Source organism: Humulus lupulus, chromosome 1, assembly GCF_963169125.1.
Source record: "Humulus lupulus chromosome 1, drHumLupu1.1, whole genome shotgun sequence".
Classification (NCBI taxonomy): domain Eukaryota; kingdom Viridiplantae; phylum Streptophyta; class Magnoliopsida; order Rosales; family Cannabaceae; genus Humulus; species Humulus lupulus.
The window spans coordinates 291,802,138-291,874,226 of NC_084793.1; the positions used below are offsets into that span (position 1 = coordinate 291,802,138).

At 38.8% G+C, this 72,089-nt stretch overlaps 3 protein-coding genes across 9 annotated transcripts; 2 read left to right on the forward strand and 1 right to left on the reverse strand.

The window, feature by feature from the left end:
• The first annotated feature begins 11,295 nt into the window (after nucleotides 1-11,295).
• LOC133809553 (uncharacterized acetyltransferase At3g50280-like) lies at nucleotides 11,296-13,164 on the forward strand. Its single transcript, XM_062245958.1, has one exon. It carries the CDS (start codon nucleotides 11,714-11,716, stop codon nucleotides 13,031-13,033), a length of 1,320 nt encoding a protein of 439 aa, XP_062101942.1. The 5' UTR covers nucleotides 11,296-11,713; the 3' UTR covers nucleotides 13,034-13,164.
• Nucleotides 13,165-26,613: 13,449 nt separating this feature from the next.
• On the forward strand, nucleotides 26,614-36,229 carry LOC133809570 (uncharacterized). Of its 7 annotated transcripts, none has more exons than XM_062245961.1 (11): nucleotides 26,615-27,397; nucleotides 29,567-29,677; nucleotides 29,798-29,923; nucleotides 32,786-32,878; nucleotides 32,979-33,173; nucleotides 33,637-33,779; nucleotides 33,906-33,948; nucleotides 34,555-34,644; nucleotides 35,467-35,571; nucleotides 35,682-35,792; nucleotides 35,922-36,227. In XM_062245961.1, the coding sequence occupies exons 6-11, from the start codon at nucleotides 33,709-33,711 to the stop codon at nucleotides 36,114-36,116; spliced, it is 615 nt and encodes a 204-aa protein (XP_062101945.1). In that variant the 5' UTR covers nucleotides 26,615-27,397; nucleotides 29,567-29,677; nucleotides 29,798-29,923; nucleotides 32,786-32,878; nucleotides 32,979-33,173; nucleotides 33,637-33,708; the 3' UTR covers nucleotides 36,117-36,227. The 7 variants fall into 7 exon arrangements, with proteins under 7 accessions (XP_062101949.1, XP_062101945.1, XP_062101944.1 ...); XM_062245960.1 differs by having other exon boundaries at nucleotides 32,979-33,098; XM_062245962.1 differs by having other exon boundaries at nucleotides 26,615-27,408; nucleotides 32,979-33,779; nucleotides 35,922-36,226.
• A 26,308-nt stretch (nucleotides 36,230-62,537) lies between these two features.
• LOC133778978 (uncharacterized acetyltransferase At3g50280-like) lies at nucleotides 62,538-63,908 on the reverse strand. The gene is made up of 2 exons (XM_062218986.1): nucleotides 63,383-63,908; nucleotides 62,538-63,316 (listed from the first exon to the last, which is right to left on the reverse strand). The coding sequence occupies exons 1-2, from the start codon at nucleotides 63,906-63,908 to the stop codon at nucleotides 62,538-62,540; spliced, it is 1,305 nt and encodes a 434-aa protein (XP_062074970.1).
• Nucleotides 63,909-72,089: the final 8,181 nt, after the last annotated feature.

Here is a 72,089-nt window from a genome sequence, read left to right on the forward strand (position 1 = left end):
CTCGGGGTGAGGAGGCAAAACGGGCAGGACGGAAATAGGGGAATAAAGAGGCTGCTATAGAACAGAGAGGCGACTAGCTTGCGAGAAGCCAAATGTCTCGATCTCGCACTACAGAGACGAGGCAGCATGAAAGAAATCCATCTCGGAACAATCATGCGACAAGCCTCGCCAGTGACGACTCAGGGGACGCCAGATCTGTCATCATGTATGATCAAGGATGAAGAAATACTGGAAACCATAGGAACCGCACCGACCTCTGGGAGCACCTGAATCAGAATTGGGGTAGTGATAATCCATCGAACCCGAACCTGAGAGATCGCCTAAATGGGCATAAAGTTCCCCTGTGAAGGCGCAAGCCTGGAATTGTGATCAATGATAGCCAATTTCAGGCAAGACCCCCTGCAGACCCGGTTCAAGAAAGAATTAATCAGCTGGAAAGGGCATTTAGGCTCTTGCAAAATGAGCGAGGTCGGAGTCGGGATGAGGATTCTGATGAGGAGCTTGAACCATTCGCTCCCCATATTTCCAACACTCCGTTTCCTCAAGGGTTTCAGATTCTTCATGTCCCTCCTTTTGAAGGGAAATCTGACCCGTACTGTCATTTGAGTACATTTAACACCATAATGAGAGCAAGTAATGTAGGTTATGAGCTCAGATGCATGTTATTTCCAGCATCGCTTATAGGACCAGCAAAAAACTGGTTCGAAAAATATAAGAGACATTCAATCACTTCTTGGGATCAGCTATCAAAGGATTTCAAGAAGCAGTTTACAGCCATGATCGGGGTAAGGCCCGAAGCATCGACCCTGGCCAACGTTCGGCAACAGCTGGGTGAAACGTTGAAGAGCTACCTAACAAGATTTAATCTGGAAGTCGCACGAGCTCGGGATGTAGATGACAGCGGTCATCTAATGGCCATCCAAGCTGGGGTAATGCCGGGAAGTCCCCTCTGGGATGATATGCAGAGAAAACCTGTGAGGTCCTTAGCCAAGTTTAATAGGTGAGCTCAGAGGTTTGTCAATGCAGAAGATGCGAGGTCAATGCTGAATATGACCTCTCAGCCCGTAACTACAACGATAAATGTAAACTCTGCATCGGCCTTGGCAAACTCATCAGCCTCAAAACCTCCTATAGAAAACCCTTCCAAAAGGAAGAAGAATGAAGGAAGTAACCCCGAGGCGGAAGGGGGAAAGAAGAAGAAAGGGGAAAGGTATTTTCTCCGTGTACAAAGTGTACACCGAACTCAATGAGTCTCGAGAGAATATATACCTGGCTAATGAAAACCAGGTCCCTTTCAGGCGTCCAGACCCCATGAGAAATCAGAAGTCCAAGAGGGACTCCAACAAGTACTGTCGATTTCACAAAGATACTGAGCACACTACTAATGAATGCAGGCAGTTGAAGGACGAGATCGAAGGACTGATCTCAAGAGAATACTTCAGACAGTATGTCAGGAACCAGAATAATAATCAGGCTTCTACTAGCCAGAGGGTAGCTGCGCCACAACCTGCTCAAAATAATAATTCCCAAGCTAGAGAAGAGGATCGGCCCCCTCCAATTGATGGAGAAGATGTGATAACCATCTCGGGCGGGCCTCACCTCGCAAGGACGGGCAAGAATGCCCAAAAGAGATATGTGACCGAGCTAAAAACTAGGGACGGGTCCCCTATGAACCCGAACCTAGAGCTCCAAAGTGCCAAAAGATTGAATCTCAGCTGATAACCTTTACTGAGGACGATGCGTCCCATGTTCAGTTTCCCCACAATGATCCACTGGTCATCACTCTCCAGCTCGCGAATAAGAGAGTTCACCGAGTTCTCATTGATAATGGGAGCTCAGTGAACGTTCTCTATAAGGCCACCTTAGAAAAGATGGGACTCGCGCTTCGAGACCTGAAAGCTTGTGCAACGACCTTGTACGGTTTTTCAGGAGAGGGGATTGCCTGTATGGGGTCCATAGAACTCCCTGTAACCTTAGGAGACTATCCAGTCTCAGCAACCAAGATGATGGAGTTTGTAGTAGTGGACCTACCATCGGCCGACAACGTGCTGCTCGGGAGACCCGCCCTAGTAGAGCTGGGGGCAGCCTCGTCTGTAAGGCATTTGGCCATCAAGTTCCCGACTTCTAGTGGCATCGGGACATTGAAGGGAGACCAGTTGGCCGGGAGGGAATGCTATAGCATTTCCATAAGAGGAAATAAGTAGGTAAGCGCACAAACGCTCGTCATTATTCATAATAAAGACAGGACAATCTTGGACATAGATGAAGAAATCGACCCAAGAGTGGAGGAAAAAGCTGATCTCGAACCATTAGAAGAGCTCGAAGAAATCAGGCTCGAAGAATCAGACCCCCCAAAAATGGTAAAGGTCGGGAAAAACCTCCATGAAGAAACTAAATAGAAATTAATTTGCTTTTTGAAGAAAAACTAGGATGTCTTCGCATGGTCACATTCGGACATGGTAGGAATAAGTCCAAATATAGTGTGCCACGCTCTAAATATCGATAAAAGCTTCCCGTGGAAGCAACAAAAGTGAAGACAACTGGATGACGATAGGAAAAAGACCCTAAAGGAGGAAGTCGACAGGTTAAAGGCAAACTGATTCATTAGGGATGCTTTTTACCCCGATTGGGTAGCCAATCCGGTACTGGTCCCAAAGCCTAATGGAACGTGGTGAACCTGCATTGACTACTCGGACCTCAACAATGCCTATCCTAAGGATTGCTTTCCTTTACCACGGATTGACCAGCTCGTGGACACCACGACAGGGCATGGACTAATGTCATTTATGGATGCCTATTCTGGATATAACCAGATTGCCATGCATGGTCCTGACCAGGAACATACGAGCTTCATAACAAATAAAGGATTATATTGTTATAACGTCATGCCATTCGGGCTCAAAAATGCTGGAGCCACTTACCAGCGGCTCGTTAACATGATGTTCTCCGAGCAAATAGGGAACAACATGGAAGTTTATGTTGATGATATGTTAGTAAAATCTCAACTTAACAATAACCATGTTGATGACCTCGAAGAATGCTTTGTCGTGCTCTGGAAATATAACATGAAACTTAACCCTCATAAGTGCTCTTTCGGAGTATCTTCAGGAAAATTCCTGGGTTTCATTGTAAATGCTCGAGGAATAAAGGCTAATCTGGATAAGATCCAAGCCCTGATCGATATGCCTTCACCTCGAAAACACAAAGATGTCCAGAGTTTGACAGGCAGGATGGCGGCACTAAGTAGGTTTATATCAAAATATACAGACCGTTGTCTTCCATTTTTCAACCTATTGAGTGGAGGCAAGAAATTTGAATGGATAGAGGAATGCGAGTTTGCTTTTCAGGAACTCAAGAAACACCTCGCAGAACCCCTATCTTGTCAAAGCCTATTACGAGAGAAGTTCTTGCTACGACCGAGCACGCCATAAGTGCAGTACTCGTACGAGAGGAAGAAAAGGTGCAAAGGCCCGTGTATTACGTCAGTAAAAGGTTACTGGGGGCAGAATCAAGATACCCCTTGATGGAGAAGCTAGCTCTCAGCTTAATTCACTCATCTCGAAAACTTCGACCTTACTTTCAAGCGCACATTATCAATGTACTAACTGATCAACCACTAAGACATGTCTTGTCTAAGCCGGAAGCTTCAGGTCGACTTTTTAAATGGGTCGTTGAACTCGAGCAATTCGAGATCACCTATCATCCAAGGATGACCATTAGGGGGCAAGCCTTGGCAGACTTCATAGTGGAGTGCACTGGCATGACCAACGAAGAAGTTACAACCCCGACCCACGAGCTGGGGAAACTTTAGGTCGATGGGTCATCTAATGAAAACGGGTCGGGGGAAGGAGTAATTTTGATCACTCCTGCAGGCAGAAGATTTCGCTCTGCCTTGAGATTTGACTTCAGCGCGTCGAATAACGAGGCTGAGTACGAGGCTCTACTGGAGGGACTTCGTATAGCCAAGGAGCTCAAAGCTAAAGCAATACATTGTTACAGGAACTCCCAGCTAGTGGTTAACCAGATCTTGGGAGAGTACCAGGCCCGTGGTATGAGAATGGCAGCGTACTTAGAAAAGGAAAAATCAGCAATGGAACATTTCTAGTTCTATGCGATAGAACAGGTCCCTCGAGAGTAGAACTCGAATGCGGACGCCTTAGCCAGGCTCGTTACCTCTATCGAAAATGACGAATTGAATATCGTGCCAATTGAACATCTCTCAGCACCTAGCATTGACAAGCTAGAGCATGAGGACGTGTGTATGATCAACTCCGAGCCTACATGGATGACTCCGATAGTTGAATATCTCGAGCCCGACATCCTTCCGAAAGAACGGACCAAGGCTCGAAAGTTGATGTATCAAATCCCTCGTTATACCATTATAGATGGAAGGCTGTATAGAAGAGGATATTCCATGCCATTACTTCGGTGTGTGACTCCACCCGAAGCTAAGAAAATCATAGAAGAAATTCATGAAGGGTTCTGTGGAGACCATACTGGGGGGCATAGCCTGTCCAATAAGATCATTCGCCAAGGTTACTTCTGGCCTACCATCAAATCAGACTCGTTTGATTACGATAAAAAGTGTGATAAGTGCCAATGTTTCGCCACAATTCCTCGAGCTCCACCATCCGAGCTAACTATGATAACCTCCCCATGGCCATTTGCGGTATGGGAAATCGACCTCATAGGCTCTCTTCCGAATGGCAAGGGCGGAGTAAAGTACGCGGTAGTCGCCGTAGATTACTTCACAAAATGGACAGAAGCTGAACCTTTGGCGACAATAACCTCCAAAAAAGTCATTGACTTTGTGGTGAAAAACATCATATGTCGATATGGGATGTCGAGGAAGATTGTGTCCGATAACAAAACCCAGTTTGACAGCGATCTGTTTACCAACTTTTGCAAAAAATATGGAATAATAAAGAGCTTCTCGTCAGTGGCCCATCCCCAGGAAAATGGCCAGGTCGAAGCTGTAAACAAGACTCTAAAAAGTTCGCTGAAGAAGAAGTTGGAAGAAACTAAAGGAAGATGGCCCGAAGAATTTCCCCAAGTCCTATGGGGTTATAGAACTACGACCCGTACATCGACAAGACATACCCCGTTCTCTCTGGCGTACGGTTGCGAGGCTATGTTGCCAATTAAGGTCGAAATTTCCACAATTCGAGTCCTCACTTATGATAAAGCCTCGAACCACTCTCAGCTCGAAGAAGCTCTTGACCTGATTGAAGAAGGAAGGAACGATGCTCAATTAAAAAATGTTGCATACCAACAGTGAGCTACCCGGTACTTCAACAAAAAAGTTCGGGATCGAAAATTCGGTATGGGAGATTTGGTGCTAAGGCGTGTATTCTTGGCAACGCGGGATCCAGCAACTGGCGTGCTCGGGCCAAATTGGGAAGTACCCTACCAGATAGAGTCAGTCATCCGACCTGGTGTTTACAAGTTGGCGAGATTGGATGGAAGTCTAGTACCGCGAGCATGGAATGGCGAACACCTACGACCTTACTATCAATAGTATAGGAAGGATGTTGCCTGTAACCATGCTTGTTTATCTGTACTGAATTTCTAGTTTTGGATTTTTTCAAATAAAGGTTGATTTCGTTTAATATGCTGTATTTTTTTGCAATCTCTCTTAATTTAATAACATATGTTCTCACTCATAGGATATTAAGGGGGCATCAGTGGCACATATACCACCGGCTTGAAAAAAATAAAACAGCATATACGAAATACATATAAGTGTTTGGACGTAACCAAATACGTGAGCTAAGACAGTCTGGATATAACCAAAGTGTCAAAAGTACATAAGTATTTGGAGATAACCAAGTGCACGAAATAAGATAAGTTTGGATATAACCAAACTGGCAAAAAGATAAAAATGTTTGGATGTAACCAAACTGGCAAAAAGATAAAAATGTTTGGATGTAACCAAATATGCAAACTAGATTAAAACGTTAGTGTATGGATTACAAACCTAACACGACCTTAATAGGTTTAGAACAAACCAGCTAAAACTAATCGGCAGTAAGTTGGAGCATAACCCACTTCGTATAAGCCGAGATCGAGGCTGGAGTATCTTACAAAACAATAGTTTCAACCTCATAACCTCGGAGAGCTAACCGAGGACGAAAAAAAGTAACTAAAAAGTAAGGTATAACTAAACCATTTGCATTACACACCATACAAGTACTTTCGGGTGCATGGTAAAAGTAATATTCGACCTTGACAAATAACGAGATCGGAAGAGGATAATTCGAGCAAACTGTGCATGAATGCATTGTACCTCGAGCTTAAATCCAAACTATGTTTGTGTGATTAAACAGGCATATATGGCACTTTAATATAAAATGTGCATAATATTTCAACCCGAGAAATGTAAAGCATATATATTAAAATGAAGTCAAAAAGAAAGAAAAATTGTATCAGCCCAATGGGCATAAATTAAAAGAAAGCAATTACAAAAAATAAAGGGACGCAGCCCCGAGACATCATCTAAAGAGAAGGAGCAACCCCCTTGGCCTTATCAGCATCCTCCTTGGCCTTCTCAGCATCTGCATCCTCCTCGGCTCCCTCCGCGTCATCTCGAGCAGCCTCCTCCTCATTAAGCCAAGCCTGCCATTTGGCCACGAGCTTCGCTTCAAGATGGCCTAAGAAGCTAGTATCGAGGTCGACATTGTTGGCCCAGATTCTGTACATGGCCAGGTCGACCGCCCGATCCTTTTTCTCCTTAAACTCTTCAAGAAGATGAGCCTTTTCACTCTTAATGATCTCAAAAGTGAGGGCCTTCTCTTCTTCAAGCTTGGTATTGACCTCCTTGACCCGAGCAATCTCCCTCTCAAGCTCTGCGAGCCTGGCATTCTGCTTTTCAATCTCGAATATCTTCACCTTAAGCTCCTCGGCTCCTGCCTCTACCTTTGCTTTTGTGGACTTAAACTCGTGACTCAATTTAAGCTGAAGATTCTTTGCCTCCTGAGCAAGAGTCATGCTTGAGCGGACTTCATTGTTCAGCCTATAATTAAGTTGAGCATCGACAGCAAGAGCCTGACATACAAAAAACACACAAAATTAGTATATGGACTAAGTGTAAAAAATGCAACTAACTGGCAGGGGAAGAAATATTACCGCAGCATGGAGCTCAACACTCTTCTCGTAAAGAGTGTTGCAGTCTTTGGCATTGTTCAAGAACTGCTAGTGAGGAGCGTCAAAGCTCCCAAAGCTTTGGCCCACCCGAGATAGGATGTCCGAGCCTAGTGTTGCCCAGTGGGATCCAGCAGCATTGTTGATCACATACTCGTCAACATGAGTAGAGATCGAGAGCAGTGGTGTCTTCGAGGACGAGGGTTTCTTCGGAGGCAGGCCAGCTAGGGGATTGACTTGGGATGTAGAAGGAGTCGGGGGTAGGGTCGATGAGGAAATCCCGACCTGAGCAGATGGACTTAAATCCGAGCTCGGAGCAACCGGAGCCGGGGGAGGCGGTGTTTTCTAGTCCTCTTAAGGACCTTGGCGGGCTGGTCGGTCTTTCGCAACCCCCTGGGACGCTTACTCCTCTTGGCTCCGCCACTCTCAAGGATGTTGTCGAGATCGAAGTCCATCTCGCCTGCACAGTTACACCACGATATGAGTTATCGAAAAGTAACTCAGCATAATGCAAACATACATGGGATAAAAAGACAAGTGGAGAGAAACCTAACTGGAACTCTCCCCCGAGCTTGTGCTCGGTGACCATGAAATTCCCCCATCTGTAGAAGAGGCGAGGGGAGTACCTTCCCTATAGGTGGACGTCAACCTCGAAAGGTCCCTATAGTCGTTGGTCCCGTATTGGACGGCTATTCCGTTCTATACCTCGTTCAGGATATACATGGTGTCATATTTCCCGAGCCAGCTATCAAACCTATGAACTCGTTCATCTACCCAAGACCATACATAAAAATGGTTCCTATCGTCCTCACACAATACTAACCTATCGGGTTTATGCTTTAGTAGGGAAGGGGACCACATATTCGAGCTAAGGATGATTGTACCTTGCTCATCCGAGCCCGAGCTTGAGGCCTTGTCGTTGGCCTCGTTCCCCGATTGTGGACTCCTATGACGAACTGGAGGCGGAGGCCTCTTCTCTCTCCTTGGGGGGAGATTGCCTATTGGCATAGGCACGAGCTCCCACTGGTCGTATTTTTTATTAGACCAGTCTGATGTAGAATGATCCTCTCCTAAGAGCCCACAAGCCCGGAGCTTGTCTTCATGCAGGAGAAAGGAAAGGGATCTCCTACCGTAAGGAAGTTGGAGCAAAGTCTCTCTGTGCTCCTTCATCTCATCAGTGGGAGTAGGGCGATGATAGTTGGCTGGAAAGTTAAGCACATTTTAGCTAAGCACGAGCCTAAAGCAAAGTTCGAGCACAAAAGAAGGAGGTTGAAATACTTACGAATCTGTCTGAATGAATAGAATCGAGACAGGGCTAGGCCATCTGTCCAGAAGAAGGCCTTCTTGAAGTCAGGAGGATGATTGGGAAGATTTTCAAACATCTTATTCTCCTTCGGATAGCTCGAAAGATAGTAGAAGTTGTCCCCTTCCCGAGCTCGGGAGGGATTGCTTTTCAAACAAAAGAGATACAGGATCTCCTTTGGCGATGGTCCTTCCCACTTTAACTCGTGGTACAGCGACCTCAGGGCAGACAGAATCCTGTAAGAATTGGTGTTGAGCTGGAAGGGGGCCAACCCAACAAAGTCTGTGAAGTCCTTGAAAAAAGACTTCAAGGGCAGTACCGCCCCAGCCTTCATGTGCTCCTGGCTCCAAGCTGCGTATCTTAGCTTGCTATTAGGATTTCCATCTCCTGGAGCGCGGCAGCTTCGCTTGTGGGAGGTCGGGGCTCGACACCTTAGCGAGCCTGATAATCATATACCGTGAAAGTCCAAGATATTAGTTATCTGGCCTAGCGATGTAACCGAGCTCCAATAATGCTCGGCCTCGAAAAATTCCCTCCTCAGCTGCGAGGTAGAGGGTTCCCCCATCAGTGAAAACTGAAGATCGCCTGGCTTGAAAGCAATTGTCACTTTAAGTGAAGGGTCGAGCGGAATCGGTCAAGGCTCGATATTCGAATCTGGATAAAGAGCGACCCTTAGTCTTTTCCTTTTCCCTTATTCAGCCTCGTTTATCTGACGTCGGAAGTGATCTCGAGTGTCCTCTTGCTCACGCCTCAGTTCGTGCTCCCGAATTAAACGTTGGTTCCGAGTGAAAGGAGATTCCGGGCTCGGGGTTACTGATGAGTAGGGAATTGCGAGCTTTGACCCCCACCACTTTCCCGAATTCTTTAGCATCTAACAAGAAAGTAAAAGGGTGAGGGCCAAGCGAGCAAGGAGTATAGAGATAGCTAGTACCTAAGCTCGAATGATCGAAGCTACAAGGCAAGCTCGATCCAAAGAACGAGACCAGTCCCAGAGCGTGTGTTCCACCAAAGGGAAGGAAAGTGAACATGTCATGGGAAATTCCAAAATATTAGGGAAGAAAGGTGGCGGTTATTAAAAAGGTGATATTTTTTAGAATCGTGCATTCCTTAAAGACACACCCTAATTTTGTACCTGATATCTTGGTGTGCAAGATACGGTTCCTAAAATTTGAAAACCCAAAAAAGGAACCATTTTTGGACCCTTTTTCGCAGAAATTGGGTTTGAATCTAGTGTCCATCATTCGAAGCATCCTAATCCTAGTGCGTTAAACTAGTGAATTGATAAATGGGACGAGAATAAATCCTAATGCCTACAGTGTAACAGAAGCATAAGCATGCATAAAAAATGTATATATATAACGCAAAGAAACCATAGACCGAAGACTTACACAATGTAATCGGTGGAAACTGAGAAATGGATTATTGAACGAGCGGTTGCAGGTACGATCTCACTGAATCAAAAAATCCAACCGTGCTTTGTCTTCTTGACTTGGAGAACATGCAAGAACCAGGCAAAAAAGTGCGGTTTCTTTCTCTCTGAGAAGTTGAATGTGAAAGAAAAATGGAGAAGACAAAAAGGGGATATATTTATAGACCCTCAGAGATTGTAAAAGTTGAATTAATCTGAGCCATTGGCCAGATTCCGTATCAAATCCGATGGCCAGGGACAAACGACATGATGGTACCATAAAGTTGGCAGGCGAACAATTGTGGGCAGAGTCTCAAGGCACTCGAGTACTTTGAGCAAGCAACACCCAGCTGACGCGTGTCCATACTCGAGTGTGTGATGGAACAGTTCCCGAAGAAATTAGTTCAAAAGTTTCCTTCTCATAGGATTCGAACTAATACTTTTGAGGGGGCAAAATGTTACACCTAGATTTCGAGACTTGAGATTGTGACCTCGAAAGCTGGATTCGTCAGGTGTGAGCTCGCGATAGCTAAAGTGCATGTTCGTGGTCCAAATGCCAAAACCTTGAAGATGTGGTAACCTCAAAGATGTGGTAACCTCGAAGTCCTTTTTAAGCTCGAAAGACATAGCATCGAAGTATATCCATTGTCAGGTGTCTTCAGATCAAGTAGCTCGAGCTTGGTATGGGTTTGAGCCCGGAATGTAATAGCCTCAGTGGTATTTACCCGCTCCGAGCTGGTCTTGGGGAAAGCTGCATAGCTCATAATTTACCTAAAGACATGGACTGGCATGATGTTGATTGCCGACCTCGAACGGCTTAGTGGGTCATCTGATGAGACGCAGTCCATGCATCCAAAAGATATTTATTGTTGTAACTTCCCTACATTAAAGGGATATTAACTAGTCTGTTATATGCCCCTTGGTCTTCAGGGGACGTTTCCTTGTATATAGGAGTTACAGAATTTAATGTCATTATTCCCATTAATGAAGAGGAGTATCTTCCCGAAATATGTGGGAACGAACTCTGAGAACCCTCTATAAATAGAGAGGTCATGAACTTTTGTAAGGACAGATTTTTGATATCTTGAGAGATATGTCTGGAGAATTTATCCCTGAAGAATTTCCTGAAATATCCAATGTCTTAATAACATTGACTCGTGGACTAGGCAGAGTTAATTGCTGAATCACGTAAAACTCTTGTTGTTATTCTGTGTTATTTATCTGCGTCATAGTTCTTATTGTTTAACTGCTCTGCGTTTTAAGTTGACGAAAAACGACGTCAACATTAATTAATTTTAAAAATATATTCCATTAAATATTTAAAATAAACAAATTGTTAAAACAAAAAAATTTCCATTATAAACCCACTTTTTATACACAAGACATGTAAGAGATATAAAACTAAAATTATGTTTCTCTTACCCTAATATTGACCAAGACCAGCCGCCTCTCCCTCCCACTTCACTCTCTCATTCTCAGACTCTCATCTTATTTCACTACCTTAGTCACTCCCAATTTCTCAAAGCCTCACAACACCACTAGGCACCACCAATCCACTACACCGATCCAGGTGGTTCTAGCTCCAGCCGGCGGTCACGAAGGGCACACCACCAGTCCGGTCCTCCTCCCTCTCAATCTCACTCACTCACGGTACCACACACTCACAGTCACAGTCACAGTAAATTGATCTTTGACTTTTTTATTCGACTCTTGTTATAAAATATTTGTGGACACAACGGATCTCTCTATCTTCATACATTGACACCAATAATATAAGATAATAGTACTCTTCTCTCATTTATTCTGTCTCAAAAACCAAGCCCAAATTCTTACAGAGAAAAATATAGTATTGATTTAAAGACATGAAAACTCGAAGAATTGAATTGACTCAGTCTGATCTTACACTCATTCCATTGGATTACATCCAAAAGGGTCTTCTCTTCCCAAAACCTCAAGATCAAGCTCAACCCTTCTCTCAATGGCTAGAACGCTTGAACACCGCTTTCTACAAAGCACTTGACATTTTCTTTCCTCTGGCGGGTCGCCTAGTCATGATCCAAAACGACGACGTTCAGCTCACCAAATCTTTCTTCATAGACTGCAACGACGCCGGTGGTGCTTCCGTCGACCACGTCACCTTTGACGGCGTCACAGTGGCTGATATTCTCGACCCGGTCTACATCCCTGAAGACGTCGTTTACTCCTTCTTTCCCTTGAACAGTGCTTTAAACTACGAAGGAGTTTCGAAGCCATTGCTGGCAGCTCAAGTAACGGAGTTAGTTGACGCAGTTTTCATCGCTCTCTCCGCTAACCATTCCGTTGCGGATGGCACTGTCTTCTGGCTTTTCTTTAACACATGGTCTCGAATTTCTCGCGACAACGGCGTCGTTTTAGACCCTCCCCATCTCGTTTTCGATCGTGACCAGTTCTTTGAAGGTGTCAGCGGTACTGATCTTCCACTTCGAATACCCTTCAACCCAGATGATATAGAAACTCCTAGTTCAACACCAATAACATTGAAGCAAAGAATGCTTCATTTTTCGAAAGAAAGCATAGCCAAACTCAAAGCAAAAGCCAACGCTGAGATAGTCGACTTGCCCACCATGGCCAACGTTAACATATCATCTCTTCAAGCGGTCATGGCTCACCTTTGGGTATCCATAACCCGAAACCGACGTCATCTCAAACCCGAACAGAATGTATACTACATCGTCATAGTGGGTCTCAGGCAAAGAACAGATCCGCCTTTAGCGGAAGCGTATTTTGGTAATGCCGTGTTGATTGGGACAGTGGAGACCACAGCAGAGAAGCTGCTTGAGAAAAATGGATTGGGCTGGGCCGCGTTGCAGATAAATACCATGGTTGCTTCGCAGACATCAGAAAAGGCCAGAGAGTACTTGAAGGATTGGGCCGAAAGCCCAAAAGAAGTAAAAATCCAGAAAGAGTCTGGGGTTCAACTAGGGACTGGTAGTTCACCACGGTTCGATGTTTATGGCAATGACTTCGGCTGGGGAAGACCACTGACAGTGAGAAGTGGTCCAGGGAACAAGTTTGATGGGAAGTTGACTGTTTTTCCTGGGGCTACTGAACAAGGAAGCATTGACTTTGAGGTCTGTCTTCGGTCGGAGACACTTGAATCCATGGCCTACGATGAAGAGTTCTTAGAGACTCTAACTATATGAGTGATTTTATTTTTATTTAGGGAAATTTTCATCTTCGTCTGAGACCAAAAAAAAAAAATGATATGAGTACGTGTGCTATGTTAGATTTACTTATTATAATTATTATTAAAATGCTCTTGTTTGGAACTGTTGATCAGATTGTGATGTAAACGATTAAGCACATGTTTAATAATTTTCGTCAAAATAATGAGTGTCCCAACACTTTTTTATACCATCTCATTTAAAACTACAACCATACCATATACATTTAATCCATTTTGACGTTTGTTTAGGTTTCTTTTCATATTTTCAACCTACTAGTCCTCTTCCAGGGAAAAAAATTTTATTGTACCCTATCTCCCACCAATTATTTAAAAATACTTCATTTATTTATTTAATATATATTTAAATTATTTATAATTTTTTTTTCCCAACTATATTAACACTATAAATAAATGAGCTGTCTATTAAAAAAAATATCTTGTCCCCATTATAGTGTCTCATCCATTAATAAAATTATTTAACAACGTTAAAATGAATTAACACAAAAAAAAATTCCCGCTCGAGTTTCTTGCAGCTCTTGAGCTGGAGCCATGGCGAAAACAAGAGCTAGAGTGCAGGGGAAATTGAATTCGAACAAGAAAAATAAGAAGAAAGGCCCTAATTCAATCTCTGATATCCAAAAGACAAAATCCATGGATGTTGTACTTGGAATGGTTCCAATTGATTTTTCAGATGCTGAAGAGGAACCTATCGACGATTCTGCTCTAGCGAAACAACCTTCTAAACTTCGCGACCTGTTCCCTGAGCCTCTTTCACCCAGATCGTCCCTTCGATCTATCAAACAGCAGGAGGACATAAGGAAGGATTTTGCTAACTTCCTGGAGGCTACTAATCGTTGCTCCAATGATATTTCTCAAGGTAACTCCTCAAATCCCCCTGTTTTACGATCTGGAAATGTGGTGCGAAGTCTTGGAAAATCATTCGCGAGCACTGGTTCGAAGAACAAGGTTAAGATTACTATGGATGATATACAAGATGAAGTTGATTTTTGGAAGTCTTCTATTGTGTGCTATGCTTTGGGGGCAAATCCTCCCCTCTCAATACTGGATGGATTTGCACGAAGAATGTGGAAAGACAAGATTGACAGAGTAGGGATGCTGTCTTATGGTGTATTCTTGATCCAATTTGTCTCCATTGAAGATCGTGATGAGGTGCTTAAAGGTGGATATGTCTTCTTTAACAAAAGACCAGTTGTTATGAAAGCTTGGGACCCTGCGATCAATTTTAAAAAGGAGGATATCAGGGTGGTTCCAATTTGGGTACATTTAGATGATCTTGACTTCAAATATTGGGGGGGAGAAATCCTTGTTCAAGATCATTGGACAGGTAGGGAATCCTATAATGGTTGATGATGTGACTAAGCACAGGGATAAACTCAGTTTTCCTAGAGTTTTAATTGAGGTATCGTTGAAACAAGAATTCCCAGACCTAATATACTTTGAAGATGAGTATGGCTTTAACACCTCTGTTTCGATCACATACGAATGGAAGCCCATTGTGTGTGATCATTGCTTTGGAATGGGTCATTCTACGGCTGATTGCAGGAAAAAAGGAGGAAGGAAACAAGAATGGGTAATTAAAGATGATGGGAAGAAGAAGGTTGTAGCTGTGTCTAACAAAGAAACTAAGGTTGATGCTGATGGCTTTCAACCAGTAGTTAAGGGTTGGAAACCAAAAGAAAAGTTCCTGGCAGTGGCTGCCACAACAGACAACTCATTTCAGGTCTTAACAGACCCATTAAACACAGCTACTGAAGACGGAGAGCAGACTGAGAATCACCAAAAACAGAGTTTAGATGGGGAAATAACAGGAGGGGGGGGGGGGGGGGGAGGACCTCCTCTTGTCAATGGATAAAATAATGAGTTGGAACGTCCGAGGGATCAATAGCCAAAAAAAGAAAAGCACAGTCAAGCAAATGATTGTTAATCAAAAAATTGGGCTAGTTGGTCTTCTTGAGACGAGAGTTAAGGCCCAGAATCTTGGGGCCTTATATGTTCGAATGTTTTCGGGGTGGTGTTTTACTTCTAATAGTGCGTGGCATGATGGAGGAAGAATCATAGTAAGCTGGAATCCTCTAAGCTTTACTGTGAATATTTTGAAATGCTCAAGTCAGTTGATTCACCTCTTTGTTGAATCTGTGGGTAACAAGGAAAGTTTCTATGTTACATTTTTATATGGCTTTAATGATGAGGAAGGTAGGAGAGGCCTTTGGATAGATCTTCAGGAGCTTTCTGCTATGGATTCTTGGATTGTCCTGGGTGATTTTAATGACATTCTCAGTAAAGAAGAGAGAATTGGCAATCGGGTAAGATTCAAATCTTCTTTGGATTTTATCAATTGTGTTGGAGCTTGTCAACTTGAAGACGTTAAGTATAGTGGAAACTTCTTCACTTGGAGCAATAAGCAGCAAGGAGAAGAGAGGATATACTCAAAGATAGATAGAGTTTCGGCAAATCAGAAATGGTTGGATTCGTTTCCTAACGCTGAAGTATTTTTTCAGAATGAGGGACTTTTCAATCACACGCCTTCCATTCTTACTGTATATGATGTGGTTTTGAGTGGGAAGAAACCTTTTAGATATTTTAGGATGTGGTCTTCTCATCCTAAAAGTTCTGAAATGGTTACCAAAACATGGCAGCAGCAGGTTAAAGGGACTAAAATGTATCAGCTGGTGACTAAGCTTAAGAGCCTCAAACCGATTTTTAAAGAAACTAATCAGATGGGTTTTTCAAACTTGCATTCTGCTGTAATTAAAGCCAGAGAACATCTAGATATTTGTCAAGATGCAATGCACAGTGATCCTATGAACCAGGCAATGCAGCAACAGGAGCTAGAAGCAAGGAATTCCTATGCTAAAGTTCATAATGCATACCATTCTTTCCTCCAACAAAAGGCTAAACTGACTTGGGTTAAAGATGGTGATGATAATTCAGCGTTATTCCATAGAAGCATTCAGGAAAGAAGGGCCCAAAACAGAGTGTTGTCTATCACTAATGCCAATGGAATTCAGGTAGATGATCCACAACAGATTACTGATGCTTTCTTGGAGTTTTACAAGAGTCTACTGGGCTGTAAATTAGAAAGAAGGAAGTCTGTTTTGGCTGCTGTTATTAATACTGGGCCAGTGGTTTCGAGTTATCAAGTCGATATGCTCCTAGCTGATTTTTCATTTGAAGAAGTTAAGAAAGCCATCTTTGACATCCCTGGCCTCAAAGACCCTGGTCCGGATGGCTATAGCAGCTATTTCTTTCAGGAAAATTGGGATCTTGTAGGTAATGATGTGTTTGAAGCTCTTACTTCTTTCCTCCATACAGGGCAAATTTTAAAGGAAATCAATTCAACTGTTTTGACGCTTATTCCTAAAAGTAATTGCCCAAATTCAGTTAGTGATTATCACCCTATTGCTTGTTGCAATGTCATTTATAAAGCTGCTACAAAACTAATATGTTCGAGGCTCAAAGTTATTCTTCCAAGCTTGGTGGCACAAAACCAAGGGGGGTTTGTCAAAGGGAGATTCATTGGGCATAACATCATGATATGTCAGGATCTTATTCGACATTATGGGAGGAAATCAGTCAAGGCTAATTGTATGATCAAGCTTTATCTACAAAAAGCATATGACACTGTCGAGTGGGACTTCGTTGAAGAAATGCTTTATGCATTCCAGTTTCCAGATAAGTTCATTAAGCTAATTATGAATTGTGTTCGAACTCCAAGATTCTCACTAATGCTAAATGGCTCGTTGCATGGTTTCTTTGAGGCAAAGAGAGGTTTGAGACAAGGTGATCCAATGTCTCATCTTCTCTTTGTCTTAGGAATGGAATATCTTTCCAAAATCATGCAAAAAATTGGACAAAAACAGGCATTCAAATTCCATGAGAGGTGTGGAGAATTGAAGCTAAATCACCTTAGCTTTGCGGATGATGTCCTTCTTTTTTGTAATGGGGATTACAAGAGCATCTATTACATGTTGCAGGGCCTTAAGCTATTTTCTCTTACATCGGATTTGATGCCTAATCCTTCAAAATCTGCATTTTATTGCAGCAACATGCATGACAGAGATGTTCAGAGGGTTTTAGATGCCTCAGGTTTTAAGAGGAATGAGGTTCCATTCAAATATTTGGGTGTTCCTATATGTGCTAAACGAATTTCAGCAAAGGAGTGTAGCATTCTTGTGGAGAAAATGATTGCTCGAGTCAGGACGTGGAGCTCTTGAAACTTATCATTTGCTGGCCGAGTAGTTCTAATCAACTCTGTGCTGATGTCCATCCATTCTTACTGGTGTCAAGTGATGGTGCTTCCCAAGAAAATAGTAAGTGAAATAGAAGCTATCTGTCGTGCCTTTTTGTGGAAAGGTCATCATAGTTTAATTGGCCCTGCTGCAGTAGCTTGGACTACTCTATGTCAGTCTAAAACTTCAGGTGGGATTGGATTCAAAAGTGTTTCCGATTGGAATATTGCAGCTATGTTTAAGTATGTCTGGGCTATAGCTACTAAGGAGGACAATTTGTGGGTTAAATGGGTACATCATGTGTATGTAAAAGATGAAGAATGGTGGAACTATAGTGCCCCGCTTCAAGGGAGTTGGTATTGGAGGAAACTTGTAGCAATTAAGGATAAGGTGAAGAGTTTAGTTGATACCACTCAGTTCACACTTGATAGATTTACAATTTCACAAGGGTACCAGATTTTGAGCCCTGTAACTGATAGAGTATATTGGAGCAAAGTAGTTTGGAGCAAGCTTAACATCCCTAAACATAGCTTTATGCTGTGGTTGGCTGTTCTAAAGAGGCTTAAGACTAAGGACAGAATGCTTAGATTTAATATAACAGATAATGCAGATTGCATTCTTTGTAGCAGGAGTGTAGAATCGGTGGACCATCTATTTTTTGATAGTCCTTTCTCATTTGACTGTTTGAAACAAGTTAAAGAGTGGCTGAATTGGGGTGTGTGTTCAACATCATTGCCAAGAATAATTCGGTGGATTGGAAAGTCCAAGCTTAGCAAGTTTAAGAAGAGTTTGTACTCGGCTGCCATTGCCGCCCTTGTATATCATCTTTGGCGCACCAGAAATTGTAATCTGTGGCTGTCTTCTTTGGACAGTACTGATGTAGTAGTTCTCAAAATTAAGGATGCAATTAAACAAAGAGTCACTTGTATGTGGCCTAGGAATGTAACTAGAAGAGATATAGTGTGGTTTAATACTTTGTAAAGATAGATTTTTGTATAGTTTATCAGGTCTTCCTTTTGGAGGATGCTTCTAGTTTGTACAAACTGTTTTTGGAGTAATGATACGACTTGCTAATTCATCAAAAAAAAAAGAAAAAAAGAATTAACACAGCTTTCAATTCTCTCTCTTCAATTAATGCTAAATTCTCTCTCAAATAAAATAATAATAATAATATCAATTTTTTTTAAAAAAAAATAATCTCAATTTAAATTTAGTAATAATATCCATCGGTTAAATATAAAATTAGTTGAAAATTCTTATTAAAATTTAATCTCAATTAATTAAAAGTCATATTTTTTGGTGACATTTGTTAAAAATCCTTATTAAAATTTAATCTCAATTAATTAAAAGTCTAATTTTTTTGGTAATCAATCACACTAAACGACAATTTTTTTTAAAAATATTTTTAGAAATAAAAATAAAATAGAAAACCACATTAACATTATTGCTCTCAACGTTAAAGGAAATAAAATAGATAGCATTTCTTTATAAAAGTTAAAATCTTATCATAAGTCATTACCAACATAACATAACTATATGTGATATATTTTTTTTAAAATGGCACTTACATGTATTCTTCTGCAATAAAATAGGAGCGAAGAAAGATCATTTTCTTATGCAAAATAATAGGAGTTGGAAAAAAAATTAAAATTTGATTGTATAATCTTAATTTGAATAAGAATCGCTATTATCCTAATTTAAATGGAACTAATATTGTATTTTTTTTATTTAAATTGAACATTAATATCGGACAATTTTAACCTTTTTTTTTGTTTTGAAAAAATAAAATAAAATATAATTATGTTATGTTGGTAATGACTTATGATTTTAACTTTTATAAAGAAATGTTATATATTTTATTTCCTTTAATGTAGAGCAATAATATTAATGTGGTTTTCTATTTTAATTAATTGAGTTTAAATTTTAATAAGGACTAATTTTATATTTAACCAGTGGATATTATTGTTAAATTTAAATTGAGATTATTTTTCTTTTAAAAATAATTTGATATTATTATTATTTTTATTGGAGAGAGAAGTTAGCATTAATTGAGGAGAGAGAATTGAAAGCTCTGTTAATTTATTTTAATGTTGTAAAATAATTTTATTAATAGTTAATTAAATTAGATAAAATGTCTTAAATTAGTTGGTGGGACAGGGATGAAAGAGCAAATTTTTTTTCGTGATGTATATGTTGGTTACTCTTTCCTTCGCAAGAAAAAAGAAAAAAAAATTTGCCGCCGTTGAGAAAAATAAAAGGCATATCAAGAAAGAATATATTTAATGTTCAATATATCCATGAAAGGTACGACACGTCGTCTGGGTGTGCTTTTTGACCACATCTTTGCAATCAGATATCGCTATAATAATCCCCTGCCTGACTTGGTGATCTTGCTCTATGCGTTGTGTAAGATATACATCCAAAAGTATACTATATCTTGCTTATAAACCAGTGAAAATTCTGACTATTCTATTCATGTGATTATAAGAACAAAGCAATATCCTACACATAAGTGATTGTCAATGTCATATATATTGTCATGGGGACATCATGTGATTATAATATTTGTGATTGTGGTCATTAATTATATATTAATATATATGATTAACATGAATGTGTACAATAATCCTAACCTAAACTTTTGAGTGCAAGAAAACTAATCTTCTCCAATATTTTATTCACATATCTTATGTTATTAAATTTTACCAACATGCACTTTGCTTTAATTAATCAGCTTTCAGAAAAGTAAAATTTTAATTAATAACACAATTTACTTTCAGTATTAATGTAAAATTCTAATAGTACTTGTAGCGACAAAAATTCAACCCTGGGCTTAACATGACAATATGGGCTCACAGTAAGACTCATTTCGCAGCCCAAAATTATTTTATAGACTTGGGGTCAACATGCTCAAGTTCAGAGCAGTCAACATTTATTAGGACCTAGTCCATAGTTTGGAGCCCATGAGATTGACACTCATCCATAACCAAGATGAGCTATAAGATACCACGTAGCAGGGAGGAAACGATGATTACTCGCTAAACATTACGTGGGAGAGTGGAATTAGTCCACTCTCCAACTAAGTAGCGGTCTTCCTCCAAAATAGGAGGGAGACCGCTTTTCCATGGAAGCCACGACTGGGAGAGCAACGACTCTCACGAGAGGCTTACAAAAGGTCTTTTATAGGACGAGGATTAGGGGACCATTTTTAACCGACTGTGACTGTAAATTAATTGGAACATACTATTTCTATGACACGACTGCTGCACTCAATACTTAGAGTCATACTCTAATTCCCAGACTCTTACTGATCTCTCAAATCTCATAATTTCTTTCTACAATCTGTATTTACTTGTTCTTTATTTCTTTTTGCTATTTTTATTTGCAAGTTTACTAACTTGACTGTCAAAGTGCCTTCGACCGACATGTAATATCTGGTAGATTTTATTCGCGTTGTAATTTTTTATTTAATTATTATTCTATTTTGTTGTTTTCCTTTTATATGATTGTGTGTGTGATCGTGTGTTGCCTTGGGCATGAGAGAGAGGATAAGAACAAGAAGATGAATGTGGTCTTGATGGAACAAGAGAGAGATTAAAGCTAGTTTCCATATTTGGAATGGATGATCTTAAAGGGTGATTTCAAGAGGATATTTATATCCATTTGATTGGTGATTTCGAAAATCATGCATTCGGACTTGATTGATTTTATCTTTGATTTTATAAAATCAAATCATGGATGAATGTTGGTCCCAAAACGGGTATGTTTTAAATATTTATACTCGCAAGCGCACGAATTGTATTTATAGAATAGTGTTTGTGTAAGCACGAGATCGAACCCAAAGGAGTTGTCTAAAATAAAAAAGAAAACTATTTTAAATCAAAAGTAATAAATTCTAACCTAGCTCCAAAGATTGATGAGTTTTAATATTATGAACATAAAATAAAAGATTGAAAAATAAAGCTATTTAAGATAATAAAAATAAAGCAATAATGATTTGAAAATAAGTGTTAAAAGGAAAGATTATTAAGATACTAGAATCCACAAAATGTAAGTTTAATAATATTTATTAGTATATTGATTCCCAAGTTTTAGTGATAGTTAAAATAATTCAAACTATCATTTTCCAAATAGATTTATAATTTTAAGCACAAATTACTTCTAAAAAGATAGGATTTTTCTTCACTTTTCAAAATTATAATTTCAAAGCATTTAGTGTAAATCAATCTAATGAAATAACAAATAAATCAACGAACATTATTTAAAAGGCAAAACATAATATTTTTGTTTTAAGCATGGATGTGTACAATTTAATGACACATCTTACACAAAGAATATTATGTTTTTTTGCACTAATGAATAACAAAGTGTAAATATGTGCTAACAATCCAAAATACATGATATTTAAGATGAAAGAAGATATTTGAACAAGAAAAATCCATAAACTTTGTTGCACAAAATGGGAAATCAACATACAAAATAAATACTATCTAGTTACAAATTGTTTCATCATCACCTTAATAATCTTAAAAAGATTTGAAACTCATAACTAGAATAGCAAATACACTAAAAATTACAAACATAAATAGGAAAATTTGGAGGAGAAACCCCCAAATTTTTCCTCTAAAAATACATAGAAAATAACCAAAAAGAAGAAGAAGATGAAGAGAATAGAGAGGTTTTGAAATGTGTAGAATTTTTGGTATGGTAACCTCTCTAAAAAATGGACACCCTAAATGGTCTGCAAAACTCCATATTTATAGCCAAAATAATCAATTTAAATTAATTAAATTAATTATAATATGGAAAATATGGGTAAATTATAGGGTGTAATAATAATATTTTGGGGTAAAATGTGTAGAAAGTGGGGTAAAAAATGTTGTATTGTTAACAAATGGGACAATGGGACAAATTGCTTTGTTGGACTCAAAAATAAAAATGGCAGCTTTGTGGCACTTGGGGTGCAAGGGGGCTGGTGGCTGGCAGGCCTGGCGTTGGTGAGCTGGGAGTTCGGTTGGTGCAAGGGAAGGCAGTGATGCTGAAGGCAGCTGGAACCGTGAACTTCAGGAGGCAAAATGGTGGACTGCATTTGGTGAATGTGGCTGATGGCTAGTTGCTGAACTTGGGCTTGGGCCATGGAGTTCCTTTCTTTCCCTTGAAAATGCCACTTTTCTTTTTATTTTTCTTGTTTCTCTTGTATTCCCTCTTCTTTCCAAATAAACAAAATGCAACCTTGTTTTCTACAAAATAATCATAAACTAAATTAAAATTAAATATTTTCATTAATAAAATATACCATATAACTTCCATGAAAATATTAATTAAAATTTAATTTACATAACATTTAATTTCAATAAAATCATATTCAAACTAACAATACTAATTTTAAATAATTAAATTACAACATAAAACAATAAAATATCTATAAAAACATATAAAAATCTAGAAAACTACAATAAGACTAATAAATTAGAAATTACTTAAAAAATTAATAAATCAATTAAAAACTCAAGAATTAAGCAACAATTATCACACAAAAAAAATGGTAAAATAACTCTATTTTGTAGAGTTATCAATGAACATGATAAAAAGCTTGGGACTAGGTTCGCCATTTTTGTAATTATGGAGGGAAAATCTAAGCGAAAAACATGTGAGGAGAAGCAAGGTGATTGGAAGAATAAAGGCTTTATGGAAGAACATAATAAGAATTTAGGTCTAGGTTCATGATGAGAGGAAAGCATGGGAGTTGATTAGGATAATTAATGAGAGGAAATCATGGGATCTGTTTAGGATAATTGATTGAAAGGTAATTTTGGGATTTGATGTTTATTGGAATTAATGTGGAGATGTGGTTGGTGGGATGAAAGCCTATAAATAGAGGTGGGGGAAGGCTTAGGCCAAACACACTAAGAGAAGAGAAGAGAAGGGAAGGCACAAAGAGAAGAGGAAGAGAAAAGAGTGGTGGTTCGAAAAAATATGAAGAGAAAGGAAAGGAAGAGCCAAGGCTCGTTTGAGGTAAGTATCGTCCTTTTGGTTCTAGAATTTTCTCTCATCTTGTTGTAGCTCATCTAGAGGTTTGTAATCATGTTGGCTAAGGTTGTAAACACATTAAATGTGGAGAGAAGACTTAGAGGGTTTGGTCACTTGGTGGAAGGTAGCACCTTGTTTTATTTTTTGATAGTTATGTTGGTTTCGTTCCATGCTAGGGTTTCAAAATCTATTGGTTATTGGAAGTTGGGAATCATCTTAAAAATGGGAAATGCATGGCCTAGGGGTGGGTAGTTGGTCTGTGATATAATAATGCATGAATATTGGTTTAGTTTTCTAATCTTAAGTTTTTTTAGTGATAGATCTAGGGTTTGGGGTTCTCTTTGTACTGAGACCTTAAACTATATTTATTATTGATGGTATATTAAGTAGATTGATTATTATGTTTCTAAGGTGTTTACTTAGGGCGAGTCTGCGCCACTCTTTCTTAAAGACTCTCATACCAAGTTAAGGAAGTTAGACAATGTTCTTGAGTTTATGTATGCATGTGTCTATGCTATTGTTTTCAGGCATTATTATTTCGGAAGATGAGATATTTGGCAGTGGTTGCCCCAGAAAAATGACCGAGGTAGCCTCCAAGGACAGTTTATTCCTCCTAGCTTCTATCACATTTATGCATGGTTATATGTTTATGAGTTTATGATGGTAGTTTGTGCTATGGTTGTTGATTATGATGTGATGTGTTGCGTATTTTCTATGTTATGATGATGATTGCAGGCACAAGTATTGCGTAGGTGAGTTTACCATGCATGAATATTTGGCAATGGTTGCCTCAGAACAATGATCGAGGTGGTCCTAGAAGGACAATTGCGTCACCCAACTTCTATTCCATAATACTTGTTGCCTTTAATATGTATGAATGTATGAATAATAAGTTTGACATATATTATGTCGAGAATTCATGCTATGACCATTGTGATGTTATTTTATGACTAGTTTGATGTTATGTCATGCCAAGTTGATGTTACGTCATGACGAGTTAAAAGTTGTGTTTGACAGATGTTTTGTATGTTAAGACATTGCATTATATGAAAGAATGATTTGTTATTGCTACGAGAATGAGATAAATAGATGCAAGTCAAAGTATATGATGATAATGATGGAATGCCATGGACATGCCACATCATTGTATGTATTAGGGAAAACTATGATTTTATGCTATTTCACATCATTGCCATCATTGCCATGATAATATTTTCAATTGAATGTTTGTACTTCCTTACTAGGATCTCAAGCTCACCCTCCTTACTTTCCCTTCACTTGCAGATATTAGTTGAATGTCTACTTATGAGAGTAGCGAATTGAAGTCCATCCAGATGAAGTATATGTTGAGATTGGTTAAATATAATAGTTAAGGTGTTTATACGTTGAGGTGCAAAACACTTAACTGTTTTCACTCAAGGAGAACTGAAATACATGAGATCGTGTAGAAAGCATCTAAGAGTGACTTTTATGGGTCTAAAGTGATACAATGAGGTATCCAAACATTCCCAAAAAGTTTGGGAGCATTTGGAGGTGTTTTGAGACAAGTCTTAGAGTGCCAAAACAGATGCATTGGCTAGAAGGAGACACGTTTCCTACAGCTTCAAAACCCAAGCCGAGATAGACCAGGCGATGCATCGCTTGGTCAAAGGCGATGCATCACCTGGTGCTAGGCAACGCATCGCCTGGGCTGTTATGAGTGTCCGTACAGTTGACGGAAAATGCTCCAAATGATGTGTTTTAATTGCTCTAATCCTATTGGTTAGACTAATTATGATGCCTACACTATAAATATGGGTTATTAGAGATGAAAAGTCTTGATCACACTTTCCAACTCTCTCTAGCCTCTTTCTCTCAATTGTTTTTTTAAGACCAAAGTTTTCTCCAAGAAACTCATCAAGTTTTGCTTGACTTGCATGGGTTTTAAGGTTGTTCAATCCCAAATCTCATTCTACTTAGTTGAAGCTTCAAACAATAAGGGAATGCTTGGAATAAAGATTTTGGACAACAATATATTTATTGTGTATAAGCCTTAGAAGTTCCACAAGTTTGGAGACTCAAGTTTCTCAATACAAAGGTTGTATCTCTCTAACCCTAATCTTGTATTTTGTTATTCTATTATGTTTTCATTGTTGGTATTGATGATTAAATGTATCTAAGGTCATATTATCATTTAATCATTTAGTTTCTTATATTCAAGATTAACATTCATATCATGAACATGTTTATTTGATTATCAAGATTAACATTCATATCATTATACCATCTCATTATATTCAAGATTAACATTCATATCATTATATTCAAGATTAACATTTATATCATCATACCATCTCATGATATGATCATGATATGAATGTTAATCTTGAACATGCTTATTTGATTATCAAGAATTGCATTCATACTTTGAATTTGGATCTTGATTAACATCTAGGGTTTGGAATATTGTATCATTTCTATTATTAATTGTTAATTTGCATAGAGTAAAACCATATTGTTATCCAAATTTTCCACCTATGACACGTAGCAGGGCTGAACGGGTCCACGGGCCCTCAGAATAAGTCCGGGCCCAACCTGGGCCTAGTGAATAATTAATAAGGACACCCTGACGGCCCAACCATACTAAGCCCGGTGACGGGCAAGTAGTGTAAGCATAGTAAGGGAGCCAGAACTATGGTGCAGGCCCGCATCATCTCCCTGACCACCCTCAATCTACATCCTCTAGGATAAAAATTGTGATGGCAGACAATTCATTCCAGGAGACAGATCCCATCAAGTGGGATCCAGGAGAAGACGCTGTCAACAAGATATCCACCTTGGTAAATGGACCTGGGTCTTGGTGAATGAACCCGGACTTAGGTAAACGATCCTGGATATTGGTAAATGAATCCGGATCATATACCCAGATAGTACTAGCCTAGTCTTCCTTGATGCTGACGTGTCCCCGAGAAATCTGGAGGTTGGTCTCCTTAATTAACTAACTTGCAGAATGGGGTACGCACGGAACATACACTGTTCCTAGGAAATAAGTACTGCCACTACTCTGACAGATCTTGTCCCCACGATCCTCTTAGTTACACCAAATAACCCTTTCCACAACATTTAAGTATAACTCTTTTAAAAAAGTGTTATCCTAAACCCATAAAATTTTGGCTGGACATAAAAAAAATGGCGCACAAATACTTGGCGGCAAATGAAATAATTGTGCCAAATATTGTATTATTTCACTTGTTATTCTCAATTTCTAAATCTACATATCTCATTCTCTCTCTTAACTGTCTGTCTCCCTCACATCTGTCTAAATCTACATATCTCATTCTCTCCCTCACATCTATCTAAACCTAGCATAAATCTCCTTACCCAAACCCCAAATTTTCCTGAACCTCCGAGACCTCTCTGAGAAAAATTTCCAAACTTTCCGAGAGGAAATTCTCCAAATTTCCCAGAAATTTCCCCACAGCCTCAAACTCCTAGCTCTCCCTACCTCTCACCGAAACCCCAAAATTCTAGTCCTCTACTAATAATCTTTATCCTGTGCCGTTTCGGTCTGCTTCTGAGCTCGGTGGTGGTGGTGGTGGTGGTCCCTTTGACTTGCTCCGTCGATCGAATCCTTCCAGTGATGAATTCCTGATGAATAGGACTGTCCTCACTGGTAGTTCTACTAACCGTCTGGTGGTTGGCCGCCACGGGATCCGAATCAGACCTTGGCCGCATATGAATCCGACTGAGGTCATGAAGGTGCACCAGATTATTGACACGGTTCAGAGGGAGCAAAGGCGTCAATTTGGAGTCAAGAATCCTAGAACCATCATTGTGGTGACTCCCACTTATGTGAGGACGTTCCAGGCCCTTCACATGATCGGTATGATGCACTCGCTGATGCTGGTGCCGTACGAAGTCGTTTGGATCATGGTGGAGGCTGGTGGAGCTAGCAATGAGACCGATTCGATCCTCGCCAAGTCGGGACTCTGAACCATTCATGTTGGATTTGAGCAGCGAATGCCAAATTCTTGGGAGGGTCGTCATCGATTGGAGGCTTGGATGAGGCTTTGTGCATTGAGGTGAGTTCATGGTACTTTTGCTCAGCTCATTTGTTGATTTTAGCGTTTATGTTAGTTTTGTTTCCAAAATTGAGCTACATTTATGATACTTGATCTAGAAAGTCTGAGAAATTTACCAATTGAAGTAACCAAGATGAACTCTTTAACATTTAGGTTACTAAGTAGTGTGTAAATTATAATTGATCCATTCGTGTTGTATGATCCACAGTCTCTTTATTTATCTCGCCAAATCCCCAAACCCTCTCCTCCTCTCACTCAACGTTACCTATTTCTCACCGCTTCTCTCTTTCTCTCACTGCCTCTTTCTCTTTCACATGAAATCCCCAGGTATGTGTAATCTTTTTCTTGGTTACCTTTCTCTCTCTCTCACTCAGGGTATCTCCGGTTTTTGTCCCTCTCTCAGCTACTATAAGCTTTTTTTTTTAATATCCATTTTTGTATTTATGGGGTATTTTTATGCTCCAGTCTCACTGTTGTGCTCTTAATTTGTGTTTTTTTTTTCGGTCTCACTTCATTACAATTATGGTTGGAAAAAGTTGATTTAGGACTTGATTTAAACTTTCAAAAAAGGAGAAAGATCTCTAGAAACTGAATAAGAAGGTATATTCTTTTAAGATATTCTGTTTGTTATTTCAAATATTATGCTTGATCTATATACATGTATGTGTTATATATATGTGTGTAAATTTCTTTATTAATTTTCTGTGCATTGTATACGCTTATGTTTACTTGTTTTTAATATGATTTATTATAATGTGTGTATACATGTGAAATAAAGAATAAAAACAGGAGCATCTCTCTTGTTCAATTTGGGCCTTCCTTGCACGATTGGGTGTTGGTCAATTAGGGTTGATATTTGAGGTGTTGAATGCAGCCGTGAGGTGTGAGTTTTTAGACTGGAGTGACTATATTTGTACTTTAGGTCCTGGTTATATAGATTATCACCATTTTTATAGATTCGCACATATAACCATTTCTTTGCTCTTTTCTTCTTTCAATTGAGGTACACGTCTTCTCTTCTCCACTCTGTTTAAGTGTGTAGTGGTATATTTGTAGAAGCTCTCTTTCCATGTGTGAGTTAAACGACATCTTGGAATGTTAACTTTGCTTGATTTTTTAACTATGTCAATATATACATAAAGGGTCTCCAATTCAGCAACTACTTTAGCACACTTTTGAATGATTATGTTGGCCTATACTTATTTAGCACACTTATCATCATATATGTGAACGTATCACAATTTTTTATATCAGCTGATTCTAAATCATTTACTACTCAATGGACATTGCTCTTGCCAACCTATGATGTACTACAACCAAGGTGAAGAATTAACTCTTCCAAACTATCATTATACTTGATTCTCAAGTCTTAAGTTACAATTTCCACATATTTCTGGAGTAGGTATTCTTTACTTGATTCAGCGGGAAATCCATGGTAGATTGCTGGTGTCCTTGTTCAAAATTCTCATGCTTTTGATAACTCATTCCCATGAAAACAGTCTTTAATTAATGTATAGTAAGTTCATCCTTTAATAGACTTGCTAAAGAATTCAAAACAGTACATAGGTACAGGTTACATCCAACTACTTTTTAATTCTTTCAATTCATCTTCAAATGTGAACAAGTAATTTTACTTGCTTTTGTCATGTTCTTCTTTATTCTAATTTTTGTGTATATATAAATAAATTTGCAAGGTGATTCTATACTCTCTATTCTCTATTCACACCTTTCTTTCCTCACTTATTTTGTTCTTACTTTGATACAAGTTTAGGTTCATATTTTAAATTATTTGAATATGGTAGTTTTAATTAATAATAGCCCTTAAGATTTGGGCTGTGTTCGTTTTTGTGTTTGTGTGAGTTTTTGGATTTTTCATTAATTTTACTGTAAAATTATTTATTTTACAGCAATTTTATAGTCTAATTATTGATTATGAGCTCTCTTTTTGTTGTTTGGTTTGTTAGTACTGATACTTTACAAGGATGATTGACCTAGCTGCTGATTATTGTCCATGATTCATTCTATAATTAAGACAGAAAGTATGCTTTTTAGTTTGGAAAATTACAAGAGATGAACATCCATACTCTAATTTTAGTCTTACAAGAGATGTGTTATATGTTATTTTCATTATAAATTCTATCTTATGTTGTTTATCCTTGTATAATACAGATGCTAAAGAAGCTAAGCAAACAATTACGTGGTGAGGATTGGAATTGGAACAACTTAAACACATTATGTTTGGCAATAGGGTCTATATTTGGTTCGAAGATGGAATAATAGGTACATTTTTTTAGCTTACCTTATAAATATTATTTCTACTCATTTTTTGTTTGTTATCAATGTTTATACTTTCTGATTCAACTATAAATAGTAACATGTCTTGTAAAATTGAATATGCAGTATAGAAAAGGTGGAAAGGATTTGGACTAAAAGCTTCTGCAGCAATACCTACTAGGTTGTGTGTTTTGCTTTAATGGGCATTGGCAGCTCATTTCATGCTCAAGAAACTGTTGTGAGTGGGCAGAGGTAGGTTTTCTTGCCTTATATCTATTGTCCTTTGCTTCTTTGAAAAAGTTCTGGGTTAGTTTTGGAATGTTTGTTTGTATTGAGGTTCAAGGTAGTGTAAGGTAACTGTGGTCTATGTTACTCTTGAACTAATGGTCAATGCCCCACAAGTGTATGATAAAATGACCAAAGAAACTGTATATACATTATGAGCTTGGACAGATAGAATATGTTGTATGAGCCCTTTGGTTTAATGAAGTATTCAAGATAGTTTTAGAGGGTGAGCTATATATTTCTAGGCTAATAATATAAGTCTTGAGACAGAGAAAAGGTAGAGGAGATAGAAAAGATGCATAGTCTCAGTGAACAATATACGTTTTAAAATAGTAGTTAACAATGTTGCTTTGTTTAATTTTTATTTCGTAGAAAAAAATTAAAGCTCCCATGATCAAGGATATGATTCAAATCCTTTTGTCTCTTAGTCTAATTGCTCTGTTTTTATGGTAATCAATTAGTTCCTAAAATACACATTATCTAAAACATACCTTTGTTATTTGGAATAGAGTAAAGGAGATTCATTATTTTGAGCTTTTCTTTTCAAGTCTACTTGATTTAGTAATGGGTGAACATGATTTAGCTCTGAGCCTTCTATTGCTAATCCCACGGTTTTCTTCTCATCTTCAAGTTCAGTTAATATAAAAAAGAAACTCCTACATTTGGTCTTGCAATTCTGTTGAGATTTAGGAATTTTCCTTGTCTTTAACAAGTCCTGGTTGATTTGGTTGGGTGCACAGACAAAAGCAGTATGGGTGTTCTTTGCCTAGAGTTCTCTCTTTTTTTTTTCTTTTTTCTTTTTTGAGAGAGAGAGATGAAGACAGATTTGAAAATGAAGAAGGAAAAAAATGAGAGCAATGAAAATTTTGTGGGATTTCAGATAATTTTTAAACAAAACAAACATAAATGCCCAAAGCTTTTTTAATCCAAAGTGTTTTTTTTAATCCAAAGCATGTTTGTGAGTATGCTAAAAATAGTGGTATTTTCTAGTTCAGTGGATTGGGACAATAATAACGTCAACGATTACAATGCTTAGTCTATTCTAGTAGTAGTTGTTTCTCTGTCATTTCCTGTGTTTTTTAGTTTATGAATTGTAGTTTGTGTTGTTGGTTTCTAGTGCATGTGTTCTAGTAATTTGTAAGTTGTCTTTTTTAATGTACATAATAAAGAAGCCTCTACATTTCTCAAACAAACAAAAATAAAATAAAAGAAGCCACTACACGTACATTATTTAATTTGCATATAATATATATTTTTTGTTGATTCAATTATTCTCTGTAGTTAATTTTTATAAAGTCTCACCACATTAATTAAAAAGTTGATTAATTATGTACTCAATTATTACAATTGTCCTGCTGCTCTAATTATGTACTCAATTGTTTGAGCATCAAGTAATTAAATTTTAAATACAGTAGCTAATAAGTAAGTAGTTGTTCTAGTTAACTTCTTAACAAAATTCTACGTTTTTTATTGGATAATTTTGGTACCTATTACACCTCCAAAAAAACTCACACATCACAGAAGGAAGTATCAGTTTCATTTTTTATTCAAAATAAATGAACTAATTAGAAACAAAATAACAAAAAGTCACTGGGAAGGGAAAGTCACTAAGAAACTTCATATAAACAATTTTATAGTTCTCCAACAAAGCATGGATATTTTATAATTTGAGACTAACTTGGTTTGCTTTTAACTACAAGAAAGTCTACTTTCCATAGCACAGTAAAATAACTCTATTAAAAATGTATTATTGTATTCATTTTTGGTTGCTTTTGCTGATTTACTTCAAGTCACATTTTGCCTAATATTTTCTCTTATATTTTTGCTCTTATTCATATATAGTCGATTTAAGATGATGCTTATCAACAAATGGCTTATTTAGTATAAAATAAAAGTGCATTAGTGGTACTTTTGGATTTCCTTATAGTTGAAATTTCTTCGATGCAAGTATGCATCAGTTGTGAGTGCTATGAATGAGTTGAAGTATGTTTCTCTTCGAAAACCACCTAAAAGAAATGTTAGAAATGAAATCACCTGCAAAAGTTCAGTTGTTTAATCATTTGGATATATTAATTCCTTGCAAGATGAGTTACAAGACATGATTTTGAAACTCTAAACCAGAACTTAAACCTCTTAATGTTCCAATGTGGTTTGGTATATGAATGGTCCATTGAATTAAAGCATTTAATCTTCTTACCAATGCCCCTATCTCCCTTTTGAATTTAGATGTGTGAAAAGTATTCAATTAGTTTGTCTTGACATGGTAATCATTGTTTTAAGTTCTACATTGGCACTCTTATGGATGGCTTTTATATATTTTTTTCTTTTTGATTTTGTGTTCTTGCTTGACAGTCTCTGTAAATGAAATTTCATTCTGCAGAAAAAGTGACTGATAAATTATATTTTGATTCTCCTTTCAACAAAATAGCTTAACTCAAAACTGTACAAGTTACAAAACTTAAATTTTTTGAAAGAAAGGCCAATCAATAGTTAAAAAATGGTCTTACCTTTACTTAGCATGGCTGCTGAAATTAGCTTGACTTAGCATAATGAATACTGTAATGACTACTGTAATGCATGTTGGTGAATTGGATTGCTTACTTATTTATAATGGTTATATTTGATAATGGTTGAAGTGTGTCTATGAGTTTGATTTGTTATTTTGTATTGGAATGAAAGATAATTAAAAAGTGGGGATCTATTTTTGAACCTTGTTTGCTTCAATATACTAATTGCTTACAAATGAGTAAGTTTACAGGGCACTACTCTTTTCATTCCCTTGTAGAGAAATGTAATTAAAGTAGTCTTGTTGTAAATAAATGACATCAGGGAAGAAAGAAAAGAGTATGATGTCAGACCATGAGAAAGCTTGCGGAGATAAGATTACTCGATTGGAGGAGTCTCTGAAAAAGGAAAACTCAAGTATATACTAAATTACTAATCATAAACTTCAGGTTTTCTGAGCTCAAGCCATTTGGGTCTCTTTCTGCCAGTTCTAATTAGCATTCCTATTTGGATTCAGGACGACAAAGCTTTTATCATTTCGAGGAAAACTTTGGGTTCCCTTTTGAGAATGCCTCGGATGATGATTTCCCACCTGATGATTAAAGCTTTGCTTTAGTGTTGGCATCTCAGAGAAAAGGCAAAACTAACCACTCTTTCAACCTGATTCAAGATATGTCCTTTAATATCTTCCTTATTACACTGTCTCTAGATAGTAAGAAAAACTTAAATTGTCCATAGTTAATTTCCATTAACAATTCTCGATAGTCAATATTGAATATTCAAATGTTTTCTGCTCTACACAAACTAATAGAGCTCAGCAATAGATCTTATTATGTAAGACCAACTTTATGTGTAGGAATCTTTGGCTGAACACCATAACTACAAACCAACTATGATTACCGCTTTGCCTTTACAGTCTTTTCATGTAACCGTTATATGCGATAGATGATGAATATGATGATAATTGCTCTAGAAAAGTTTCCCTTTCCTGTTTTGATGTGGCTTTAAATACAAATATTCTTGATACTGTCTCTAATGGTTCCTTGAGGTAAGGCCTTTAGTTTGATTTGCCAAGTTTAATATAGTTCTACACATCAGAGGTCAATATTTTAAAGACTGGTTGTTCTTTACAGGCCAGTCTGATTTTCTTTCTTTTTAAAAAAAATCTATTTTAGGTGCTTAAACTGATTAAAAAAGGTATCGCGTTGACATCATACGCTGGAAAGCTGGTTGGGGTCATCTAGGACATGTTACTTCTGATTCTTCAATCCATAGTGCTCTTTTTCGGATTGTTTGCAAGACTTCACAAGCATTGGAGGTCTGAATGCTCTGATTCTGTTTGGTCAGAATTTTCTATTTAATTTTTTTTCTTCACTGATTTGAGCATTTTTCTTCCTATAATATTTTTCTTCTTTTGTCTTGTTTTTTTCCATTTATATTGCAGAAACTTCATGTTCGCCGTCTCTTTGATGTCACAGAAATTGAAGGTTTATCACTTGCTATATCATCTGTTTTGGATATTCTATACAATGTGCTTGCCAAATTTCCTAAGGCACATTGTCCATTAAACAGATGGCTACTTTTTTATTCTTGGCCCAAGTTGGAATTAGTAACATAGATGTTGGCAATTCTTAGTGCTATGGTTATTATATGTAGTTAAATCTGAACATTGTTCTCATAGCAAAAATATTTTATACCCAGAAATCCCATAGACCTGCTTAGCGAGCCCAAGTTCGAAACTGGGGTTCCCCCCTAACATTACAATATTTAGGGTGTGGGAAACTATAACAGTTGCTATGAGAAGTGCTTGTGCGGGGACTACCTCAGGCCTTCTGGAGGCAAACTACATGCAAACTTTGAGTGCTACTCCTTTTGAGGATTGCAAATTATTAACCTTCTTTGCTGCAAAGACGAGTAATTATATTATGATCTTTTGACTAACTATTTTTTGGGCCAGAATTCAAAATTTTTGTTTGTCTAAAGCTGCAAAATATGCCTTTGTTAATAGAATTCTCTCTTTATGATTTTTGTTGATTCTGTGATTAGTACTTTTTAATTACAAGAGATGATGTTCTGTTATTTAAAATTTTCAGGATACATCTTCCAGCCTCCCCATCTTTCTTCAATCAGTTTTGTCATCTGCAACAAAACCAATATCTATAGTTGCTGTTGTTGTCTCCTTGGTATCTTATTTTCGCATTCCTGCAAGGATTCTCTCGATGCTTGAACTGAAAACCTTTTTCATATTATGTTGTTTCCTCTTATTTGAGGGGAACTTCTCTGCCTGTTATGCATTCAACAACAACACTTAAAGATTCTTTTGCTTTGTTGGTGTTCTTTTTCCTTTTTGGTCTTCTGATTTTCTCAGTTTAGACTCACACATTCGTTCATCACCAACATTTTGTGGATTGTGCATGTAAATTGTATATGTGTATACGTATATATTAATATATATTAAAGCACACTATTCAGTAATGGTAGATACAAAAAGAAGGGGCAGTCCCTAAATTCTTTGGTTGAGGAAACCCAAAGAGACACGATGAAGTGATTTCTTCCACAGAAAACATTTATATTGGACCTTGGCATATCTTTAGTGTGTATCTATTTTTTTGGTATCAATCATGGCTTTTAATACTAATGAAACTCATAGTTTCATATCATAAGTAAACTTCATTGTTTGATATTGACGGGATGGATACAGCATAGTTTTACTTGCATTTGTTTCGTCATGCTTGACTTCAATTGGTGTATCCCCATGCTAAAACGTGAAAGTCTATTCATGTAAAATGGATCTAATTATAGATTTACTATGGCATTAAGTGCAAGGTTTCCATCATTATTAATGAGAAATTGTGCTGAGCACACAGCCTGGGACAAACTTGTCTGTATCCTTTATATGCTTTGGACCCCTTTTATTGTTTAATGGTTGTATGTAGACTGGCTATTCCTATATTGTTGGAAATCTTTACTATATTTTACTAAGGAGTTTTAACTTATCCATGCAGGCCATACAGATTGGCGCCACTAAAGTACTGTCAATGCTGTTGATGACAGCAGATTTCTTGCCACCATATTTTTCTGCAAGCGGCTTTTGTCTAGATGATAAACAGGTTTAGCATGTTTGAGTTAATGCATTTTCTTTCCTGATCTTTAATTTTTTTATTTGAACAACTAACCCATTTTTTCTCATTTAAGATATTTTAATTAATACACCGTCTAGGTTGCTGATTTGAAATATTCTGTAAGCTTTATTCTACTAGAGCAATCTGAAGAAAATGAAGACTTTTTTGTTGTTACCGTCAATCTTTTCACTGCTGCTGCTCGTTATCAGGTGTGCTACTTTTTGACATTTGTATATTTTTTCTAGTGCCAATAAGTGTATCACTCTTAGGTAATTTTCCGTTGTTTCATTTTGGGATTTCTCATTAACTGTTTATATTGAACTTTGTGTTCTATACAGCCTGCTTTTTTTATTGCTGTATTTGCCACCAAAGAGTTTATGGACGTCCAACCAAGTAATGCTGGTGATGGGAAGCTGCCAGCAATTGAGGTTTCCTCTGGGCCAGTAGAGTCTAAAAGTTCAAGCCTTGTAGATGCAGTACTTTGTTATGTTGTAAATTCTGACAGTCATATCAATAAGAATATTTTGTGTTGAAAGTAGTAACTTTTAACTATGTTGAATATTTAAGAATCCTTGATTACTTAAAGAACATTTTGCTGTTGATGATAGTGTTGAATGTTTTAAACTAATTTGTAGATTGTTAATACAATGTTGAATGTTCTTACTTTTTGTTATTTGAAAATCAAGCTCATTTGATGATACTAGTATATATTAGAAAACTAATTTTAATTATATAAACAAAATTAAAATATAATAGAATAAATTAGTGTTATATAAATAAAATATATAATGAGAATTTAAACATATCTAAATATAACAATAATACGAAAATTGTGTTATAATATCTATTACAATAACTCTTTTTATGCAAAGAATTGTGTTATGCAAACTTCATTATATAACACAAATAATGTGTTATACTAAAGTGTAGTATAACACAAAAAAAGTGTTATATAATCGACTATAAATAACATAATTAAATACTTATCTATATATTAAAATAACACAGAAAGTGTGTTATCGTTGACAGTATAATAACACATCTGTATAACAATGATAAAGTGTTATGTAAAGTACCTTGATCTACGATAACATAGTCGGTCTTAGCACACCAAAAAGTGTTATGGTATGTTTTGATAACACATTTTTGGTGTTATTAAAAGCATTTTTTCTTGTAGTGGTAGCCCATGCGAATCAATCCATGTTAACGAACAAATGGTAGTTGTAAGGCTTGACCACGCCTAAGCTGACTCAATGGGCCCAGATTAACAACATCTAATTATGTTACACTCTTTGTCTTATGGCTCTGTTAGCGAGAAAATTGTAATTACATCCTTATTGGGCCCAGATTAGTCTGGTCCAAGCTACTTGACTACCTATAAATAGGGTCAGTTGTGCACTGTAGCGAGGATCCTAGATTTTCTCATGTAAGCAAAACACTACTGAACTTGCAGAAAACCTCCATTGTCAAAACTCTCTAAAGCCTAATACTAGTAACTTGTGGACTAAGGCTCATTAACACCCCAACCACATAAAAGGTGTGATTGTTCATCTCTTATCCTTTCTTACCAGCTCTTATTTTATAATATATTTATAGTTTCCGAAAAACTCGGTAAACATATTGGTGCTTTCATTGAGAGCTGAAGAAAGCTTGAATCAACCTTGATCATCTGCAAAAATGGTGAACACCGGGCATACCGTGTTTGATCCTACTCATCGGCAACAACACTACAATGGAGAACCATTGCCCAGTCAACCACTGACCAACCAAAGGACATGCCTTATCAAAGGCCTCTGCCCCGACGACTCCCAGAATTTCGGGGAAGGGGGTAAGTATGAGGAAGGCTATTACGAGGAAGATGAAGGGGAGTACGAGGATCATGAGGCCGAGAACCCCTTGATCCCGACGAGAAGGATGTGTGTAATGACCCAAATTTCTCAATAAGGTTTAGGACTTTGATTAGGAGGTCAGGAGTGCCATAATTGATTTATTCTACAATTAAATGATAATATGCATGTGGTAGGTGTATTAAATATCCATGTGAACCCATTTCTGATTAATTGGTTGATTTTCATATTTTGGCCATTTTGGGCATATTTGGCATATATGTGGTATGTGTGTGGTGCTTCATTATTATTTGGTTATGCTAGGGTTACTCAGCACGAGACGATCCTAGGAGGTAAGCTAGTGGGAAAGTCACAACAGGATTTATACTTGACTCGGAGTGAGTCAAGGGATATTGGGTAATGAGAATAAATATTTGATGATAAATTGGGAGTTATTAAGACCAGAGGGAAATTCTGGGAGTTTTGACTATTTTACCCCCGGGGGCATTTTCGGGACCCCGAGCATTAAGATTTGTTTGAGGCTACTTAAGCTTGAAGTAACTTGTTAAGAAATAAAAAGAACATTCAGAACGTTCTCTCTCCTTCAAAGTTCCATTTTCGACACCCAGTCACATTTTCGAAGGAAACTTGAGTTCTAGGACACAGATTCAAGCGAGGATCGAGGCATAACGATTCTAGGGAAGATTAGAAGCTTATTAGCCAGAGGATTTAGTTGGGAAACGTCATAATCGAAGGTAATCCAAGTTTTAAGTTCTAAGTTTTTAAGCTTGAATTGCATTTTGTGTTTTGATGAGTTTTTTATTTAATTGAAGCTTGGGTTTTGTTGGTTTTGGATCATGGGAATGTTTGAGAACTTTGATTTTGGGATTTGGGGATATTTGGGTAGGTTTTTGGAAGGTTAAAATGTTAAAAATGAGGTTTTTGGGCTGGTTCATGGTTGGGCCGCGGCCCTGTTCTAGGGCGCTGTGGCCCAGGCTTGAAGAAGGAGGTGGCGCTTAAGGGAAAAAGTTTCCATATTTGATTTTTAGTCGTGGGAACTTAACTCTAAGGGCCTGGGATTGATCCTACTACCCAGTTGAGTAGGATTCGATGTCCTGAAGGCTTGGGTTGGGTTTGGAAGTATTTATTTACTCATTTTGATGAGGTTTTATATTATGGTTGTGACTAGGTTATCGCTAGGGGATTGGAATTAGGATCGTGCTTGTGGCTCGTTTATTGGTAACATGTGCTTGGACCAAAGGTAAGAAAACTGCACCTAGTATGTGATGCATAAGATACATGAGATTAGGGCATGGCATGGATGTTGAAATTAAGATTGATCAGAGCTCGAATCTCTGTATTTGTGCATGATTATAATTATGCTTCTGATTATTGATTAAGCATGCTAAATGCCTTATGTCTGAATATTTGACATAAGATATATGTCTGTTTGCATTACCTCATTGAGGAAGCACTGACTTATTAGTCAGGGATCGACATTGGTGTCAATATTGATTGTGAAGCTATGACTTACTAGTCAAGTTTGGCAGTAGTACCAAGCACTGGTCGTATGGCATTGACTTATGAATCAAGGATGGTTGTAGCGTGTTTAAGGTAAGTCGATAAAGATTAGATCTAATCGACATCTGCATCGAATGACTCAACATGAGCATTAATGTCGGACCAACCCCAAGTTCAATGAAAACTAAAAGCGATTGTCTAGTCTAAAGGCTAGTTACTTAGAGCCAGAGTCGAAAAGACTAAGGTGACCTACACATCACATGGCTAGGAGAGTATGGGACCTCAGAGATTGACTTACTAGTCATCTGACCGAGATTGACTTACTAGTCATCTGACTGAGATTGACTTACTAGTCATCTGACCGAGATTGACTTACTAGTCATCTACCTCAGAGTGAGAGACTTACTAGTCATCTACTCAGAGCGCAGGACTCCACAACATTTATTTGAACATATTTGCATGCGTGATTAAGGCTATTATTGCTAGGCATGCACTTTATGATTTGATGACATGTTATTACTGTTCATGAGCATATTGAGTTTTCTTGCTGGGCTTCGGCTCACGGGTGCTATGTGGTGTAGGTAAAGGCAAAAGAAAGTTGGACCATCCTTAAGTTGGAGAGCTTAGGTGACAATGTGTACATATGCGGCTGCTCGACCGCCATGGCCGAGGGTTGAAAAAGGAACTAGGGTTAAACCCTATTTTGCCGCTTAGGTCGGTTGGTTGTAAATATTTTGTTGTAATAAACCTTTAAATTATATTTTTGGGATCCCAATGTATACAGTAAGCGTTCTAGTGAAACGTTGTATCTTAACCAAAAATTTTAGCCCTAAATCGCTAATCATACCTAGTTACACGATTATGGCCAAATGACTCGATTAGCGAGTTTAGCACTGTTTAAAATGCACATCGTAACGGTCCCTGGAGATTAGGGCGTTACAATGTGGATCCTGAACAAGATGATCTGGAGGTGGTCCGACTAAGACAATAGGTCTTGGATCAAGAAGCCAGGATGGCTGAACAACAGGAGGCCACCCACCAAATTCAAGAGTCTCTCCTGGCTCTTCAGGCTTTTATTGTTGCCCAAGGATTAGCAGTCAATCCTTCAGTCGTTCATCCCATAGGAACGCAGCTGCCTGTCCCACCTATAAGGACTGGCAGGCCCAACAACGCTGCCCCTACTCCTCCTCTGGGACAATACCCACATCTCGGGGTTGGTCCATCAATCCTGCTCAAGACAAAGGGAAAGCCAAGCTGACCGCTCCCGTCGAAAAAGTATCCCCCCAAAAGAGAGCTCCTCCTGCTCCAAAAACCAGGGCTGACCCAAGGCAATTCCCTAGGAAAGAACGAGTGAATCTTGTCATAGGATGGAATCATCTGAACGTCCCCAGACAGGAAGATCAGGGAAGAGGCTTTTATCCCAGCGCCTCTGTGAACAAGAATAACGAAGGGCGAAAACATGGAGAGGAGCCGGAAATGGTCAGTTCGGGAGACGACACATCCCGTGTGGATCTGCAAGATGACCTCAACACTCAAAGAGAGTAAGCCCAAAAAGAAAAGATTCTGCCTCGAGGAGACGACTTGAAGAATAAACTCAACGACAGGAGGAACGAAAGAGTCCCCCTGGGCGATGGAATGGCCAGGAAGTTAATGGAACAGTTGGCCACTCTAAAATAGGTCACAGACCACTTGGTCTGGAAACAAGAAGGCAGAGATTTCGATTCCGAAGATGAGAAAAAGGAGCCATGTGCCAAGCACATCCTGGACGTCATGTTATCTAAAGGGTTCAAAATGCCGGACATACCAGCCTATACTAGGAACACTGACCCCAGAGATCATTTGTCCTACTACAATCGCCTGATGATTTTTGCTCACGTCTGTGACAACGACAAATGCATGTGTTTCTCAATCACTATGGCTGAACCCGCAGAAGGGTGGTGGAAAATACTTAAGACAAGATCGATCCAGTCTTGGTCTGGATTGCAGTTAACTTTCCATAAATAATTTGTGGGTGCCATAAAGCTGGACATGGAAGTAAGTGCTCTAGCCAACATCAAACAACATCCCACTGAGACCCTTAGGGCTTACATCCAGCACTTCACAGAAGTTTCCTCAAAGACTAAGGTGGATGATGGACAACACCTAGTAGCCCTCCAGTCCAGAATCAGAGTTGGATCCCCTCTATGGGATGACAAGCAACACAACAAGGCAACCGCTCTTGAAGAATTTATAAGGATGGCACAAGGTTTCATCAACTGGGAAGAGGCTCTAATCCAAGCCTTTGGGTGGAAGCCAACACCCCAGTCGATCGCAGTATCCGGCAAATCTCTATCCGGCACCTCTAGCGGCATCTGGATCTGCTAGAACCCTCGGGATGCCATTCATGACCCCAACTGTCTACGGGCCCACTTCTTTGGGATATGCTCCGACTTCACCCGCCCCATTCTCTGAGTATGGAGTGGCACTAACCGGGTATAGAGCCTCCTTCAGTGATGCCTAACAACCCTAGGCCGAAGCAGCTGAGGCGAGCATAAACCTCTCCCAGGGAAAGAGATCGGGTAAAAGTCAGAACTAATCTAATTCCATGGAGAAGGGAAAAAGGGGGTACGAGCCCCAATACACAGAGTAAACAAACTTGGTGGACACCCAGGAAAACATATACCTTTAAACAGGCAATGTAGTCCATTACCAGAAACCAATCCCCATGTTTCAAGGGGGGAAGAATTCGAGGGACACCAACAAAAGGTGTGCCTACCACAAGGATGTGGGCCACACGACCGAAGAATGTCTTCAGCTAAAGAACAAGATCGAGAATTTGATCAAATTGAGACATCTCCACCAATGGGTCAGGATGCCAACAAGAGTTCCAAGACTGCCCTCCTCTCCGGAACAACCTTTGGCCTCAGGCACACAGGTGTAATTTCGAACTTCTCAGGGAGGGTACGCTCCTAGATCGAGAGCACAGATTCCTCAGGGGACCCCAATAGTGCAAGGAGGCCCTATGGCTCCTAGACCTGGAATGTCGTATCCTCCCAAAATCGCACCTTCTTGGTTAGATGGCCACGTGGCCACCATATCAGGAGGCCCACACCTAGGAGGATCGTCGCATAACGATAAAAAAAGATACCTCAGTGAGCTCGATTATGACCAGGAGGTGTGCACATTGGTCCAGACTCCGGCCCAGTGTCCAAAGCTGATGAACCTACCCATACCGTTCACGGAGGAAGATGCCCAGAATGTTCACTTCCTGCATCAAGATCCATTGGTCATTGACACCCAAATCGCCAACAAACGAGTATCCCGAGTGTTGGTGGATGACGGGAGTTCCGTCAATGTCCTGTTCAAGCCAGCCTTCACAGCAATCGGGCTAACAAAAGCGGACCTAGCCTCCTACTCTACATAGATTTACAACTTCAATGGGGATTCTTTGCTCCTGATGGGCAAGATTCAACTCCCCGTGACGCTAGGAAACGAGGTTCAGGGCTTGTTCAAGTATTGCACCTTCATGGTGGTGGATTGCCTCACTGCGTACAACGTGATCTTTGGGCACCCCGCTCAAGTTGACTTTGGTGCCATAACCTCCATCCGTCAACTATGCATGAAGTTCCCGTGTGATAACGGTGGAGTGGGAACTGTACGGGGAGATCAGAAGAGCGCCCAGAAATGTTATCACGTCTCCGCTTGATCAATTTTCATGGTCTATGACGAGCCTCTTGAAAGCGAAAATGCTGATACAATCTCACCACCTCTGCCAATACAAAAGGTAGTCTGGGAAGACGATGAATTGGACCCGCGAATAGAGGCCAATAGGGCATTAGAGCCCATGGAGGAGTTTGAGGAGGTGTGCATCAGTGACACTGACCAGACCAAAGTAATCCAGGTAGGGAGAAACTTGATCTCAAAGGTCAGGGCTGCCATAATTACCTGGGTAAAAGAAAACTAGGATGTTATGGCCTGGTCCTACTCGGATATGACCGGGATTGATTGCAACGTCATATTTCATGCCTTGAATGTTGAAAAGAACACAACTCTCGTCTGACAGAAGCGAAGGCCCCTAGGCGCAGAAAGGGCAGAGGCCCTCAAACTAGAAGTCAAGAAGTTGTCCTCGATCAACTTCATCTGGGATGCTTTGTATCCCATTTGTCTTGCAAATCTGGTGATGGTTCCAAATCTAAAAGGAACGTGGAGGACTTTCATCGACTTCACAGACCTCAACAAGGCATGCCCAAAGGATTGCTTCCCTCTACCTCGAATTAACTAGATGATGGATGCTACATCTGGGTATGATTTGTTAAGCTTCATGGATGCTTACTCCAGATACAACCAGATCTTGATGCATGTAGCAGACCAAGAACACATCAGCTTCCATACGGACAAGGGTGTATACTGCTACATCATCATGCCCTTCGGGTTCAAGAATTTTGGGGCCACCTATCAAAGACCGGTCAACAGAATGTTCCAGAATCAACTGGGGAAGAACATGGATATACATAGATGACATGTTATTTAAGTCTAACACATCGGCCCAACATGCGGACAACCTAGCAGAAATATTTGTCATTATCCAGAAGTACGAGATGAAGCTAAATCCCAAGAAGTGCACTTTTGGTGTGGCATCTGGGAAGTTTCTGGGCTTTATAGTAAGCTCAAGAGGGATAGAAGCCAATCTGGATAAGATCAGAGCATTGATCGATATGCCATCGCCATGGAAACACAAAGATGTTCAAAGCCTAACGGGAAGAATAGCAGCTTTGAGTCACTTTGTGTCCAAGTCCACGGACAAGTGCATCTCGTTCTTCAACATACATCGCGGAAACCAAAGGTTCAAATGGACAGCCAAATGTGAAGAGGCCTTCCAAAAGTTGAAGGAACATCTAACCTAAGTGGCAATCTTGTCGAAACCAGTGGATGGGGAACCACTGTACCTATATTTGGCAGTGTCAGAACACATCATCAGCACTGCATTAGTGAGAGAAGAGGGAAAGGTCCAATTCCTGGTCTATTACGTAAGCACAAGGTTGCTGGGCGCGGCTATCCTTTGATCAAAAAATTGACATTTTGCTTACTGACTACTTCCAGGAAGTTAAGACCTTACTTTCAGGCCCATGCCATCAAGGTACTGACGAACCATCCCCTACGGCAAGTATTACAAAAACCTGAGTCCTCGGGAAGACTTTTGAAGTGGGCCATGGAGTGGAGCCTATTCGATATCACTTATGTCCCCAGGATCTCCATCAAGGGACAAGCCTTGACCGACTTCATCCTAGAATGCATAGGGATAACCGAGGGTGAAGAATCTGTCAACCCTGTACTGGCCTTTTGGAAGATCTTTGTAGATGGTGCATCTAACGAGAATGGGGTCGTGGCCGGAATCATCCTAATATCCCCTCAAGGTCACCAGCTGCAAAGCGCCCTATGCTTTCAGTTCAAAGCATCAAAAAACGAGGCTGAGCACGAGGCCATGCTGATTGGATTACGCTTAGCCTAAAAGGTAAGGGCAGAGAACATTGAAGTCCACAGCGACTCCCAGCTAGTGGTCAGGCAAATTTCGGGAGAATACCAAACAAAAGGGGGGTAGATGGCTGCCTATGTGGCGCGAACACGAGAGTTACTCCAATCTTTCAAAAGATACTTCACCCATCAGATCCATAGGGAACATAACATGTTTGCAAACACGCTGGCATAATTGGCCACAAATGTTGAAGCAAAACTCTTTGAGGTTGTCCCCATCGACCATCTACCCGCACCCAGTATTCAAGCTCCCACAATCCTCAACGCCATTGATTACACTACATCCTAGATGGGGCCTCTCATCCAATATCTAACAATTGGGGAATCGCCCACAGACAAGTCTGCCTGGATAAGTGGCAAACTCTATCGCAGGAGGTTGTCCATGCCCTTTCTTCGATGTGTGTCTGGGACCAAAATGAGCGCAATCATGCATGAAGTGCATGAAGGTTTTTGTGGAGATCACACAGTTGGGCTCAGCTTGTCCAAGAAGAACCTTAGACAAGGATATTTCTTGCCAACAATGAAGAAGGAGTGTGTTGATTATGTCCACAGGTGCGAACAATGCCAAAGGTACGCGAAGATCCCGCGAGCCCCTCCAACAGCGATAACCCCGATGACCAATCCATGGATTTTTGTAGTTTGGGGAATCGATTTGGTAGGAACCCTTCTGACCGGGAAGGGCGGAGTAAAATATGCCATCGTAGCCGTCGACTATTACACCAAGTGGCTCGAGGCAGAACCAATGAGCACCATCACCTCCAAAAAGGCCCTGGACTTCGTTATCAACAACATTGTGTGCCGATATGGCCTCCCTCATAAAATCATGTCCAAAAACGGGAAGCAATTTGATAGCATCCACTTCACTGACTTCTATGAAAGACATGACATCATCAAAAGCTTCTTAGCAGTCGCAAGACCTCAAGCGAACGGGAAAATAGAGGTCGTGAACAAGATTTTGAAGGGGACATTAAAGAAAAAGTTACAAGCTTGCAAGAGCAAGTGGCTGGAAGAGTTTCCCCGCATCTTATGGGCATACCGGACCACAGAAAGAACATCTACTGGACATACTCCCTATTCAATGGTGTACGGATCCAAAGCAGTCATCCAAGTAGAATCGGTGGTCCCATCTCACAAACGAGATACGTATGATCCTGTACAGAACCACGCCTTACTCCAAGAATCCCTGGATCTCATCGAAGAGATCCGGGAAGAAACACAAGTGTAGCTGAAGATGTATCAGGTAAAGATCGCAAGGCACTTCAACTCAAAAGTTAAGAGTCGGAGGTTCAGAACTGGCGATCTAGTCCTGCGAAGAGTCTTCCCTACTTCTCAAGATCCGATAGTGGGGGTTCTAGGACCAAACTTGGAAGGACCCTATGAGATCAAAAACGAGGTATGTCTGGGAACATTTCACTTAAAGCGGCTAGACAGAACAGAGGTCCCAAGGGCATGGAACGCAGAACACCTCTGCCGGTACTATCAGTAGTCGGGAGGATCTAATTCTGCTTTTTCTAACATTTGTTATTTTCAAGCAATGTACGCCCCATGGCCATTTATTTTTTTTAATGAAAATGGTGTGGACAAAAAACCATAAGAAATGTTGTAAGAAAAGAAAAGGTTCAAGTCCATCTTTAATTTTTACACAAACAAGTGACCTAAGACTACACTATTTGGTCACTTGGGGGGTAGGAGAACCATCTATGCAAATCTAGGATTAAAAACAAAAAAGGATGCAAGACTCAAAGCCCACTCCTAATCTGGATTCCTATGGCCCGAAGGGTTCAAAACCCGACTCCCAAAAAAGGATGCAAGGCTCAAAGACCATTCCTAATCAGAATCCATGTGGTTTGGGAGGTTCAACCAAAAAAGGACGTAAGAATCAAAGCCCAGTCCTAACACAGACCCATATTGTTTGGGAGGTTCAATACCCAACTCCTAAAAAAGGATGCAAGGCTCAAAGCCCAGTCCAAATCCGGATCCATGTGGTCCGGGGGGTTCAACCAAAAAAGGACGCAAGGCTCAAAGCCCAATCCTAACCCGGACCCATATTGTCCGAGAGGTTCAATACCCAACTCCTAAAAAAGATGCAAGGCTCAAAGCCAAGTCCTAACCCGAACCCATATGGTCCGAGGGGTTCAAAACCCAACTCCCAAAAGATTGGTCTAGACCTCGCGTGGTCCAAGATATTCTAATCATGGTTCCTTTGTAATGGTCCAGAACCGTTGGAACTTAAATCTTAGGTTTTAAATTTATTAAATTTAGTCTTGTAAATGGTCCAAGCCGTGAGAACCTAAACCTCGAGTTCAAGACAAGTTAATCAACTAATTTCTACCAAAGTCATATTTTAAATGGTCCAAGCCGTTAAAATTAAGTCATGGCTGAAAAGTCCATAACGGTCCAGGTCGTTGGAACATGAACATCAGAGTCAGGACAGATCAAGCAGATGACAGTTAATAACTCCTTAACGTTCCAGGGCGTTGGAACCTGAACCTCAGGTTCGAAATAAGTTAATTAACTGAGTCATATCTGAGAAACCCATAACGGTCCAGGCCATTGGAACCTGAACAATAGAGTCAGGATAAATCAGTTAAGTTATATTTGGTAAGTCCAAAATGGCCCAGGCCGTCGAGACCGGAACTTTGGTTTCCCCTAATGGTCTTGGCCATTGGAACCAGGACTCCACATTTAATCTAAATTCAAGCATAGTGGTAAAACACTTAGTGAATTTTCGAGAAACATAAATGAATATAAAGTGAGAGCCATTGTGCACAGACAAAAACCAATATAATAACAATATGGGTCGATAAGCAATTGTCTTAGACGCATTTGCGCCCATAAAAAAAATAATGCTATGTTTACAAAAATAGAGAAAAGGAAAGAGGGAGCCCCAAATTAAAGTACAAAGGCTCAGACCTGGGCTTCGTTCTGGTCGAGGACGTCTGGAGTGTTTTCATCTTGTTGATCCCCAGCAAGAAATGACGCGTCCTCTTTCTCCTTAGCTTCGAACTCGGCCCTCTTCGCAGCCGAATCCGAATAAAGGAGGAGATTCATATTCTTGTCTTGGAGCGAGGCCATGTAAATGGCCTCGTCAAAAGTGGCCTCCAACAATTCATCAGCCTACTCGTTCTCCTTGCGAGCCTCCTCGCTCCGCTTCATCTCCAGCCGGGCCATGGTCTCCAAAGCCTGGTTCTGTGCCCTGAGAGATGCCACTTTGTCCCACTCCTAGAGAGTTAGGCCTTTACCGCCTTCAAGAGTGCCTTGGTAGAATCCTTTGAGTCACGAGCACGAGATAGCTCTGCCTCCAGGGCCCCAATTTCTTATGCTCGACATCCTTCTTGGACAGATCTCCTCATGCTCAGCCTGAACCCAAGCGGCCTCCTTGGTAGCCTCATGTTGATTGACTTCCCCCTCCATCTCCATTTAGCTCATCTTCAACTTCATTTCCATCTCGGCCACCAGCTCCGCATTCCTGTGAGCCAGCAACGCATCCCAGAACAAAACAAAGTTAGGAATAACAAAAAAAAAATAAAGGTGATAAATAAAAGAAACCAAGACGAACATGTGGCCTACCGTAGTGGCCTGATGAAGGATGGCCTAGGAGACAAAGAGCACGTCTTTGCTAGCCAAGGTGGCATAACATTTGAGCTGAAGAGTAGACATGGTAGTCCCCACCTGGGCCAGTAAGTCCGCAACAAGCGGGGTCGTGTCTTGCCCCAACTTAGGCCGGAAGCCCATCTTGGTTGCCAGCCGATCCCTGATCTGCTGATGGGCGTTGAAGGCCTTCAGACGTTTGGAAAACTCCACCTTTCGAGGGAGGATCAAGGCCCAGGCTACCTCATCCCGTTTATTGCACTCCCTCGTCCCAGGCCCGGGTAAACATCTTCATCCTCTCCTTCAGAATGATCGAATCCCCTTCCCCAGGAAGGGCCAGGTTGATAGGAAGTTCGGGAGCCTCTGGGCCTCCTATGTAATGATGAGACTCTCATTAGAGGAATGTTCCTCGGCCAGGGTGAAATCCTTGGTCTTTGCCCTCTTGGACCGCTTCAAAGACTTTGCGGCGATAGAGTATGTCCTCCTTTGATTCGTCCCACATCCTCTCTAAGGCTCCTGCTCCAAGTTTATGACCTGGAGAGGAGAAGATTAAGGCATATTCTGCTCCATCAGCACCATTAGGACAAGGGTTGCGGCTGGAACTCCCTCAGAAGCCCCCAGGTCTGGCTACGAATCGCCGAGTATCAGCTCGATGATCTTCTTCTTGGTCAGGACCTTGACAGGTTTCTTTGCTGAGACCTTGGCCGCAACAGCCCTGGCCTCGATCATCTCCTTCATGTTGGCCACTGGATTAGACATATCCGGATTACCTGAGATGGGAATAAGAAAGAACAAATTAGTAACATAAAGGAATGGGGGTGACACACAAATATAAAAGAAATGTGCAAGTCTAAGTCCTCCAGGAACAAACCCTTATCCATGGACTGGGCCTGATCTAACTACTCTAGTGCAAAGCATGAATTTGTTCCCCCATGTCATCCGGGTCTAAAAAGCTACCATATTGGAGGAACCAGGATGAATGCACGAGGGCATGTCCACAACAATGGGGCAAGGAAGCCCCATGTTGCTAACGGTCCCAGCTAGATAATGCCAGTACCGTTGCCTATTCCTAACAAAGCCCTCAATATGGGGGGCATAGATTAAAATCGGAGGCGTTTTACCTTGCCCCGAAATGCTAGCCCCAGGAGTGCCAGTGTTAGGCTGCCTCCCTCGAGAAGGGTATCCAACTCATCTGATTCAGCCCACTCCTAATGGCACACCTGCTCCATTTTCTTTTTCTCCACACTTGCCTTGACCGCAGCCTCCACTTCCTCGATATGAAGGAGGGCCAACTCCTCTCTTAGAGCAGGATCCCTCTCATATTGCAGCCCCCGAAAGCTAGGAGCGTCTATCGATTGGTGGCTGGCAATCAACTTGACCAACCGAAGGTTCTCCAAGGTCACGAAGCCTCCCACATCCAGTTCCTCGGCACTAAGAGTGGCATAATACTTTTTTCGATCCACCATCGACTTAGTGAGCCGATTTTGAGCGAATGGACCTATTCACAGGAACGTGAATTTCCAATAAACTAACCAAAGGGTTAGATAAAAAATTAAGAAGGATGACTTACCCACGCACTGAAAGTCCAGCACCAGGGTGGGATTCTTCTCTAGGAGGAACCTGGATGAACCAGTAGTACCTGACATCCAGGGGATGTTTCCACGTACTGAATGGAGTCGGACTAATGTCACTAGCCTTTAGATTATAAAACTCATCCCGCGTCTTGTCCTTAGAATTAAGTTGTGGCTCCAACTTGTAAAAGTACAGCACTTCTGCGGGGGTGGGTGTCAGGATCTCCTTCAAAGTGCAAAATATGCGCTGTCCTGCCAGCAACTTATATGCTTGGGGCAGAAGCTAGAAAGGCACGATCCCCACGAACTTGAGGAACCGCATGAAATTGTCGTGGAGCGGGAGAGTAGCTCTCACACTGATGTGGCCTATGGTCTAGGCCCTGCACATGCCCACTCTGGTATGAGCTTTCTCTTCTCTCCAGGCCAATATGTTGTAAAAGTGCCCTGGAGTCAACTCTACTCCAAGGGCCTTCTCCAGCTCATTCAGCATCTAGTAGTTCCGAAACTCATTCTTTTCCCCGTCCAATTCCCACGTGTTACCAGTGGGAAGCTTTTTCCCCTCCAGTAATACAGGACTCACTTGGATAATATCTTAAGCATATAAAGTAACACCGTGACCCATGATCAAAGACCTGGAAGTGACAAGAAAAGCGAGAACCAAGAAGTTAGCACTAAAATTGAAGAAAATTGGTTAAGGTACATGGGTTCTCCTAAAAATGCTTGGAGAGGTCCCCTCCACACACAGATTCAGGAAAAACAAAGATCCCAGGAACATAAGTTGGGAACTAAAGGCCAAGGGAATTTGCTAATAAACTAATTCACCTGAGCGGCTTTGAGGTGTCCGAGTTTAGTGGTCCGGGACAACCAAGTCTACTTCACCATTCAAAATTCCTATGGAAGGAGGTGTCATCTAGAAACCCTATTGTTCATCTCTACCACTACCACTACTCAGAACCACCCTACACGGTAGCCGCAGCCTAACAACTCTACGGTCGCAAAAATAACACGACAATAAAAATGACCAAAAGGAATAAGAAAGTGACCAGAAAACTTATTGTGGGGTATTGGATTTGGGATTCATTGAGTTTCGGGTGAAAACGTCGGCAAGATTTCGGTCTTGAACCTGAGGAGACGATGTAGCAACTCATCGGCACTCCCAGACTGATGAACCGGGACAGAATTTTCTGTTTGTTGAGTAGAAAAAGGCTCCATCGAAAATAGATGAGCACGAAGAAATATTAATCGCTGGAGAATCTCATCGACAATTTTATACATACAAAGCTCTAGCTCTCTGCTCTCTAGATTGAGAATTTGGGATGAGTAAAATGTAGAAATAAGTTTGTCGAGGTATTTATAAGATGAAAATTCACTATTCGATTTAACGGTCCACGATGAGGATCCCAAGATTATCCCCATCTGACAGTCCCAAACGATGCAAGGGAATTAATTGGCCCAATCGAGACTAAATCATGGATTCTTCAATCCACGATCTGCACCTACCTCATCCAGCGGTCCATATTGAAAATCCGAAAACTATCCCCATCCAACAGCTCCGGATAGTGCAGAAGCATTAAATAGCCCACTTGAGTACCCAAAGCACCTTTTTCGTACAGACGGGACGCTTTGAGACATGCGCTGACACCCATCGATCACCTAGGTAATCAAAAGATTATCTCCATATTTCTAGGGCGTGAGTGGTACAGACTCACCATCAACCTAGAAACACGTGTATAGGACGTTGGGAATTTGAAAGGACAAGGATGGAACAAATGACCCCCAAGTAAAGAAACCCGGATCCTGGTAAATGAAATAGGACTTAAGTAAATGAACCAGGATACGTGTGATTGATTCGGGAGAAGGAATGCAAGTCTCCACCATGCAAACATGGATGAAAACTTGGGGGTAAATGTTATCCGTATTTTCCACCTATGACACGTGGCAGGGCCGAACGAATCCACGGGTCCTCAGAATAGGTCCGAGCCCAACCTAGGCCCAGCGAACAATGAATAAGGACACCCTGACGACCCAGACCATATAGGCAAGTAGCGCAAGCATAGTAAGGGAGCCAGAACTAAGGTGCAGGCTCGCATCATCTCCCTGACCACTCTCAATCTACATCCTCCGGGATGTAAATTGCGATGGCGGATAATTCACTCCAGGAGACGGATCCCATAAAGTAGGATCCAGGAGAAGACCCGTCAACAAGATATCCACCTTAGTAAATGGACCTAGGTCCTGGTGAATGAACCGGGACTTAGGTAAACGATCCCGGATATTGGTAAATGAACCCGGACCATACACCTGGATATTACTAGCCTAATCTTCCTTGATGTTGATGTGTCCCCGAGAAATCTGGAGGTTGGTCTCCTTAACTAACCTGCAGAATGGGGTATGCACAGAACATACACTATTCCTAGGAAATAGTACTGCCACTACTCTGACAGATCTTGTCCCTAGGATCCCCTTAGTAGCCCACACGGATCAGTCAATGCTAACGAACAAAGGGCAATTGTAAGGCTTGACCACACCTAAGCCGGCCCAATGGGCCCAGATTAACAACATCTAATTATGTTACACTCTTTGTCTTATGGCTCTGTTAGCGAAAATTGTAATTACATCCTTATTGGGCCCAGATTTTTCCGTTCCAAGCTACTTGGCTGCCTATAAATAGGGTCAGTTGTGCACTGCAGCGAGGACCCCATGTTTTTTCTTATAAGCAAAATGTTGTTGAACTTGCAGAAAACCTCCATTGTTAAAACTCTCTAAAGCCTAATACTAGTGACTCATGGACTAAGGCTCGTTAACGCCCCAACCACGTAAAAATTGTTATTGTTCATCTCTTATCCTTTCTTACCAACTCTTATTTTATAATATATTTATAGTTTCCGAAAAAATCGATAAACACATATATTCCCAACAATCAAAATCTCTAGTTCTAATTCCTTTCATTTTTGTGTGTTGCATAATCAACAATGAGGGAAATTGGTTCATCTCTTACAACATTCAAATCCTTGCTTCAATATTTGATTTATGTTGAACACATAACCATGAAATATCAAAGTTCTATTTGGATATGCTCTGCATGAATGTGGATATGGATTCAAAGTCTTCTTCAACAAAGGATGAGACAACTCAATGAATAAATGTGTAGATTTCAAGAATTTGAATAAAATGTGTTTGTTGCCATATTTTTGTGAGTTTGAGATTATTACAAATATTAAGAGTACAATGGTGATTGTTAATAAAAAATTCAAGGGTTATTTTTATACTTGTTTTGTTTGTAAAGTTATTAATCAACATGTAAGATATGGTAATTGTAAAATTAACCATAATAAGATTAGGGTTAAGGCAATTGATGTTGAGATCATTGCACTTTTAAATGAATTTAATTTGGCCACTCTAATTAATGATGAGATATTTGTGACTTTGATTAAATTTAATGCATTTAATGAAGAATGCATTGTAACCCTAATTGAGAATAATGCCTTTAATGAAGAATGTATGATAACCCTAAATAGAATTGACATAGTTAATGCATGTAGTGATCAGACTAATGCAATCTTAACGGTGAACATGTCAATGCAATTGATGATAAGATCATTGCAAAAGAAAATGTAGATACTAAGGTCAATGCATTTGATGATGAGATCATTGCAAACCTAAGTAATGATACCAAGGCAAATGCATTTGATGTTGAGATCATTGCAACAGTGAGTGAAGTTAATGCAACCGAAGGAAAGGTACAAGGATGGTGGTATGATACTTGGCCACCATTCATGCAACCTATGATAAAAATCTTTTTAAAACCTTTGAAAGTGCAAAGGTGGGACTTAAAGTCCAAATGGGAAATGAAAAGAGATCCAAGGTACTTAGAAGGGGATGAATTGATGTGTTCTTCACTAATGGAAAGAAAGTGACCTTAATTAATATTTTTTATGTTCTCGATATGACTAGAAACATTATGAGTGGAAGTCTATTGAATAAATCTAGTATCAAATTAGAGTTTGAATTCGGTAAACTTACTTTGACTAAATTGGGCACTTTTATGGGAAAGGGTTATACATGTGATGGAATGATCAAACCCATCAAATTTTGTACTCTTGATAGTGACAATGATGATATGACATCTAAATCTTGCAATGTGGTTAATTCCAATTCTATTACTTTGTGGAACAATATACTTGCTCATATAGGTTATAACACAATTAAAAGAGTTATTAAATGTGGATTGATTAATTGCGATGTGAATGAGCATGAAAAATGTGAATTATGTGTTAGAATTAAAATGGTAAAGAAACCCTTGCAAAGTGTTGATAGATGTTCAAGCTTGCTAGATTTAATACATAGTGGTTTATGTGAATTGAATGACATGTTGACTAGAGGAGGAAATAGATACTTCATGAATTTTATAGATGATTGCTCTAGATATACTTGTGTGTATCTGCTTAAGAGTAAGGATGAGGAATTTAATGCATTTAAAATCTATAAAGCTGAAGTAGAAAATCAATTTGAAAGAAAAATAAAGACTCTGAGACGTGATAGAGGTGATGAATACTTTTCAAATGATTTTATTGTATTTTGTGAACAACATGGCTTTATACATGAATGCACAACACCATACACTCCACAACAAAATGGAATAGCTGAAAGAAAGAATATGACTTATCTTGAGATGATTAACTCTATGCTTTTACATGATAAATTGTGTTATAATTTATGGGATGAAGCGTTGCTTGCTGCGTGTCATATATTGAATTGAATTCCTATGAAAAGAACAATGTGTCTCCATATGAGTTATGGAGTGGAAAGAAAGCATAACCTAGCATGTCTTAAAGTGTGGGGGTGCCTTGCTTATTGCAAGAGCGCGGAGCCTAAAAGGACCAAGTTGGGTCTGATGGCCGCAAAGTGTGCATTTGTCGGCTATGCCTCAAATAGCAAGGCCTACAGGTTATTAGATTTGAGTCTAATGTGATAATTGAATCAAGAGAAGTGGAGTTCTTTGAGAGTATGTTATATTTTGATAGCAATTCTCAAGAACCCACAGGTTTTGGAGAATCTCTTAAAGAGAAAAATCCAAAGGTTGATGAGCAACCTATATTGCCTCAGATAAGCAAAATGCATAAAGAGTTGGGGTTAATTGAGAAATATTCTCAAGTAGAGATACTCTATGGTAAACTTGAAGAAGTCACATGGAAATTCTCTATGATTCTTCAAGTTGATGATGATCTCAAAACCTACCAAGAAGTAATGTGTAACGACCCAAATTCGCTAACAAGGCTTAAGGGCCTTGATTAGTGTGCCAGAAGGGCATAAATGGGATTAGAGTGAATACTATTGAATTAAATGTGTGAATATGTGATTAATGATGATTATATGATAATTAATGATATTATGTGATAATATGAATATTTATGTGGTATATGTGAGAACCACATTATTATGTGGCCAGGTTCATAGAGTGCAACTCGAGACGATCCTAGGGTCAGATAGCGGGAAAAGTCACAACGAGACTTATGATATGACTTTGGATAAGTTAGGGGTATTTTAGGTATCGGGTCACGAAAATAAATATATGGAGATATATTTGAGGTTAGGATGTCTAGGCGGGAATATTGGAGGATTTTACCATTTTGGCCTCGGGAACGGTTCCGGCACCCCGAGCCTTGGGATTGACTTAGCAATAAGATAGACTTAAGGAAACTTTTGGAAGAAAAGATAAACCGACTAAAACTCTTTTCCTCAATTCTCTCTCACTCTCAAGGAAAACAAAGGGAAGGAAAACACTGAAATTCTAAGGGAAAATCAGCTGAAGCTTGGAGGATTGAGGGATTAATCTAGAGGCTTAGCTCAGGAACTAATCAAGACTAAGGTAAGGGTTAATCCATGTGTTTTCCAGAAGTTTAATCTTGTGTACCAACTGGTTATTGAGATGCTGTCCAATTACTGATTAGGGTGGAAATTTAGCTGGGAAATTTGGGAATCAGCTGGAATTTGACTAGAGGGAAGGTTCCATTGACAAGGTAAGCTCTTCTCCATGAATTAGAGGTTTGAATTTGGGTTCTTGACTTGGTAGTTTTGGGTGTTTATGTTCTTGGGTTTCAGAAATTAAAAAGAGAATTCTAGTGTGAGTTGGGCTGGGTTTTCTGTGGAATTGTGCTGTTTTAATCTTGTTAAAAGTGTTTGGATTGTTGGGTGTTGAAGTGGGAAGCTTAGGGGTGGTTTTGGTTGAGGTTTTGGGCTTTAAAATGATGGGTTTTCTTGGCATGAAGGGAAGGGTCGCGGCTCTATTCTAGAGCGTTGCGGCCCTAGGATGAAAAAGGGCCAAGGAGGCTTGGCCATGGGAGGGCACCGCAGCGCCCAAAGCAAGGGCCGCAGCGCGTGTTATGTTTGGGAAGGCATGGGTTCTGTTTTGAGGCTAGGGTCGTGGCTAAGCTTCAAGGGCCGCAGCCCTTGGTTGCACACATGAGCTTTTGAGGGTTTTAGGCACGGGAAAGTGGTCTAGTATGCTCGGGATTGATTTCACCACCGTGCTTGGTGGAATTCGGATTCCCGGGAGTTAGTTTTATAACCAGAAACCTATATTCGAGTATTAATGGAACCCTATACTTTGGTTGTGACTAGGTGATAAAGGCTTAGGCTCGAGAACGGATCGTGCTTGAGGGGCGTTGCTCGTAATTCAATAATCGTTTAGACTAAAGGTAAGAAAACTACACCCGGTTGAATGTTTGAACAGGACTAAGGGCTCCCTAATATAAATGATTGAAAGAATGGTATTATGCCATGTAAATCGTAACCAACGGCCTAAGCGAGCCACGGTTAACTTGTGCAATTGGCACGGCTCGGACACTGGTATCCGAGGACAGCTTATTATGCACTGAGCTCGGTTTAAGCGGGCCGGAGTCAGTGGGTTAAACAGAGGGTGCAGCCTAAGGTGTCGGCCTTAGCATTTGTGTAAATTGAATACTGTATTTGGCTATAGATGAGGTTGTTGAATAATCTAAGTGTAGTTGAAGTTGCTTGTACCTTGAAACATGCTTATATGCTATGGATTTGATAACTGAGCATGCTTGCTAAAATATCTATTTGAGATTGCTATATATGTTGTGTATGTTGTTTTCTTGCTGGGCCTTGGCTCACAGGTGCTGCGTGGTGCAGGTAAAGGCAAAGGCAAGATCGATCAGCCTTGATTGGAGAGCTCTGCAGGGTGAATGTACATGACAGGCCACTCAGCCGCCACGGTTGAGGAGATTACAGGGACGAGAGGACCAGAACCTTGTATTTTGCCTTAGTATGGCCAATATTTGCTTTTAACTGTTGAGTTTTGTAAACCAGCTTTTAAACACTGATCTTTTGTGGATCCCTAATGTAAACAGTTTATAACTTTTGAAATATATCTTTTGAGACCAAAATGTCTTTAAACCCTAGAACATCTAAATTAAAGACACATTTTTAAATTGATGACTTGATTAGCAAGTCCTGCACTTTATAAGTACACAGTGTAGCGGTCTTGGCTATCCAGGGCGTTACATAATGTATTTGAGAGACTATGTTTTTTGGAAGGAGGCAATAAATGATAAAATGGATTAAATTATGTAAAACCACACATGAGAATTGGTAGACCTTTCACAAAGTTCAAAACTAATTGGGTGCAAGTGGGTATTTCGGATGAAATATCACACTGATGGCACATACAATCCTTCAAAGCTAGATGAGTAGCTAAATGGTTGAATAAAATGAAGGAATCGATTATTTTGACATGTATGCATCAATTGCACAACAAAAGGAGTTTTATTTTCCTTATCATCAATATATAGCATTTATGTTCATCAAATGGATGTTCAAATGGCATTCCTAAATGGAGATCTCGATGATGAGATTTATATGGAACAACCGGAGGGTTTTGTTCTAAGGAGAAATGAACATAAAGTGTGTAGGCTCGTTAAATCATTATATGGTTTAAACACAAGCACCGTAACAATGGCATGAGAAGTTTGATAAAGCTTTTGTTTCGAATGGGTGTAGACACAATAATTATAAAGTGCTTATACTCTAAGACTTGTGATGGCTATGTCATCTTGCTGTGTTTATATATTGATGATTATTGATTTTGAGTAATGAGATGCGAGGCATAATGGAAACGAAGAGGTTTCTATCTTCCACTTTCTAAAATTGAGAGGTCGATACCTTCTTTGGTATAAAATTGAGAAGAAATAGTAGGGGTTATGCCTTAAGTTAAGCTCACTTTTTTGACAAAGTGCTTGACAAGTTTAGTAATCTCAAAATCAAATAGGCGAATACTCCATTTGATTCAAGCATAAAGCTTGAAAAGAACAATGGTAGAGTGCTTAGTAAACTAAGTGGGTTTACTAGAAATCCAAGTATGGAACATTGAAAAATGATTGAGAGAGTTCTAGGGTACCTTAAAAGGACCAAGCAACTAGGTCTCCAATATTCAAAGTTCTCAAAGATACTTGAAGGATATTCTGATGCGAGTTGGATATCAAGTGTAGGAGAAAATCTCTCCACAAGTGGTTGGGTGTTTATGCTCAAAAGATGAGCGATTTCTTAGGGCCCAAAGAAACAAAAATATATTACACTCAACCATGGAGAATGAGTTTATAACTCTAGCGGCAAATGGAAAAGAGGTCAAGTGGCTTAGGGGTTTCACGAGGAATATCCTTATGGTGATAAACAAGCCACATTAGCTAAAGCTTATAATGGCATGAAAAGTCTAGACATATAAGTCTAAGACATGAGTATGTGAGACAATTGATTCGAGGAGGAATCATATCGATCCATATATAGAGACAAGTGAGAACTTAGCGGATCCATTTACAAAACCTCTTCCGAAGAGGTTAGTAAGTTCCACTTCAAAAGAGATGGGACTAAAAATCCTAGAATAATATATTCACCATTGATGGCAACCCAACTCCAAACTTGTGAGCATCAAGGGCAAGATTTCAATGGGTAAGAACAAGTTATTGGGTGAATAGTTTCAACACTAACAAAGTCATGAGTTCTATCCAAGGATGGTTAGTGTTGGTTGCTACCGAGTGAGGGTTAAGCCTAGGGCTTTTAATGAAGTTCAGTTGTGTGCAACAAGCATCTCTAAAGGTAGCAAAGATGTTGTAAAGAACTTCACCTATGTAAACTTAGAGGTGGTGCCGCCTCTCATGGGAGTTGGAGTTTCTCCCTGGAAAGTTCATGAAATGGATGAACACATGGCCATATGAGTGCTAAGCGCGACAGTGGTAAAATAAATGGTCAAGTGGAGTTATGTGATGTGTTACTGATTTTATCATTAACGAGTACTTGGTTCAATCTTTAAGACACCAATGAATTCGGTAAGGCTTTGTAATACTTTAACTAAGGTAAAGTTCAAATGGAAAGATACTTTATTTTATGCACCAAAATTGTTAAGCTAAGAAGAGATGATTATATTTAACCAAATGGGGGAATATTGTTGAGATTGGTTAAATATAATAGTTAAGATGTTTACACATTGAGGTGCAAAACACTTAACAAATTTCACTTAAGGAGAAGTGAAAACATGAAATTGTGTAAAAGACATCTAAAAATGACTTTTATGGGTCTAAAGTGATACAATGAGGTATCCAAACATTCCCAAAAAGTTTGGGAGCATTTGGAGGTGTTTTGAGACAAGTCTTGGAGTGCCAAAACAGATGCATTGGCCATGTGTCACCTAGGGCTTCAAAACCCTAGCTGAGACAGATCAGGCGATGCATCGCCTGGCCATAGGGAATGCATTGCCTGGTCATAGGCAATGCATCATTTGTTAGGTGATGCATCTCCTGGTGCTAGGCGACGCGTCGCCTGGGCTGTTACGAGTGTCCGTACAGTTTACGTAAAATGCTCCAAATGATGTGTTTTGAATGCTCTAATCCTATTGATTAGACTAATGATATGCCTACACTATAAATATGAGTTATTAGAGTTGAAAAGTCTTGATCACACTTTCCAACTCATCTCTCTCTCTCTCTCTCTCTCTCTCTCTCTCTAGCTCTCAAAGACAAAAGTTTTCTCCAAGAAACTCATCAAGCTTTGCTTGACTTGCATGATTTTTAAGGCTTGTCAAATTTCAAATCTCATTCTACTTAGTTGAAGCTTCAAGAAATAAGGGCTTGGAATAGAGATTTTGGGCAACAATATTCTTATTGTGTATAAGCCTTTGAAGTTTCCTAAGTTTGAAGATTCAAGTTGCTCAATACAAATATTGTATCTCTCTAACCCTAATCTTGTATTTTGTTATTATATTATGTTTTCATTGTTAATATTGATGATCAAATGTATCTAAGTTCTTCTTATCGTCATTTAATCATCTAGTTTCTTATATTCAAGATTAACATTCATATCATGAGCATATTTATTTGATTATCAAGAATTGCATTAATACTTTGAATTTGGATTTTGATTAACATCTAGGGTTTGGAATATTGTATCACTTCTATTATGAATTGTTGATTTGCAAGGAGTAAAGCCATATATATTCCCAACAATATATATGTTGTGGGGGCCATATGAACCACAAAACAATCAAGAACGCCACATGCTTATTTTATCTTTTAAACAATTTAAAATAAGTCTAGTATCATATTAGAAATGTATTAGGATTTTAAAGTTACTTATTATGTTGCATTAAATGTTTTACTTAAACCCGAATCTAATATTTTCTACATGTTTTATTGTTAAGGTGATATTGACAAAAGCGGTAATTTATTATGAATTATGTCAAATTATGTATTTTCAAAAAGATAGAATATTTAAAGCATTACACAACACCATCTCGGTGTCCCAAAGTTTCCTGATTACTCGTTTGTATTTGTTCTATAGGTTGCCGGTGCCTGCAACAATCAATTTCTGTGATTGTAAATTTCAGGCTCTATAGTAGTACTCTTATCCCCTAGAGAAATAAAAATACTTTTTTTCTTAGGACTTATCATTATTTTGATGAAACACAATCATATATGAGACCAGAACGCTTGATCCCTTACATCACAAAATCTTATCAAAAGTTCCAAAAGAGAAAAAATTAAAATAATTATAAGTATTCTGACATACCACTCGCTGTCATTTTAATTTTTTTTATTGCCTCATACGAAAAATGACACTTATAATTAAAAAAAAAAAAACTCTTATCACAGTGTTAGAATCTCTGAGAACTCTTCATCGTATTTCATGGACTCGAGTGTCTCAAACAGAAGACAAACCTCAAAGTCATCTGCAAAGCGGCCCAGTTCAATCATCAATAGTACCGATCAACATGCCATTGCCAAAGTACCCTTTGGCTAATGGAGGCTCTGTTCTTTTCTGAGACCCACTATTGCAATGTAATAACTCACTTTTTCATCGGGTTTGAGATGATGTCGGTTTTGTGTTATGGAGACCCAAAAGTGAGCCATGATCACATGAAGGGATGATATGTTCGGCTTATTGGTGTAGAACTCAGAGTGATTGTTATACGATCAGGTCCAAGGGTACACAGTGAAACGTACACAATAGAATTTGAGATATTGCAATTGTGAAAACTCTTTGAATAATGATTACAGAGAGAGCCCTTATAGACTTAATGCTTATTACAAATAACATATTTCAACAACCACACTGAGAATCCAGGAAGGTTACGACATGCAGTTATAATTTCTATCAGTTTAACTAATTGCAGGCTCACTACTACTAGAAGCTTACTCAACAAACCATAGATCGATATGGAGAATTCACAACTTTGCACTTGTCTCTAAATCTCATAAATCTGAGTGTATAAAATAAACAAAATATCATTTACACAAAGGAGACTTTTATCATTGGATTTTTTAGACAGAACTTGTTAAGAGATCGATTTTGGTGGAATCGTCGATACTCAGCTAAAATACAAAACAAGAATAAAATAGGGCACATAAAATTTACGTGGTTCACCCAAATTATAGCTACGTCTACAAACAATGTTGTGAAGATTTCACTATGTGATATTACAATATTTCTCTATAAATACAAGGAGAGAACAATTGGAACCCTCTCTCTCTTGAAATAGGAGAAAACACTCTTTAAGAAAGGAAAAACTAGTTTAAGTGAGGTTTGTTTCTCTCTTTTGTTGAGAAACTCTCTTTTTGCTCTTAAATGGAGAAATTAGATTATTAAGGAGATCCAATTTTGGGATTTTTTTTAGGACAGCACGTTCAAGTGCTCAAGGCACATATTTATAGCCTACATAAGTTACTACAGAAGGCAGCCACTTTGCATTAATTTAATATTTCTCCATTACTTAAGAAACATAAAATTGGCTTTATCATTAGCAGCAACCAGCAACCTTTGTTTTATTAGGCATATAATTATAATATGCATATGCATATACATTGTCAACAAAAGCTGCGGTGCAGCTAATCTTTCCAACAAAAGTTATATTATTTAATTATGCAACAACGTTTAATTTGTACATTATACATGTGATTATTATTAGAGTATTGCTAACCCAACACCGGAGGTGTCCATCACCGTTTTTGAGTTGTGAAATAGCAACAATCTTATTATTATATGAATATTTGTTATCAGCAATGCTCAACATTAATAATGATAACTAATATTTGTAAGTGCAAGAAGAATAAAACAATCTCTCCAACACCTATATAAATATGTATATATATTGACGAATACACTAATATTACTTGACTTTAATCAGCTCAGAAAAGTAAGTTTTGTTTCATAACCAAATTTTCTTTCAATATTAATTGTAAATATCTAAAGTTCGAATATTAGTAAAACGTTATCCATTTAAAAACTAAAATATACATATGTATGAATAAAGAAAATTGAGATTTCTCTTTTATTTTCATGAAGATAAACATAAAGCCATCGTGATCTTTTACATCACAAACAGATCAAATTTGATCACATTTCCCTCAAAACAAAATAAAAACAATCATATAGTTAGAGTCTCTAAGAACTTTTCATCGTATGCCATGGACTCAAGTGTCTCAGACCTAAGACAGACCTCAAAATCAATGCTTCCTTGTTCAGGACCAGGAAAAACAGTCAACTTCCCATCATACTTGTTGGCTTGACCACTTCTTACTGCCAGTGGGCTTCCCCAACCAAAGTCATTGCCATAAACATTAAACCGCGGTGAACTACCAGTCAATAGTTGAGACCCGGACTCTTTCTGGAGTGTTTCTAGTTTTGGGCTTTCGGCCCAATTCTTCAAATACTCTCTGGCCTTTTCTGTCGTCTGCGAAGCAACCACTGTATTCATCTGCAAAGCGGCCCAGCCCAACCCATTTTTCAGAAGCTTTCCCGCTGTGGTCTTCACGGTCCCAAACATCACGGCGTTACCAAAATACGATTCTGCTAATGGCGGCTTTGTTCTTTGCCTGAGACCCACTACGATGATGTAGCTCACTTCCTGTTCCGGTTTAAGATGACGTCGGTTTCGGGTTACGGAGACCCAAAGGTGAGCCATGACCGCTTGAAGGGACGATATGTTGGCCATGGTGGGCAAGTCGACTATCTCAGCGTTGGCTTTTGCTTTGAGTTTGGCTATATTTTCCTTCGAAAAATGAAACATTCTTTGCTTTAATGATATTGGTGTCGAACTAGGAGTTTTTATAGGATCTGGGTTGAAGGGTACTCGAAGTGGAACAAGATCAGTATTATTGATACAGTCGAAGAACTGGTCACGATCGAAAACGGGATGAGGAGGGTCTAAAACAACGCCGTTGTCACGAGAGATTCGAGATCAAGTGTTGAAGAAAAGCCAGAAGACAGTGCCGTCCACAACGCTATGATTCATAGAGAGCGCGATGAAAACGCCGTCAACTAACTCCGTTGCCTGAGCTGCCAGCAACGGCTTCGAAACGCCTTGGTAGTTCGAAACCTCGTTCATGGGAAAGAAGGAGTAAACGACGTCGTCTGGGATGTAGACCGGGTCGAGAATATCAGCCACTGTGACGCTGTCGTAGGTGACGTGGTCGAAGGAAACACCACCGGCGCTGTTGCAGTCAATGAAGAAAGATTTGGTAAGGTGAACGTCGTTGTTTTGGATCATGACAAGGCGACCTGCCAGAGGAAAGAAAATATCGAGTGCTTTGGAGAAAGTGGTTTTCAAGCGTTGGATCCATTGAGGGAAGAGTTGAGCTTGAGCTTGATCTTGAGGTTTTGAGAAGAGAAGACCCTTTTGGATGTATTGATGTTGAATGAGTATAAAATCAGGCTGAGTTAACTCAATTCTTTGAGTTTTCATGCCTTGATCATCAATACTGTATTTGGGTGTCGAGATATAGGGACTCTGCTCCATTAGTTTTCTCTGTAAGACTTTGGACTTGATTTTCGAGGGAGTATTAAGAAATGAGTACGGACATAACTATTTTATAAGAAGAAAAAGAGGGAGATCCGTTGTCTCTCTACAAATATTTTATAATTTTTTAAAAGGATTTTAAATATCCTTGGTTTTTGTAAATAAAATATGTTAGTTTACTTTGCGACAAAAAATAAAATAAAATGTTAGTTTACTTAAATTTAGGTTACCAAACACATGATATCATGTTTTTTGTTTTTTTAAATAATAGTCTTTATGATGGTACAATGTATGCTATAATATTAATCATCAAAATTATTGCAATGCAAATCAAGAATGATGTTGCATATGCTTCTAATTAAGGCTAAATAAATATATTTCGTAATTATTTTTAATGATATATGAGATTTTTTATAATTTGACGAATATAAATTTTTATATATATGATTCTACCTTTCAAAAATTAATAACTGAGAGCATGTGTTTGTAGTATATTGCAATTTATGAAGCAAGCCATGAGAATGAATATGATTGAAATAAATAAGATTTCACATAAAATAATGTTATTAGATAGAATCAAACATATTTTTTAACTCGTCAATTTGAAAGGAAAAAAATGAATATAAGATCGAGTGAGATAAATCATCAAATCTTTGAAAAAAGCACTTCCAATTATAATATATATTTTTTAAAGAAAATATAATTAGTCGTGAATCACGGTAAAGAAATGCACCGTCTACACACTAGGACTTTTATTAAGAGTGAGAATCTGCATATATTTTTTTTCATATAACTTTTATTCCAATTACTGATGTAAATGGGAGAGTCCGCCCCCGCCCCTCCCCGATAAGAGTTTTGAGGCAGGTCGGTTTAGAACTGCTCCAGAGGGGTCATATCCAACCTTTTGCTTACTTTTTTTTTTTTTTTAAATATTAAAAAATTTATACATGTATATATGTAATGTTTTAACCCAATAATTTCATCACTTTATTTTTTTAGCTTGATTTGTTAATTTCAATGTCATAATCACATATACAAATTCTTTCAAAAAAACATATACAATTAAAGCGAACTTAATTATGAAAACCTAAACTTAATTGAAATTGATGAGAAGAATTGTATCCCTAAAACCTATGAATTCGAACAATCAAACACTCATGGTAATTAAAAAGAGCGGTTTGTATAGCTAATTAAGTTAATTAGTTTATAAAAACTAAGCACCATTCACTAACTCATCACCTTTATTTTTTAAAAAAACAACAAAGATTAATGTGACAACAAACACTCCCAATCTATAATTTCTACTCTAAAAAATAAGAATAAAAATAAATAAAGAAAAAAAAGTCCATTGGTTTTTTACTATTTTAGAAATGGATTGGATTTTTAAGTTTCTTAAAAAAAAACAACAACAACAACCGGGTCGAATCATGACTCAATCCGCATTAATCAGTACCAGATAGACATCCCCCGCTTTGTGCCCCGATTAAGCCAAATCAAAGTCGCCTCGTTGAAGCGGGGCTCCGACCCACCACGCTCCGCCGAGTTTTTTTGCCATATCTAATTCCATTAGGTATTTTTTCATTAGATTTTTAACAAGCAATATAAATATAATATTTTTTAATAGGGTATTAAATTATATAACAAAATACATAAATAATAATAATAGAAAGCATACCTCAAAATAAAAGTGTTTTAGATGTATATAGTACTTACCTTAGATAACTTTTTATCATGCAACAATGTTAAAACAAAAAAGAAAATAAATCAATACAACTAATATTATATAATTAAGTGTCCCACGTCTTATGGTGAACAAGAATTCTCCGCTCATTTCAAATTATAATAATTGTATGCATGCACACATCTTCTCAAATAGAAATTTAGATTGTAATGTTTATAAACAAAAACATTGAACATACATTCATTTTAGAAATAAACAAAAACATTAATTTAAAAATATGTGTATGTTTCTAAACCTTATTGTTTATAATAACTAAACCTTGTTGAAAAATGTTTATGAATGTGTTTTTTTTAAATAAACATTTTGAAGTAAATGAATTAGCTAGGTTATTTATAATAAACAAAAAGAAAATTGTGATAGTTAAAAAACAAAATAAAACATGAATGCATCTTGCATAAACATAAATATTTATTTTTGTATATCTTATGAATTATTCGACACTAATCATAGATCTCATGTAAGACATGCAAAATTGTTATAAATGCATGTGAGTTTGTATGGTATAATCGAATGCTAAATCAATAAAAATGAATAATAAATCAATATACAAATAGTGTTTGTAAATAATGCTTAATTATTATTTTTATGAATTGTCTTATTTTAATTTATATTGTATATTTTAGGAATCAATAACGTACTACTACAGATACTAGTTTCAATATTATTAATTCGGTCAAAGGCCTTAATTTACACTTTGTCTCAAAAAAAAAAAAAAAAGCCTTAATTTACACTTTAAAGAGCACTACTACTCATTCCAAGGATGAGCTAGCCCAAACAGATGTGGCTTAATAGCCTTAATTTACACTTTAAAGAGTTTAAAGAGCAATGCTACTCGTTCAAAGGACGAGCTAGCCCAAACAAATATGGCTTAATAGCCACTTTTAATTTGTTTCTTTTTTCTTAATTTTTTTTTATTCTGACACTGATATATTTTTTAAAATTCATTCAATGGTAGAATTTCGCATCCATTTAGGGAACTCTACCGGAAAAAATAATATTTTTGTGCTTTAAATATGCTGAGATTTTAGTCGTAGATCAGCGAAGGACACTGAAAATCTCCGTAGTTTTAATGAAATAATTGAACTTATACCCTAATTTTCCTATCTCATTATTGTCCCTCCAATAAATAGTTGACATATGCTTTTTTTTTCTTTTTATTCTAATTAATTTTGTTTACCCTAATTAATTCCTCATTTTTATCTCCTCAAAATTTAAACCTCATTAATTAATTAATTATTTCTTACTACTCTTTTTATATAATTATATGAGGGATAATTGTGGCAAAAGTACCCAAAGTTTGAGTTTTGTACACGGCATAGACCCAATATTTATTTTTAGTGGCAATAGTACCCATAGTACCAAAAAGTGTTATTCCATTTGGATTCCTCCGTTGGTTGCATATGGGTGTACACGTGTACTCAGTTGATAATTCATAATTTTATTTCTATTTATTATAACTAAATTAAAAAATAAACAAAAATATAAATTAAAATAGTTAATTTTTGGTTCAAATCTAAACTAAAAAATAAAAATTAAATTAAAACAATTATATTTTATATCATATCCAAATTAAAAAACAAAAATTAAAAAGAAAATCCTAAAACTATTCTCCTCTCACTTCTCGATCTCTCTCTCCCTCACTATCTTCTTCCTCACCTCCGGTGGTACGTCACAATATATCTTCCTCCCCACTTCTTCTTCTTCTTTCTTCCATAAGTCGATCAATGAAGGTGGCAACACAAGGCCCGACCTGGGCAGCAAGGCTCAACGATGGATCTAGACAAACGAACATCACTGAGGTTCGATGAAGGCGGCAACACAAGGTTCGATCTGGGCGGCAAGGGTCGGCGATGGATCTAGACAAACGTTAAATCTAACCTTGTCTGGTTTTAGGAGTATGGAGCATTTGTGTGGGGGCTTTAAGAAAGAATGTGATCTCACCTTGTTTGGTTTGCAGGTTCACGAAGAGAAAAGCCAACAGAAACAAACAGCCAAAGGTGGGAGGCAATCAATTCTATGATATAGCTATCTAGTTGAATAATAGAGAACTTGAGAGTCAAATGACCAAATTTCAGTTCCTTTCAATTGCAACACATCATCTGAACAACTTCAAACCCAGAAATTTCACCCTTAAACAACTCTTTTGCTCATCCCAAAATTCTCGAAATTCAGTACAGCCAACACACAATTTCAACAACAGGTAGCTGGCTCCAATATTATCGAAAAATGATAACTCCTAAATAGCTTCCTTTGCCACATCTTTTATTCTCAGCTTCCATCAAGATAAGGTACATAAATAAAAGTTTTCAAAGAACCCTAGGAAAACCTAGAAAGAAAAAGAAAAAAAAAAGAGTCAATTTCAGTCAACAAAACAAATCAATTGACTCGAACTACAACTGTTCGACGAAATGTGTGACACCCCAACTCCAAGGACCGCTACAGTGCACATTGCGAACAGTGCTAAACTAGCTAATCGAGTCGTTTGGCCATAAACGTGTAACTAAGTATGATTAGTAGTTTAGGGATTAAAAATTTTGGTTAAGATATAACGTTTCATTAGAACGTTTACTATATACGTTGGGATCCCAAAAATATAATTTCAGAGTCTATTACAAGAAAATATTTACAACAGGCCGTTCTAAGCGACAAAACAGGGTTTAACCCTAGTTCCTCTTTCAAACCTCGCCCAAGTATTGGTCGAGCTGCTACATATGTACACGTCATCACCTAAGCTCTCCAACTCAAGGATGGTACAGCTTCCTTTTGCCTTTACCTGCACCACAAAGCACCCGTGAGCCGAAGCCCAACAAGAAAACTCATATGCTCATAAACAGTCATATCATGATATCAAATCATATCTGGCATGCCAAGCAAACATAGCTTTATTCAAGCATGCAAATGAATTCAAGCAATGCTGGGGTATCCAGGATAAGAAATCTTGCCCTTCTGATTGGAGGACTATCAAGTCAATCCTAATCAGATGAGTGTTTCGACACTTGAGGTTCTGATAAACCATACTGAGTGACCAACAAGCAAGTCACTACGGGCTCAGCACCCAAAGCCATGCATATGATGATCAAAATGATCATACAGAGCTCATAGCTCTGATCAGATGAGTGAATATCACTTTGAGGTCCTGTTAAACCATAATGAGTGACTGCCAAACAAGTCACTATGGGGCTCAGTGCCCATAGTCATGTAACGACACCGTTACCTGGGCTTTCCTGCAATGGCTCTTATCAGATCAGTGACTGACAAGCACGTCACTGTGGGGCCGGTGCCCATAGCCATGTAACCTAACAGTCACGGGGCTCGCTAGCCCTGGCTCCAAATGACTAGCCTTTGGCTAGATAAGCGCTTTTTAATATTCATCGAACTTGAGGTCGGTCTGGCATTAATGCTCATTTGAGTCATTCAATGCAGATGTCGATTAGATCTAATCTTTGTTGGCTTACGTGGAACACGCTAAGACCGTCCTGACTTATGAGTCAGCACTGTGTGACCAGTGCCCAGTACCACTGCTGAACCTGACTAATGAGTCACAACTTCACAGTTGATACTAACACCTTTGCCAATTCTGACTAATGAGCCAGTACCATGCACAAGTAAGCGTTGCTACCAAACATATATCATATGTCAAACATCCAAAGATGGGGCATTCAGCATGCTTAGTTAACAGTTTCTAGCATAATAATGATCATGCACCAACACAGAGACTCAAGCTCTGACCAATCTCATATTCATCATTCATGGCATGCCCTAATCATATGTTTCTCGTGCATCACATGCATCACACTTAATCATCCAGCATGCCTCAATAATAATCATATGCAAATGAGCAAGATTACTAAGCATTCATTATGCTATCAATGTTTACATTTAAACAACCAACATGCATCACAAATAGCCATGCATGTCACACATGGGGTGCAGTTTTCTTACCTTCGGTCCAAGCACAGGTTACCAACAAACGAGCCACAAGAACGATCCCGATTCCAAGCCTCTAGTGATAACCTAGTCACAACCATAATATAAAACCTCACCAAAAATGAGTAAATAAATACTTCCAAACCCAACCCAAGCCTCCGGAACATCGAATCCCACTCAACTAAGTAGTAGGATCGATCCTAGGCCCTTAGAGTTAAGTTTCCATCACAAAAACACACTTTTGGGAAAATTTTCCCTAAAGGGCCGCGACCCTACAAGAACCATGCTGCGGCCCGCCCCCCTGGCAGAGCCTCTTCCACCTTCTTCAAGCTAGGGCCGCGGTGCCCAAGAACAGGGTCGCGGCCCAACTTCGCACCAGCCACTTTTCTTCGTTTTTCCACTTTTAAAACCTTCCAAAAACCTAACCAAACATCTCCAAATCATCAAATCAAAGTTCCCAAACTTCCCAATGGTCCAAAACCGCCAAAACCTGAAGCTCAAACAAACTAAAAACTCAACGATTCACAAAGTCCAATTCAAGCTTAAAAACTTTAAAAACTTAGAACTTAAAACTTGAATTACCTCTTATTAAGTTGTTTCCAACTAAATCCTCCGGCTAATAAGTTTCTAATTCTCCTTAGGATTTCTATGCCTCGATCCTCGCTTGAATCCGAGTCCTAGAACTCCAGATATCTTCAAAAACGCGATCAGGAGACAAAAAGGGAACTTTTAAGGAGAGAGAATGTACAGAACGTTCTTTTTATTTCTTAAAAGGTTACTTCAAGCTTAACTAGCTTCCAATAAAACCTAGTGCTCGGGGTCCCGAAAACATCCCTGGGGATATTATAGTCAAAACTTCCAGAATTTCCACCTGATCTTACTAACTCCCAATTTATCACCAAATATTAATTCCCATTACCCAATAACCCAGTGATACTCTAAATAACCCTTGACTTACTCCAAGTCAAGCTTAAATCTCGTTGTGACTTTCCCACTAGCTTACCTCCTAGGATCATCTTGTACCGGGTAACCCTGGCATAACCAAACAATAATAAAGCACCACACACATTTCACATATATGCCAAAAATGCCTGAAATGGCCAAAATATGGAAATCACCCAATCAATCACAAATGGGTTCACATGCATATTTAATACACCTAAACATGCATATTATCATTAAATAACACAATAAATCAATTATGGCCCTCCCGGCCTCCTAATCAAGGTCCTAAACCTTATTAGGAAATTTGGGGCATTACAAAATGCCTCAAAGTACTCGAAGAAGAAAATTCACAGATACTTGAAACTTGTTTAAGAGAGAAAGACGATGAGGTCAAGGAGGAGAGGCGAGGTGGGAGGAGTAGCAAGGCGGAGCAGCGAGCGGGCTGACTCGAGAGGCGAGGGATCAAGACGGTGGTCGCTGCCACATACGCCGACGTTGCTGCCATTATGAGCATATGAAGAATCACTGTAAAATATTCCCACCAATATTTTATTAAATTTAAAATGTTTTTTTTTTTAATTTAGTTAGGATAAACAAAAATAAAGCTATGAATTATCAGCTGAGTACACGTGTACACCCAGATGCAACCAACGGAGGAAACCAAACGGAATAACACTTTTTGGTACTATGGGTACTATTGCCACTAAAAATAGACATTGGGTCCATGCCGCGTACAAAACCCAAACATTGGGTACTTATGTTGCAATTATCCCATTATATGATAATAAAATAAGGCAAGTTCTTTAGTCCATCACGGGACTTAGTCCAACAAGTGGGACCCAAAAAAGTTGCCAAGTGTCAAGCTATTAAATTATTTGGTGTTTTTATTATTAAATTTTTTACTTGATGAGCCGGTGATGTAAACTTGTTGTGAAAAAATATGTTATCATGGTCTGAAAAGTATGGGCAAAACAGTAATTTGCAGGTAAAAAAAGTCTACAGTGGGGGGCAATAAGGTAAAATTAGTATTGTGTTCAAACATATTTACGATATTGGGAAAGTAATGTTTAGGAGTCACTTAGTAATTTTTAAAGGAGTAGTGATGAATAACGTTGTATGTAAAAGTAATGAATTTCCCAGTAACTTATTTGCACATAAGTAACCTTTTGATGTCGGTAAGTAATATTCAATAGAGTAGTTAGTAATAACATAATAGCTGAAAGTAAAAAAACCGAAAGTAATTATTGTTTGTTTTTTTGCGAGTAACAAATGAATTGTCTTAGTGAATATCTCAGTTTTGTTTGACTTGTTTAATGGTTAGAAGAATGAATTACCATTGATTATGTAGCTTTAGGTTGTATAGTTAATTTAGAATGAATTTTGGCCATTATATGGTATTTGGTATGTAAGACTTTCCCTTTGCATAAGTTATTTTATAATCCCCTGATGTGTAACACAATTAGAGTATAATAATAATAATACCACTAAACGTACCATATTTAAGTTATAATATTTATATGGTTGCTCCATTAGGAGTCACTACTTCGTTAAAAAAAGTGTGATCGAAA

Excerpts from the sequence above, each read along its gene's own strand:
- LOC133778978 (XM_062218986.1), bottom strand. The coding sequence starts at position 63,908 with ATGGAGCAGAGTCCCTATATCTCGACACCCAAATACAGTATTGATGAT. Across the intron at positions 63,317-63,382 it reads GAATCATAGCGTTGTGGACG|ACCCTCCTCATCCCGTTTTC; the intron begins GCACTGTCTTCT and ends GCGTTGTTTTAG.
- LOC133809553 (XM_062245958.1), top strand. The coding sequence starts at position 11,714 with ATGAAAACTCGAAGAATTGAATTGACTCAGTCTGATCTTACACTCATT.
- LOC133809570 (XM_062245961.1), top strand. The coding sequence starts at position 33,709 with ATGTTACTTCTGATTCTTCAATCCATAGTGCTCTTTTTCGGATTGTTT. Across the intron at positions 33,949-34,554 it reads TGATGTCACAGAAATTGAAG|GATACATCTTCCAGCCTCCC; the intron begins GTTTATCACTTG and ends TAAAATTTTCAG. Across the intron at positions 34,645-35,466 it reads TTGCTGTTGTTGTCTCCTTG|GCCATACAGATTGGCGCCAC; the intron begins GTATCTTATTTT and ends TTATCCATGCAG.